Source organism: Physella acuta, unplaced genomic scaffold, assembly GCF_028476545.2.
Source record: "Physella acuta isolate Inbredline_101_S28 unplaced genomic scaffold, ASM2847654v3 ptg001156l, whole genome shotgun sequence".
NCBI lineage: Eukaryota > Metazoa > Mollusca > Gastropoda > Physidae > Physella > Physella acuta.
This window is the reverse complement of record NW_026732673.1, coordinates 158,852-218,432: the sequence shown is the minus strand read 5'-3', so window position 1 is coordinate 218,432 and position 59,581 is coordinate 158,852. Positions and strand designations below refer to the sequence as shown.

The following is a 59,581-nucleotide window of genomic DNA, read 5'->3' as shown; positions in this document are numbered from 1 at the left end:
AACTTTGTAAATTTGTAAAACATATAGAAGTTTGTATCTACTTAATATAAGTGAACAATAGCCTATTTAATTAGTATTTGCTTTAAGCTTGAAAAAAAGCCTACCGCCCCCCGAACGAAATGAAATTTATATAGAAAATATATATATATACTTTTAACAGTGTCCGTCCCCCCCCCCCCCCCCCCCCCCCCCCCCCCCCCCGGAGAAAAAAGTATGGAAGAAACACTCCTCTAGATTCTAAATACTTAAGATATTTTTAGCTCTTACTCTATAACAACTAAATTGCAAATCAGAAAAAAACAAAAAAACCCACTTCAAAACTATTTATTGTAAACACAATTGCAAACAAACTGTAACTAATAATAGGGAAAAATCATCTGAATCAATATTTTAGTATACAAGTTTTATAATTTTAAAAAATTCTTCCAAGAGCACATACGTAAGAAATCTTAATCAGCACGTCAATGTGATGCAAATAACCATAATTATAACTATAACTGAAAGAAAGTAAAACAATTTTAAAAAAAAATGAAATATGAAGGTTTATACATCATCATCATATAATCTTATGCCTTTTTAAAATAAAATCTTTGAACATAAAAATAAAGTTGTTAACAATCTTAGAAATAATGTTATTAACTTGTAAATATTACATATTTTGTCTAATATTACTTTATTATAATTGCAAAACATGTGAACAATTTTGCACATTTTATAGGCCCAGACAACCCAAAGCCAACATGCAAAAAAATAAATAAATCAATATCAGAGAGAATAACTCTGTGTATGAGAATAATGTGTATTTACACTTAGATAATACCTTCGCATTAAATGTCACCTAAGGGTCTTCAAGTTAAAGCAGAATCAAAAGTTGTGAAACTAACAATGCAGCAACAACAAAAATGCAAACAAGGGGGTTAGAGAGATCCACATTCATACAAACTAAGATTGTAAAAAAAAAAACATAATTATATATATTAACTTTTCAGTACATTTAAGTTAGCCCTGTGGTGAGTGCTGAAGTTTCTATTGGCAGCTATTACCAGCATGGCTCAACCCAAGCCCAAACTACTGCAATCATGCCTATGGTGCTGCCAAAATCATGTTCAAGTAAACAAAAATTACTGTTATAATTCAAGCAATACTGTGTCTTATACTTATAGCATCAGAGATAGGTACAAAGTATTTTAACTTAGATTGTGGTTAGTTAATATTTTTGAAAGTGGTGAACACAGAGGCAAATCAGTCAAAAAACTCTTGCTTTAGGACAATCAAATTGCAAAATATAAAAAGGTGGATTAACAAAATAATTTGCCATGACATTTCACAAAAAAAATGCTTTTTCGAATAACCATTGATGAAGGTAAAAGATGCAAAGTTGTTATTAAAATCAATTCGCTATGAAAACACTCAAAGTGAGCCTTCTGCCAAGTCACAAAAGAAAAAAAAAAAAAAACCCAGCAATTTTCACCAAATTTGTAATGCAGTTTGCAAACAAAATTTTGGCTTAGCAAATTACAATAATTTATGTCTATGTACTATTCAAAAAATGAATTTAGCACCAGGATCCAAGTCTCCTTATGCACATGTTAATCTATTAGCAGTTTTAAGAAAAGACATCAATCAAGAGGCACCTAATTTCTCCTTTTATGTATCAGGAAATGTTCACGCAGACTGGTTTTTTGTTTAAATGATTTCCCACAATTAGTACAAAGAAAAGGTCTAGCTTTTGTATGCACAGTTAAGTGCCATTTTAACAAACTCTTAAAACAAAATGATTTTTCACAATGCTCACAAGGAAAATGATTATCTTTTGTATGGACACGACGATGATGCATTTTTAAATAGGCAGGAACAGAAAATGATTTACCACACTCATTACATTTATGAGTTTTCTCTTTTATATGCACAATACGATGTTTTTTTTTTAAAAGCAGGTCTGTTAAAAAAAAGATACACAACAATCCTCACATGTGTACTGTTTCTTGCCTGAATGCTCTATATAATGTAGATTCATATATATTTTTGAAACATAAGATCTACCAGATACATCACAAAGATAAGGCTTCACTTGTGTGTGCATAGAGTAGTGGTGTTTTAAGCAATATTTTGAGGAATATGATTTCTCGCAAACTTCACAAATGAATGTCTTTTTTTGGTTACTTTTCTTTAATGAATCTCTTTGAACAATTTTAAAATGAGACTTATCTCTTAAATGCATATACATATGCTGTTTTATATTAAACATTTTAAAAAAATGTTGGTTACATAAGTCACAAACAACAGGAAGACCACTTTTCAAGAGTTACTGTAAATTGAGTACAAAACAGTATGTTCCTTTAAAATAATAATCCTTACTAACAAATTCTTTGCCACAGTCACAGCGATACTTCTTCAGTTTTGTATGTTTGGTATAATGAATTTGCAAACAAGATTTGAAATTAAATGATTTACCACAAACATCACAAATCCAAGGGGTCTTTATTTTTACTCTCTTATTTTTTTTACCTCCAATATTTTTTTCCCCTCGTTGATACTTTCTTTTGATTCTGAATTTTAAATTGGATTCCATTTGAGCAAAGCCAGACAGTGATGTCTCTGATAAATGTCGCATCAGATGCGTTTCAATGGATTTCATTGAAATATATCTTTTGTTACACAAGTTACAAGTAAAAGTATTGCCATAATTTAAATAGTCTCTGTAAGTAATTGTTTTAACACAATTTTGAAGTTTCTTAAAACGTGTTTGTTCGAAAAAAATGCTTTTCTTATCACCATCAATCTCTGATTTAATTATATTATTAATTTCACATTTTGATTCAGGTGGTAAAATATTTAAGATATTTGGCTTCATTTCAATAGGAAATTCCATTTTATCAATGGAAAATGTTTTGGGCATCACTTTAAGCCATGAACCCACTTGTTTTCTAATCATTAGTCACCTAAAAATTTTATCACTGCCTTCAATTCAATATCAATTGTTTGTAGGAATATTAAATATTTTAAATAGCAAAGGTCTAAATAACTATTTTAGGATTTAGTTAACTAAGTACAGGGACTAAGATTATGTTCACGCTGTGCCATAGCATTATTTGCCTCTTGTTGAACAGGCTGGCCAAGTGACAATGTTTGGAATTTCCATCTTTCTCAGCTGTTTTTTTTTAAAATAGTAAGAATATTGAGGATAAACATAAAAGTTTACAGTATTGTTGATATTTAGCGATGTGTGGTGAATGTGGTAGTGGTATAGAAGTTGCCCAGAAGAGATATTAAGATGGGAAATAAAAGTATTTTTTTAAAAATACAGATAATTTTAATATTGTTTATATTTTAAAAAAAAATTACAATAGGGACTAAACCTTTTTAATGGTTCCATAAGTATGACTATTGACTAAATACAAAGTAAGATTAAAGATAAAGAGAGAGTTTTATTGCTGATTTTTTTTTAGTGTGTTGAATTGATTCTTTATTTTAAAATAATTTCTCTCATGAGGCCCAGAAAGAACAACCCAGACAAGTGTAAAACCAAAATGATCTAACTAAATAAAATATTAAAAAATTGTCTTGCAAATTGTGCCTAACAATGAACCTGTAATTCTGCATATAACTTGCATATTACTACTTTTTATTTCTATTTTTGCAAGTTACCAATATTTTCATTCCACTGTTTGTGCATTTCTTTACAAAATGCATGTATTTAATAGAACTCAAGGTGACTAAGTATACTATCTTAAGTTATTTTTTGTTGTATTAGTATTATTACATAATATTAAAGTCATAAATGCAGTAGCAAATCCCAACCAAAGAGATATAATAGTGACTAAGGTATTGATTACCATTTATAATTTAGATTTTTCCTTTTTGTGTAGTATTTTGCACATATTCAAAGTGGAGACCACCTAAAGCTAACATTCACAACAACCAAAAAATCAATATTAATAGAAAAAATAACTTTGAACAGGAGAATAATGTATATTATTATTATAATTTAATTTACAATTAAATAATAAGTAAGCATGAGACTGAGAGCCTACTAAAAGTTCTAAAAGTAAAAAGCAGGATAAAAAGTTGTGGAACAATTTTTAAAAAGTGGGTTTGAGAGATCAACATTCATTTAAAAGTAAGGTCTTAAAACCAAGACTACTAAAAAAAAAATGGTTGTAACATATATAGCCTATTAATATTTCAGTAAATACGCATCAGCTTCTAATGGGAGTTGAGTGCTACAATTTTTATTGGCTGCTATTAGCAACCTGCTATCACCACAATGCCTCCAACCCATCCCTAACCTAGACTGCCACAATGAAATCATGGCAGGACACAATATTGTCAGCAGGAAAAACATCAATACCCTATTGTGCAGCAGTAATCATGTTCAATTTAACACACAGTCAATTAGTACATTTCAAATTTAATAGAGTGAAGAGAGAAATGCTACAACAAAAGTACAAAGTATTATTAACATTACATTGTGGTTGATCCTTATTTTTTAAAGAGATGAACACAAAAGCAAATCAGTCAACTAACATAAAAAAAAGGATTCTTGCTTGAACAAAATTAACCATCATGATTCTTCCTTATTATGTGCAAAATTTAAACAGATTCATTTACAAAAAAATTGCCATGAAATTAAAGAAATTCTCATATTTTCACACACATGATGCATTTTCAACTCACTCTTATGGAAAACGATGCCAGGATTTGATCAAAATTAATTGTCTATAAACACATTTAGTAATATTCTCTTTTTCTTTTCAGTGGACATGGACACAAAATATACTAACAAGATTGGGACTTTTTCTTTGCAATTGTTTACACAAGATTATGTAAATTTATATACTCTGTAACCATTAAACAAAATTAATTTACCATCAGGATCAATAATATAAGGATCTTTATGCACATGGTGTTTAAATAACAAAGACATCAACTAAGAGGCACCTGATTTCTTTTTTTATGCCGGAGGAGATGGTCTCGCAGACTGGATTTACGTTTAAATAATTTCCCACAAATAGTGCAAAGACATGGTCTTGCTGTTGTATGTACAATCATATGCCGTTGAAGCATATACTTTAAAAAAAAAGATTTATTACAGTGCTCACAAGGAAAAACTTTATCTTTTATATGGGTACGAAGATTATGTATTTTTAAATAAGTAGGAGCAGAAAAGGATTTATCACACTCTACACATTTGAAAGTGTTTTCTTTTAGATGCACAAAACGATGTCTATATAAAGCATGTCTGTGTAAAAATCCTAAACCACATTGCTCACAAGTGTGTTGTTTCTTGATGGAATTAGAATGCCCTCTATAATGATCATTTAAATAACTAATAGAAGCATAAGATTTACCACAAATATCACAAAGATAAGGCTTTACTTTAGAGTGCACAACATAATGTTTTTTAAGAAGGCGTTCATGAGAATATACTTTTCCACAAATGTCACAAACGCAAGGCTCTTTCCTCTTTCTTTCCCTTTTTTTAGGTTTTGTTTTAGGTTGAGGTTTCTCTGTTAAATGCATATACATATGCTGCTTTATATTAACCATTTTTAAAAAATGTTGGTTACACAAGTTGCAAACAACAGGAAGACCACTTTTTAAAGAATTAGTGAAAATTGAGTGCAAAAAAATATGTTCTTTTAAAGCAAATGAGCTATAAAACACTTTATGGCAAACATAACAATCATAGTTCATCAGTTTTTTATGCTTGGTATAATGTATGTTCAAACTAGATTTGCGTGTATAAGATTTACCACAAACATCACAAATGAAAAGGGTCTTTGTTTTTTTACTACTACTATTTTTAATTACATGTCGACTCTGTCTTTTGCCTCTTGATTCTAAAATAGATTCCATCTGAGCTAAGCTAGCCAGTGACGTATCTGATAAATGCTGCCTCAAATGTGTGTTCAAAAATTTCATTGAAACATATTTTTTGTTACACAAGTTACAAGTTAAAGTATTGCCATACTTTAAATAGTTGTTGTAAGTAATTGTTTCAACACAATTTTGAAGTTCTGTAAAATCATCAATCTCTGATTTAATTAGATTTTTAATGTCACAAAGAGATTCAGAAGGGTATGGAGAAATATTTAAGACATCTGGTTTTATTTCAATAGGAAATTCCATTTTTATCGATGAATTATGTTTGTTTTTGGCATCAACTGAAGTCAGCAACCCACTGTTTTTTTTAAAGAATTGATTATCCACCTGCTGTCATTTAACCTGAGCAGATATTAAAAAAATCAAGCTAATTAATTATATCATAAAAAGTTTAAAAAATTCTTTTAAAGAACTGTAATTAATTAGTATACAAGGATCAAATGTCATGTATATCTATTATATAAAAGGCAAAAGTTGTAGAGGAGGGAGGGTCTTTGGCTATAAAGTATAATAAAAGGAAGGTCATGATGCACATTCTGACTAAATTCCATAAAGGTTCAAAATTGTTTTTGATTTCTAAAATATTTGTATAAGCTATGCAGGTGACCTCATATCTGCCATTTTGTGAGAATTAGAAAATAAGATAGATGTCATGAGTTGGGTTTTCAAGAGTAGTTAGATGTGAATGATATAAAAATGCATGGAATGACGACATGTAGGAAAGATAGTGCTGTTTTGTGGTAGATACAGTGTTACTCTGTTAGTTTGGGCACATTAAAAAAAGAACCATGATTTTAAAAACAAAAATTTGTTAGTACTTCTGCATTTTAACATTTCTAATACTATTCCTTCATTCCAAGGTGTGCAATGACCTAAAAAGCACAATTAAAATTCAATTTAGTCTAGGGTTAGGGGCCTCTTTTAAAATTTCCTGATTCTCTTGGACAAAGACAATCTACCCCTGCTGATGTCCATTCAATTACCAACAATAGTAGTAATAGAAATAGTATTAGAATGAATGTTTTCTATTATAGGCACTATTTGCTACCAGTTTAAATAAAAAATTAATTAAAACCAGATAACAAAAATGCATGTTCCCTATTAATAAGTAAAAGATTGTGCTTTGCCAATGTCTATTTTAGTTTAAATGATATACCACAAATATCACAAAAGTAAGGCTTTTCTTTTGTATGCATAAGCAAATGTACTGTTAAGTGGCCATTTAAAGAAAATGATTCACCACAAATTTCACAAGGCAAAGGATTATCTTTTATATGAACATGGTTATAATGTATTTTTTTAAATAACGTTCAGTAGAAAATGCTTTACCACACTGTGTTAAGTTTAACTATTAAATGAACAGCATGTTTATGCTTAGTAAAATTACTTTTAAAAGAAAATGATCTACCGCAAACACCACGATCATAATCCTTGACTTAAGTATGAACAAGATATTTTAAATTACAGATTGTTGAACAAGATTTCTCACAGATATCACATAGAAAAGGTTCCATTTTTAATGTATAAAATAATGTTTTAAATGGTCATCTGAAGAAAAGAAAACATCACAAATAGGGCTTTATATCAGGATGCACAGATGTATGAGTTTGGTCATCAGTGTTCTTCAAGGATCTGCATTCATTTATGAAATTTAAATTCTCAGCCAAATGCTTAGACAGATGGGATTTTAAAACATCTATTTTATCAAAACTTTTGTTACACAAATTGCAAACAACACTATGTAATTGATCATTTAATTTTTTTGTGTGAACAATATAATGCTGTCTTAAGCTATTATCTGAAGAAAATGCTTTGCCACATACAGTGCAAAGACAAGGCTTCATTTCTCTATGGACAACATAATGCAGTTTTAAATGACCCAGAGTTGAACATTTTTTACCACAAACATCACAGCAGCTGACAATTTTGTTTGTGTGCATAGGTAAATGTCGTTTTAATTGGCTGTTTAGAGAAAATGTCTTGCCACAAATTCCACAAGGAAAAGGATTCTCCTTCACATGAACACGATTGAAATGTATTTTTAAGTAACGTTTTGTAGAAAATGACTTATTACACTCACTACAAGCATGAAGTTTCACATCTGAATGCACAACATAATGCTTTTTCAAATTACTTTTGAAAGAGAATGATCTACCACAAGTATCACAATCATAAAGTTTAACTTGAGTATGCACAAGATAATGTTGTTGCAAATGACTACTGAAAGAAAACTGTTTACCACAAACATTACAAATGTAAGGCTTTTCGTTTTTATAAACTTTACGCTGCTTCTTCTCTGTTAAATGTTTATAAAGATGATTTTCTAAAATAGTCAATCTGTTATATGATCTGTTGCACAAGTTGCAAACAACAGTATGAACAACTCTGTCAACGACTGTTTTGAAAGAAACTTGAAGGCCAGTGAAATAGGTGTCTTCCAAAGAAGAGTTAACATCATCGTTAATTTCGGACTTAATTCGATCATTAAGTTCACATGTGGGGTCAGTATCAAAATGTATATTTGAGACATCCGGTTTCATGTCAATTGAAAAATCCATGTCATAAATGAATCAAGTTTATCTGGGGTCCCCCTGAAGTCTGGAATCACACTTGTAATCTAAAGTGCTGATAAAACCCACTGTTGTCTATCCTGAGTAAGAGAATGAAACATTTCAGTACCTTCCATTTGAATTACAAATACTGATTTATGAACAATATTTTTAAAAAATGGTTCTTAACCGTTTTGGAGAAAAAAAAATGTCACAGCAAATGTCAAAACCATAGCAGAGAAACAGTAATTATCGTTGATTGAGTTTAGTTTAAATACATTATAATTATCTAACATTTAATGTATTATTGTTTTAAGGGTTTTATTAAAATGAACTCACATCTAAAAGGAAAAAAAACACCAATAAAAACAAGACCAATCAGAGAGAAAAATGTTAGGTTTAGACAAATATATATTTGTACAGATAATTTTTTGCACTAGTAGGGCCTAATGTGTTTTCCGCATCTATAAAGCTGATTTCAATTAGATTATATCTTAATGCCTAACAATTTTACAAAGCTTGGGGGGGGGGGGGGGGGGGGGCGCGCACAGATGATGAAAGGGTCATGGTAGGGGGAATGACATTTTGAGGCAGTGAACACATCAAGAGAAAACATTTTTTTTAGCACGCAAGTTTATGTTAAAATTACATAATTCTTTTTACATATTTATTAATTGGATCAATTACAACAATTGGATGATTGCAGGGTAAAAATCACAAGCTTAGTTTATTAATAACTAAATTCCGTTAATGCAGAATAGCCAAATTTTTATACTAGTCAAACAAAAGAAAAATTCTAATGCCTAATTGTCTGTTGTAGAATCTATTTGCTGCTAATACAAATCAAATGTTGTTTCAATGTAAATTAAATAGATATCTTACCAATCGGGTGGAGATAAAATGCAAGAAGAATTTGTCAAGTAACAGACTTTTTTTTTTACATTTAATCGGTTAAACTGATATGACAAAGTAAGCCAATGGTCGCACACGTTAGGCCTTCTATTTATTTAGTACAAGCAGTTTATACGTTATGCCCCCCCCCCCCCCTCCCTTCATAAAATAGTTCTCTGAATGTGAATTAAGCAAATAAAATTAGGCCATTGTTTACAACTGTGTGCTTTATTCTTAAGCACAATTAACTAATAGGATATGAAATAAATGAAGACGTTCAGTGTACACATTCAGCATGGCAGAACAAACTCACCCGTAAAATATTGTATTTATAAATAATATTTTAAAAGGAGATTTTTATCCCAAATAGACAACTTCGTGAATGCAATCAACCACAGTTGAATTAATAATATAATACAAATATCACTGCTGAGAAAACTACAGACATGCCTAGCCCTGGCAACCATAGGTAGGAACACTCATACCTAAAAAGGGGAATTCAGAGCCAAAAAGAGGAACATAAATGTATTAAGTCAAAAATAATTAATAATTAAACATAAGTAGAATGACAGTATACACAGTAGCAAACATACAAGCGTAGGTATTGTGTTAAGTAGGCCTCTAGTTATTATCTATAACTATTCTCTAGGCTACATCGAAATACTGCTTAATGTCAGCTTACATTTTTTTTTAAAAGTTAACCTGAGAAAACAAAAAATTGAAAACAATTTTAATGGAATAAAGCCAGAAAAGTGCACTAAGTGCACTACAATCTTACTTTCATTAGATATCTGGTGACAACAAAATGAATCAGTTAAGCCAGGCATGTTGATTTCTTTAACATACAATGCCCACCGTAGTACTACCCAAACAATTTTTGGGAGATTTTTAATACCAGTGTTCAATAATAGAATTTTCTTTTAAAGAAAAAGAAAGGGGGGTGGGGGGGGGGCATTGGTTTAGTGGTAGTTAACGAAAATACACACATGGCTTGCTAATGTCAATGCTAACTCTAGTAGGCCTATGTTCTAAATCAACTTAATTTTAATAAACATTTGCCTGCTAAAAAAACTCAACAAATTGAATTAATGAAACCACTCGTGGTTCTTAGTTTATAAAGCAATTGTGATTAAAATTTACAAATACATTATTTATGAATTTTTAAAGAATTAGAACTTCATCTGCCATGTGTTTTTTTCCTATAGTCAATGAAAAAAAGTACTTAAAAAAAAATAAAGCATAGGCCTACCATCAAACAGAAACCAGCCTGGACATTAATTAATGCAAATGTAGGAGGCCTACATAAAAGAGCCCCCACCCCCATCTCTGTTTAATCATTTTTCATAAGAATTTAAAAAATTCTTTGCAAATTGGCCTATTTTATAAAATTTTCATTTTTGTTTCCCACTTGCTTCATTTTTTACAGAGCTTATAATGGCTTATATAAGATCCTAGATTTTAAATTAATTTTTATTTCTCTCCTAAAGAGCCAGAAATATAAATTTGGTACCAATGGAATGCTTAATGCCCCTTTTAACTAAATCATATTTCAGCTTTTGTAATTTTGGGATAAAATACTCAAAACTTCTTACCACTACCTCCTAGTCTTAAATCTACTGACTCCAGGTAGATTTTCTAGTAGGTAATTACTAGTAACTACTAGATCTAGATCTAAGTAACTTAAGTAACTAGATCTAGTTAAATCTAGTACAACAAGGAGGTGGGTGAAGGCAGGTATGTATGTAGTATGTATCTTCATTCTTCAATCATCCCAACTTTTAGCCTAATAAATTAGTAGGCCCCCCCTAATAAAAGTTATTTTTTATATTTTAAATAATTTTATAGTAAATTATAGTAGCCTCATTTCATTAATAATACTATTAGGCCTATAGGCCTAATTCTAATTAATTATATTTTTTATTCCTATTATTAAACAGAAAGACTGTCAAAAGTAAAAGTTATACTAGATTCTAGATATTTAGATTCTAGATATCAGATATAGATCTAGAATTTTTTTTAGAGTGCACTCCCTTATCTTTTAAAAATAAATGAGTAGATCTCGATCTAGAAATCCAGCTACGAATCCTAGCTAGATCTAGATTAAGACTTAAGATCTAAACGATTATTGGGAATTATGGTTATTAGAGTCTAGCGGGCTATGTAGTAAATGATACCTAGCTGAAATCTAGGTGGACTTAATAATTATTAGACAATAAATCAATAAACGTAATTAATAATGTAGCTACAGTCTCACCACAAACTAAAGCCGCGCTCTTTGTCACATCCGCTAATTTGGTATGGAATTTCTAATTGACAACATTAAAATAGGTAACAAAAACAACACCAGCAACAAAAAAATCCAAAGTGGAAGGGGGGGGGGGGAAGTAAGAAAAATATTTTATAAATTAAGAATTTAGAGAAAAATAAAAAATAAGATAAAGATCCTACTCCAACAAAACGTATACAATAAGTATAAGTAAGCGTATAGGCCTACACAGTGGCGTAGCTAAGTAGTGTGTCACCTCATTGTGTCACCCCCCCCCCTCTTAATTTTATCTGTAAATTAAATTTTGCAGTTGGTGTCATTTCCCCCCCCCCCCCCCCCGTTAAAAGCTTTAAAATTTTCACATTTAATACTAATGATGTTTATCTATAGTCGGTTGTTAAAACAGCTGAGTGTAGCATTGTATTCTCTATAGTTTGCATGTTTACGTCATGGTGACACACCCCCCCCCCTCATCGGGATCGTAATTATGGACTTAAACTACTTTTAAACTCTAATTAACCATTCATTGAACTGGTAAAAACATTTATTCTATAAATCTTGCCATTTTTTTTCTTTGTGTCACCCCCCCTAAATGGTGTCACCCGGTGCGGTCAGCACCCCCGCGCCTTTGGGCCTGCATAATATATATCTATAGTATACGCTATTATATTATTAATATAGGTTAAGGGGTCACCCATAAATCACGTCACGCTTTTTTTTTTACGATTTTTACCCCCCCCCCCCCTCCGTCACAAAAAGCCAGACCTCCCCCCTAAAATGACGTCACACCTCAGCCATCACCCCCCCCCCCTAAAAATAGAAGTTGAATTTTTCGTAAAATACGATATTTTTCCAAAATCTTGCCTGAACTCTGTCAGCAGAGTCTTTTAATCAATTCCTATTATTTAAACAGTTTTCTAAAACTCGAGATAATGTGTGTGACGTCATTTATAGACGACCCCTAATCATATATAATTAATATAGGTTGATCGCGGACGAAACGCTTTCCCAATCAAACTGAATTAGGGTTTATTTAAGACATTTTGGTCCGAATGGATGGAGGGGAGGGGGGGGGGGGGGTGTTACAATGGACGTTTCGAGACGTCTTCATCAGCACACAACAGTGTGGTAAAAGACTGTGCTAACGAAGACATTAGGTAGAAACGTACATTGTGCTTGCAGTAATTGTCTTCATTTTATGAGAATCACCGTCCCGTCGAATTGTCAACGGGGGGCAACTCTTACAGTTTTCAGATACGGACTAGAATAAATAGTAGAATCCGCCAAAGATCAGTGCTTCCTCCAGACTTTTTTCTACGGGGGGGGGGGGGGGGGGGGGGGGGGGGGCACTTGAAATTTTCGGGGGGGGGGGGGAATGCCCTCCGGAAGAGATGCCTGGAAGAACCTCTGCCAAAGATGCCTGTTGTCACGAATTCATCTTCATTCTCGGCATCTGTATAATAAGACAACCACCAAAGAACTTAGAAGCGCAACCGGACTGTGCAAACAACAGACTTGCAGATGACCTCGCGCACCTCTCCTACAACCAACCAACATCAGATGCAGCAGGAGACTGACATAGCACAGCTAAAGAACATCTATGCTCCCAGGGGCGCCAGTTTAAAACTCCGATGTAGCATCAATTCTGTTGTAAGGAGTAGATACTTGGAGGATGCCAAAGAGCGACATGAAGTTCAGACCTTCATAACCAAATGCTCAGGATCCGCTGGACCAACACGATCAGCAATGCAGCCCTATTGGAAAGAACAGGGCCGTTGTTTCTTCCAGACTTTTTTCTCGGGGGGGGGGGGGGGGGGGGGGCTTTTGAAATGTTGGGGGGGGGGCGGCGGACACTAGTAAAAGTGTATGTTTACTATATAAAATCCATCTCGTTCGGGGGGGGGGGGGGGGGGGTAGACCTTCTTCGAAGAGATGCCTGGAAGAAACTCTGAACAGGGCAACTTTCTGCTTACGAAGAAATCGGTGAAAGAAGATGGGGCACACTCGAGGGTTACACTACATAGACGAGCTACACCTGGAGTCAAATTGAGAAAATGGCACATGGAAAGAATTTTTTTTATTGGCATCCCATACTCCAGCAGAGGGGATGATGATGTACATATGGTTTGACTTAGCATAACATAGGTCTCATATTATGAAAGCTGGATAACAACTCAGAGAATAATCTGATAAAGACGTCCAGGCAGATGGTGGCGGGGTGTGGTCTGAAACATGAAACGTTTACTTGTGGATTGGACATGGTGTGTGTCACATTTTACATTATTTGGTGGCTTCCACAAACGCGAACCTCAACTATTTAGAGGGGATTTAATGAAGACAGCTAATAACCACAAGGAGGGGGACGCTGTTGCATAGAGTGACTTAGAACCATCACACATCTCTCAAGGCCCATTTGCGTACGAGGCTGTCTCTAGCTATACCCTTTGCCTGTCGGAATGTTATGCCTCTAATTTTCAACTTTTGCTCGCTTTATTATCTCTTGACTATGGTATCCATCTGAGAGCAGTCCTGCCTCGCTAATATGTCTGCTCTCATGGTTAGCACATGGCTCTACCATCTCCACTTTCAGTTCTGCTCACTACTGTAAATGGTTGAAAAAAGTATTCTAATTCTATTTTTAACCCCTCATTTGAGAAGGTTCTCAATATTTGTCAAAAGCACTTGTTCTAAAAACTTCCTAATCTTAGACATTGCTCAATCTTTATAAAAGTGAAGGTGATGAATTTTTTTAAACCGATGCTGAACCTAACTTGTATTAGCATCATGTAAAAATACATTTACAAGAAATAAAATAATTTAAACTTCTATGTTAAGTAAAATCTAACTAGTTGTCCACAATGTGAATAAATAAAGATTTTTTTTAAGCAGACATACACAACAAACAAAAAAAACAACTCAGAATCATTGTCAACAAGAAAAAACACTAAATAAAATTTTATTGTACAGTACACATATTAAAAAATATATTACTATAAAATTCAATAAGACCATTTTAAAAATTGTTACTTATAAAAATCTGTCATACTGTTAACATTTTAAATATATGATGATACTTTGAATTTTCTACCGCCCTAAAGTCTGTATACAAAATCATGAAACTTAAAAAAAGAACCAGCAGCAAAACAAGTTTAATATAAATCATATCCTTAGATGTTATTGTGTTAGCCATCTACAGAGTACAAAACTTTCTATTAGCTTCTATCATCACAATGGCTCCAGCCAAACCCTAATTCTAACTTCAACACAATTACTTTGTCTGGGAAAACCTCCTTGTATCTTGTCATGTGACAAACATGCTCACTTAAACAATCGTATTAAAAATTCTTCTTAGAACAAATAATGTCATATTAAAAGTGTCAAGTGAGATAGGAATGTAATAAGCACAAAGTACTAATTACAATAATTTACATCATTGTTCCATGGGTTTTAAAAAAGCTGTCCATAAAAAAACCCATTCTACTACATTCTCACAAACTGCTGAAAGAAAGTTATCCTGCAAAGGTCTTTACTATTTCATCATGTGTAAAACATACAGATTTATTTAGAAAATAATTTGGCATAAAAAATATATACAAAAGGCTTGTTTTAAGGCAATGTTCAAAGAAAATTAATAGCTGCAGAAACCAGTCCTTGAATAACTGTAAATGTCTGAAGAGACAATTATAGAGTGAGACTTTTGTTGAATCTCTAAAAGAATAAAAAAAATGTTCCTTTCACATAATTTGCAAGCAAGATTAGCAATCATTTACACAAGATTATGTCAACTTATTTATCCACAATCAATCAACCTTCAGGATTAAACATGTAAGACTTTTCTTACAATATGCACAACTGGATCTTATATTATAACACCATTAAGCATCAATCATCCGGCACCTGATTTCTTTTTTTATGTCGCAGGAAATGGTCTCTCAAACTGGTTTTACGTTTAAATAATTTCCCACAAATAGTACACAGAAAAGGCTGTGCTGTAGTATGCACAGCTAAGTGTCGATTTAGCATACTCTTAAAAAAAAAAGATTTATCACAATGCTCACAAGGAAAAGGATTATCTTTTGTGTGGACACGACGGATATGTATTCTTAAATATGCAGGAATAGAAAAAGTTTTATCACACTCATTACATTTGTGAGCTTTTACTTTTATATGCAAACGTCGATGTTTATATAAACAATGTATGTTTAAAAAAGTTGAACCACACTGCACACAAGTGTATTTTTTTTGCATTGAATTTGAATGCAATTTATAATGGTTATTTAAACAAGTTTTAGAAGCATAAGATTTACCACATACATCACAAAGATAAAGTTTCACTTTTGTGTGCACAACATAATGTTGTTTTAAAAGGCTGTCACAGGAATATATTTTCCCACAAATATCGCAAATGCAAGGCCTTTTTCTCTTTCTTTTCTTCAAAGATATTTTTTTAGGTTGAGGCTTCTCTGTTAAATGCTTCTGCATATGCTTTTTGATACAATCCATTTTATTTAAATGTTGGTTGCACAAGTCACAAACAACAGGAAGGCCACTTTTGAAAGAGTTAGTGTAAACTGAGTGCAAAAAAATATGTTCTTTCAAAGAACCTGCATTATAAAATACTTGACGACATTTATAACAATCGTAATTCTTTAATTTTGTGTGCCTGGCATAATGTATTTCCAAACTAGATTTGCAAATATATGATTTACCACAAACATCACAAATGAAAGCAGGCTTTATTTCTTTACTACCAATATTTTTAAATACATGTCGATTATTTCTTTTGCCTCTGGACTCTAAAATGGATTCCATCTGAGCTAAACTTGCTTGCGATTTGCCTGATAAATGCCGCATCAGATGCGTTTCAAAAGATTTCATTGAAATATATCTTTTGTTACACAAGTTACAAGTGAAAGTATTGCCATACTTTAAACAGTCTCTGTAAGTAATTGCTTCAACACAAGTTTGAAGTTCATTAAAACACGCTTGTTCGAAAAAAAAGCTTTTATCATCAATAATCTCTGACTTGATTTTATTCTTAATGTCACACATAGACTCAGAAGAGAATGAAGGAATATTTAAGATATCCGGTTTCATTTCAATAGGAAATTCCATTTTTACTGATGAATTGTTTGTGCTGGGCATCAATTTTTGTGAGGAACTGGTCTTCTAAGGAGCTGAATATCCATCTTTAGTCAATTACTCTAAGCTAAAAAAAAAAAACAACAAAAAACAATGAAGCCAATTGACTATACATTTTAAAAGTACTATATAAAAGCATATAAAAGATGATACACAAACTACTTCAAGATATATTTAAATTAAGCAAGAGCACATTAAAAAAATAAATAAATCATAAAACTCTGATTTTAAAAATTAGTGAAGTGAAATTGATTTAAAATGGACTGCTTCCTAAAATCAAAAGGTTAATTGATGTTATTTAAACGTGTAAGAAAAATTAAAACAGGTATTTAATTAGTATGGCAAAATGCCATAAAAATATTTCGGAAGATGTTTTGGAAAATGTTTATAATATCATTTTAAAATTATAAGCAGAAAGGTGCACAAATTTAAGACTTGAACTCTAAAATGAAAATATGATATTGTCTCATGTTCAGCTCCATAATAATTATAACATAGGTTCTGATTTCAAACAAGACCTGCATACTTTTTAAAATGGAATGATACATTAATTTTGCTAGTACTCTAAATTGAATACATGTTAAATATTAAAAGAGACAACATATGGGCTAGAGATTTTAATACAAAATATCATACAGGCTACTGAATAATAATAAACACCTGCTATTAGTCTATTTGTAAAAAACAAAAACTATGGTCGAATTAAAAAGAACTAAGCTTAATTTAAGTGAGTAGGGGATATACTGGTTTAAGACATTGGGTTGTAGTTCCAACTAATTAACAGCTAAAAAATTCTGTGGTAATGAAATTAAAGCCAATTGAGGAATATAAATAAGGTAACTGCAGGATATAGAGAAGCCAGATTCTAGCCGGAAAAAGATGTGTATAGCTCTACAATTACCCGGTTTTTATTGTCATCAACATGTTTTCTGTTTAGAACTATGTGATGTCTTGATGGGACAGGGATTAACATGATAAATACTCAAATAGTCAAATAGTAGATTTAAATAGGCCATTAAAATGCTAAGTGACTATGCTTATTGCCAAGCATTATTTGAATTCCGTAGGACACATTCTGAAATTTTGGGATTTGCCATCTTCTGATTATAAAAGCTTAGTATATCGTTTGCTAGCACATCGGGTGTGGTAGAGTTGACCCAGTGGGAGTTAAGTTCATAGCCCTAGAGCTCCGAGTTTGAACCCGTGGCTAGCACGATTGGTATTAGTGCCTTTTGACGGGTTTTTTTTTTTATGGAAAACGTCAAGTGTGAATTTTTTTAGATTTTTGAAATTTTTAATAAAATTTCCAAAACTTGTCACTCGCATAATTTCTTGCTTAAGTATTCTAGCCCGCAGGTGAAAACTCCAACAATACTGTGAGTTCAGCAGGCCTATAGTCATTCGTCATAGAATGAACACAACTTCTAGTTCAGATCGTGTCTTAACTTTATCCCCCCCCCCCCAATTAAAGATTGAGGGTTATGGTATAGTTTATAGTATAGCTACATTTTCTCTCTAGGTAGCATGCGACCTAAAAATAGATATTAATATTGAAACTGCAAAATTTTTATGCTAGTTGTCAAAGGCTGATTTGTACTAAAAAGTAAAGGGGCATAAACAGATTATTAGATGGTAGAAAAAAATAATTAAACTCTATAGAAAGTCTATAGCCTAGGCCTAATGAAGTTCTCGACAAATTTTAATGAGTTATCTTCCCTTTTTAAAGCGTAGAGTTCATTCCATTTAATTTATGGCAGGCCTGTTATTACTACTGTACTATTAACTATTAGCCATTAGCACCAGTGGCGTAGCGAGGTCGGGTGTCACCCGGTGCGGCACTTAATCGTGTCACCCCCCCAGAGGCATAGAGACCCTTCCCAGGGACAAACTTTCAAATTTTCGATTTGCACCCCCCCCTCGAGTTTTTCTCTATATATTTTGCTATTTTTTGCCTTGGTGTCACCTCCCTAAATGGTGTCACCCGGTGCGGTCCGCACCCCCCGCCCCCCCCCCCCTCGCTACGCCCCTGATTAGCACTATTAACTATTAGATCTAGTAGTATAAGATTAGACTATTGCTATTACTATTGAAATTATTAGGCCTACAGAATAGAATAACTTAAATTTACTTAAGTCAAATAAGCGGGTAAAACTCCATTTTAGCGTATTTTATTCCCCGTTTCACGTTCACCTCAAGCTGAGCGTATTTTATTATTATTATAAACACAACCGAAAAAACGCTAGGAAAACATTGGGCTTATTTCTTTATGAATTTTTGTTTTCGTTTTTGATAATTTACTTTTGTCAAAACTTTAGAAAAATCCAAATTTGGAATATTGAATGTGCTATGATTTGAGATGAGGCTATGACGATGTATGTAGTATGTATTGTTAGTCAAGCAAGTCTAATCCAGTGTTTTTCTAACGTGTTTGTGTGCTTTGGTTGTTTTGATAATAAAAATAAAATATGCTCAATCGGAGGTGAATGTGAAGCGGCTAATAAAATACGCTAAAATTTTAAAATGGAGTTTTACCAAATTGGTCCAAATGTTAGATTTCCAACCAAAAATATTAAAATAAAAGGTAATCTATCGTTTTAGGTACGTAAAATCGCCCGCGACTAGTAATGTGAAAAACAGGTGACTCCTTACATTTTAATAATTATTTCACAATTTGAGGAGGATTTATGTTTTGAAAAATACAAAAATGTTTCCTTGTTTCATTTATGTACCTGTTTTTAAACAATTGAATTAAAACTTTTCACTAATAAATGAACACCAGCGATGTTTCCAACTGATGCAACCATGCTCATTTACTATAGCAGCCATCTTGTTAAAGTTTTTTTGTATAGACTTATAGCGCCAGATTCAGGCGGAAGTCACTCTATTCTACAAACGGCTGCTGTTTATATAGCAAATCTTGCTTGCAGACACTGCTGTTTAAAGTTAATTTCTGGCCTATATTGATATATTTAGCCATTGATTTATGTTTATTATTCATTCATCTATAATATTTGACACAAACATATCACAATATACTTCTATTACAGCCTTGACAATGAGGTAACGTTTTCGTACATTAATAGCCGCGGGCGATTTTACGTACCCAAAACGATAGATTACCATTTTAATAATTATGGTAATCTATCGTTTTGGATACGTAAAATCGCCCGCGATTTGTAATGTGAAAAACAGGTGACTCCTTAAATTTTAATAATTATTTCGCATTTTGAGGAGGATTTATGTTTTAAAAAATTCAAAAATGTTTCCTTGATTCATTTATGTACCTGTTTTTAAACAATTGAATTAAAACTTTTCCGTAATAAATGAAGACTAGCGATGTTTCCAACAGATGCAACCATTCTCAGGTAATCTATCGTTTTGGGTACGTAAAATCGCCCGCGATTTGTAATGTGAAAAACAGGTGACTCCTTAAATTTTAATAATTATTTCACATTTTGAGTAGGATTTATGTTTTAAAAAATTCAAAAATGTTTCCTTGATTCATTTATGTACCTGTTTTTAAACAATTGAATTAAAACTTTTCCGTAATAAATGAAGACTAGCGATGTTTCCAACAGATGCAACCATGCTCATTTACTATAGCAGCCATCTTGTCTAAGTTTTATTTTTAAAAGCTTTTAGCGCCAGATTCAGGGGGAAGCCACTCTATTTTACAAATGGCTCCTGTTTATATAGCAAATCTTGCTCTCAGACACTGCTGTTTAAAGTTAATTTCTGGCCTATATCGATATATTTAGCCATTGATTTAGGTTTATTATTCATTTATCTATAATATTAGACACAAAAGTATGACAATAAACTTCTATTAAAGCCTTGACAATGAGGTAACGTTTTCGTACATAAATAGCTGCGGGCGATTTTACGTACCCAAAACGATAGATTACCTTATTTACTAATATTTAGGCCTATTCACATTTAGTTTTAGAGTATTTTAGAGGAGGATTTTCGGATTTATGTTTTGAAAAATATATCAAAAATGTTTCCTTGTTTCATTTATGTAGGCCTAGGCCTACTTGTTTTTAAACAATTGAATTAAAACTTTTCAGTAATAAATGAAGACTAATACTAGCCGCGGGCGATTTAACGTACCTAAAACTAAAACGATAGATTACCAAATTCAAATAAAATAGGGTAAAGGAGGGCGTTAAGAGCCACACTTTTTAGCACCTGTACATTTTTAAAGATTTCTACTAATCTAAGAATTTTTTAGTATTGAAAATATGGCAAAATTATTCTAACATATTTTACACAATATAAAAATAATAACAAAGTGTATTAAATATACTTTAAATGGGTTTAATTGAACATTTATTGTCATACCCCCAAAATCAGCATTTGGGGTGAAAGGAGCCGGGCAATGGGGCAATAAGTATTATCTCCTAGTTTAGACTAACACCGCAATAAAAATAATTAATTTCTAACCCCAAAATTGTTAATGCTGTGTACACACACTTTAACTGATACTAGCTATCACTAGGCCCCAATGGGCCCAGTCTACAATTGATACAATTGCAGGTGTACATAGGGCCTAAGCCCTAAAGTCTAGTAGTTTACAGTAGGCACATTAGTATGCCTAGTGTGTAGCTAGTATACTAGTGTGTAGCTGTCCAGAGTTAACATTCTTGTATGTAAAAAGGGGTGGTACTAACTAATCTGCCTTAATGCTTTCCCCTGATAAGCCATGTGTGCTATACATTACATAACATGACATGGAGGTGAGAAATGTTGAGGGGAGAGCAGTTGTACTGGTTTCCCCTTTGTTCTCCTTGTTGGACCCTGAGGGCCATAAATTACATAAGGAGATGCTATCTCTGGTTGGCTGAGATCTAAGAACTAAGTCCATGCTACCTACAAAGAGATAAGTTTTATAGTGGGTTAGATACAGGTGGGGGCTGGGTATCATGGGGGTGATAAATTGTGAGGGGAGAGCAGTGGTACTGGTTTCCCCTTTGTTCTCCTTGCTGGACCCTGAGGGCCATAAATTACATAAGGAGATGCTATCTCTGGTTGGCTGAGATCTAAGAACTAAGTCCATGCTACCTACAAAGAGATAAGTTTTATAGTGGGTTAGATACAGGTGGGGGCTGGGTATCATGGGGGTGAGAAATTTGAGGGGAGAGCAGTGGTACTGATTCCTCTTTGGTCTCCACCCTGCTAGACCATGAAGGTCATATATTACATATATTAATATATATATATTACATAACATGCCACCCCAGATTGTCTGAGATCTGTAACTGTAATCCATGTTACCTACAAAGAGATGAAGTTTTGTAGTAGGCCAGAAACTGGTGGGGGCTGGGTATCATGGGGGTAAGAAATTGTAAGGGGGGAGCAGTGGTATTAATGTATCTGTTTACTTCCCTGCTGGACCATGAGGGTCATAAATTACATAACATACCACCCCAGATTGGCTGAGAACTAAGAGCATTTATTCCTGTAACCTACAAAGAGATTAGAAGTTTTATGGTTGGTTAGAAACAGGTGGAGGCTGAGTCGGCTGTATTGCCCCTTAGGGGTAATAAATACATGTACCATTTTAAAAATTACCTTGCTAACATCAGATGGCTGAATTTTTACTTTTTAGCAGGTTAGAATTGTATTTCTATCATTTAGACACAAGTTTGTTTAACAATTAATACATTTTGTGTTAACTATTCCTATATCAGTGTCATATTCAGTGGTCTAATAAATGAGAAACTTGCACTTAGGGTTTCAAGAGCCACATAACAGTATCTGTTATAACTTTTCTAAACAGGCAAGCTAGTGGACAACATTAATGTATTCATGTAGATTTAGTTATTATCTAACAAATAAAACCATTATGGTAATGATCAGTCAAGTTTTACTCTGATAATGATAAAAACTTTATAGCATGGTAAAATGGGACAAATGTCGGCCATTTTGTTTTGGCACCAATAATCACTGTGCAAAAAAAATTCACCAAAATAAAACTATTCTAGCCATAGCTATAAAAATAGTGTTAAAATGTACAACAACCAATGCTCTAATACAGGAACAAAGAATGGGCTTGAAAAACTCATTTGGTTTATTACAAAGTAAAGTTCCCCAAGTTATGTCTATTTGGAAAAAAAGTTCACAAAATGGTTTTATGGAGGGTAAACGGAAAAAAAGTCACAGGAAAAAAAAACACAGAAAAAAAGTCACAGTTTTTGCTAGGAAAAAAAGTCACAGAAAAAAAGTCACAGTGGAAAAAATTTTTTGGAAAAAAAGTCACAGAAATAAAGTCACAGAAAAAAAGTCACAAAAATATTTTTAGAAATATTTTTTTTATTTGTTTAGAATTGTAAAATTTTGTATGTTTCTTGTTGTGGGTTGTATTTTTTTATAGCATAAATTATTTATAGACGTTAAAAGCATTATGGTTTATAACAATTGTAAGTAAAAATACTCTAATATAATTTACACAACAATCTCAACTTTTGTTACGTATTTAGTTAAAAACGCGGTAGATAATTTAACTATAAAAAAAATTTAGGCACATTTCGCCGTAGGCTATTCTCTGGTCGGCCTCTCCTCAGTAGGCATTGTCCGAACATATTTTGTGTTGTTGACGTCATGCGTCAATGACAGCATTTGAACCTTGTCGGCTTTCTTTTTTGATCCTAAGTGTTGTTATGTAACGAGCGTGATAAATGTGGGCAGTAAAGGTGGTTGAACTAAACATCTAAACATAACTATTGTGGCCATGAGTTGAGGGCAGCAAGTCAGACGAACTTACCATTTCACGGTAATTTAATGTTGGTATTTAAAAAAAAAACAGGATTAAAACCGTGGACTTTGGAGCATTCTATTAAACGCTACTAATCTTAAGTTTAAAATAATTACAATCTACATACTTCATACTAAATATTTTTAGATGAATTATAAAAATTCCTATGCGTATACAGCCTACACACATTACATTACATTTAATTAATCCTAAGTTAATTTGCACTCTCTGAATATTTAATAGGGTAAAGGAGGGCGTTAAGAGCCACACTTTTTAGCACCTGTACATTTTTAAAGATTTCTACTAATCTAAGAATTATTTAGTAATGAAAATATGGCAAAATTATTCTAACATATCTTACACAATATAAAAATAATAACAAAGTCTATTGAATATACTTTAAATGGGTTTAATTGAACATTTATTGTCATACCCCCAAAATCAGCATTTGGGGCGAAAGGAGCCGGGCAATGGGGCAATAAGTATTATTATTATCTCCTAGTTTAGACTAACTCAGCAATAAAAATAATTAATTTCTAACCCCAAAATAGTTAATGCTGTGTACACACACTTTAACTGATACTAGCTATCACTAGGCCCCAATGGGCCCAGTCTACATTTGATACAATAGCAGGTTTACATAGGGCCTAAAGTCTAGTAGTTTACAGTAGGCACATTAGTATGCCTAGTGTGTAGCTAGTATACTAGTGTGTAGCTGTCCAGAGTTAACATTCTTGTATGTAAAAAGGGTTGGTACTAACTAATCTGCCTTAATGCTTTCCCCTGATAAGCCATGTGTGCTATACATTACATAACATGACATGGAGGTGAGAAATGTTGAGGGGAGAGCAGTGGTACTGGTTTCCCCTTTGTTCTCCTTGCTGGACCCTGAGGGCCATAAACTACATAAGGAGATGCTATCTCTGGTTGGCTGAGATCTAAGAACTAAGTCCATGCTACTTACAAAGAGATAAGTTTTATGGTGGGTTAGATACAGGTGGGGGCTGGGTATCATGGGGGTGAGAAATGATGAGGGGAGAGCAGTGGTACTGGTTTCCCCTTTGTTCTCCACCCTGCTGGACCATGAAGGTCATATATTACATAACATGCCACCCCAGATTGTCTGAGATCTGTAACTGTAATCCATGTTACCTACAAAGAGATGGTGGGCCAGAAACTGGTGGGGGCTGGGTATCATGGGGGTAAGAAATTGTAAGGGGGGGGAGCAGTGGTATTAATGTGTCTGATCACTTCCCTGCTGGACCATGAGGGTCATAAATTACATAACATACCACCCCAGATTGGCTGAGACCTAAGAACATTTATTACTGTTACCTACAAAGAGATTAGAAGTTTTATAGTTGGTTAGAAACAGGTGGGGGCTGAGTCGGCTGTATTGCCCCTTAGGGGTAATAAGTACGTGTACCATTATAAAAATTACCTTGCTAATATCAGATGACTGAATTTTTACTTTTTAGCAGGTTAGAATAGTATTTCTATCATTTAGACACAAGTCTGTTTAACAATTAATACATTTTGTGTTAACTATTCCTATACCAGTGTCATATTCAGTGGTCTAATAAATGAGAAACTTGCACATAGGGTTTCAAGAGCCACATAACAGTATCTGTTATAACTTTTCTAAACAGGCAAGCTAGTGGACAAAATTAATGTATTTGTGTAGATTTAGTTATTATCTAACAAATAAAACCATTATGGTAATGATCAGTCAAGTTTTACTCTAATAATGATAAAAACTTTATAGCATGGTAAAATGGGACAAATGTCGGCCATTTTGTTTTGGCACCAATAATCACTGTGCAAAAAAAATTCACCAAAATAAAACTATTCTAGCCATAGCTATAAAAATAGTGTTAAAATGTACAACAACCAATGCTCTAATACAGGAACAAAGAATGGGCTTGAAAAACTCATTTGGTTTATTACAAAGTGAAGTTTCACAAGTTATGTCTTTTTGGAAAAAAAGTTCACAAAATGGTTTTATGGAGATGAAAAATTTTAAGGAAAGAGCAGTGGGATTAAATCTTGTCTCATCCTCTCCCTATTGGACCAAGTGGGTCATAAATTACATAAAATGAATCCTCTGCTTCTCTGTTATCAAAGAACAGCAGTGGTTGTTACCTCAGAAGTAGATTAGCAGTGTTATTGGGGGTTTTGTGGGGGTGGGGTGTTGATTGGGGCTTAATACCACACGGCTCTTAACGCCCTCCTTTACCCTACATAAAAGTATTAACAAGTATCATGCAAATATTAATATATATTTGTGACTTTTTTTCCTGTGACTTTTTTTCCTGTGACTTTTTTTCTGTGTTTTTTTTTCCTGTTTTTTTTTTTCCTGTGACTTTTTTTCCTACAATCTTATGGAGATGAGAAGTTTTAGGGAAAGAGCAGTGGGATTAAATCCTGTCTCATCCTCTCCCTATTGGACCAAGTGGGTCATAAATTGCATAAAATGAATCCTCTGCTTCTCTGTTATCAAAGAACAGCAGTGGTTGTTACCTCAGAAGTAGATTAGCAGTGTTATTGGGGGTTTTGTGGGGGTGGGGTGTTGATTGGGGCTTAATACCACACGGCTCTTAACGCCCTCCTTTACCCTAGATGTACTACTACTTAGTACTACATTAGTATTTACTACTATTTATTTTTATACTATGATACTTCGGCCTCGGCCTAAGATATCTAGATCTACCTAAAAATTATTATTTTGAATTGTAGTTAGTAGTTACATACGTCTCATACGACCTGTCTGTTATTTTTATAGCAGCTGAAGTCTAGTAGATCTAGATCTAGATCTTGTAAGTCAAGAGAGTAGAGTCAAGATCCACACCACTAGCCGCACTAGCCAAAAGCCGCGCTCTTGACGCGCTGATCTTTCCGGAAATCCAAAATGACAACATTAAAAATAAACCGGGAGTGATCTCCCCGAAACTTTCTCAAATAATTTGGCCGATTCTAGTCGGAATAAGATACGCATGCGATACGCATGCGCAATGGAGAGAAACTACGACTAGCCTTAGCGGCGATGTTTTCGATGGTACTGCGCATGCGTGTGTTTACAACCGCAGAACCCTAATACCAACCCTAATCCTATCCTTAACCCTATCCCTATCCCTAACCCTAGCCCTAATCCTATCCCTAACCCTAGCCCTAATCCTATCCCTAACCCTATCCCTATCCCTAATCCTACCCATAACCCTCATTCTAACCCTAGCCATAGGTCACTGCGCATGCGCAGAATTATCTTTTGCCGAAAAATCTTATTCCGAGTAGACACTTCGATATTTTTATGTGAGATGGCAACTCGGAATATAGACATGATTTTTAATTACTTAAACTTTTAAAAATAGAATAGAATCTCGTAGAAAAAAGAATTGCGCACCAAGCGAATGCCAAAACAAAATATGCATAATAGTGCGGAATATTGTTTGTAGTACTTTATAAATTTACATGCGTTTTTTGAGAAATTGGAAATAGCGTAAATTACTACTTCCGGTCAACGGAAATTACTCAAAATTTGATAGAAGGTAGAGAATTAGATCTTTTACTTACATGTGAAATTTTATTTATCTGAAATAGTACTCAAGTTATAGGCTTTTGAAAAATTCAAAGTAAAAAAGTACCACTTCCGGTTATCGGAAATAGCTCAAAAGTTGATACAGATCTACGATTTTGATAAAAAACTTATATATGAAATTTCATCTACCTAGCTGTAACGGTACTCAAGTTATCGTGTTTACAGACACAAAGACAGATACACACATACACACAGACATACGGACAAGATTGCAAAATTATGTTTTTCCGTATCAGTGAGGTGTAAAACGTCGAGATTTCTTTTTTGCACGATTACAATACTTTTTCTACACTTCGTATATGCGAGAAAGTAAAAAAGGTATAAAAGAAAACAACCAAAAATAAAACGTGTGGAAAAAAAAATAACTGAAAGAGGTTAAATGAACAAAAAAAAAAAATCAGTTTTCTTCAGCAAGATATTCTCATTAACCCGGATAGAAGCATATTGCCCCTCCCCCCTCGCCCCACAACAACCAATAATGCGAAATAAAAATGAATACAAAATTTGTTTAAAAACGTTTGTAATGATAATCTTAACTTAATGTATTGAAAATTGTATATATATATATATATATATATATATATATATATATATATATATATATATATATATATATATATATATATATATATATATATATATATATATATATATATATATATATATATATATATATATATATATATATATATATATATCAAACATTTCTACCTTTAATGCGAAAAATTCCACCACTCTTCTGCGACATTCCTTGATTTCTTGTTTTGTAGCTCGTACATCATAAGGTTTTTATTTCAGTGTTTTATATGATTAGGCAGAGGCGTAGCGACCCTTCCCGGCGCCCAGGGACAAACTTTTCGATTTGCACCCCCCTCAAACTTTCGATTTGCACCCCCCTCAACCTTTCAATTTATTTTTCCAATCCATTTTGGCGCCCCCTAAGGTCGGCATCCGGGGACATATGTCCCCCCCCCCCCTCGCGACGCTACTGGGATTAGGTTAGGTCATCAACATTTGTATAGGCTGCCCATGCACATCCAAAAATCACTACACTAGAAGTGGTTTAAAACTGAGTTACAAATCCACAATAAAACTAATAAATAAACAGACATTGTGAACTAAATCAAAGATTATAATAACACTAGACTGTCCTGATTTGTTTTTTTTTTTTACAATTCTGTTATAATAAATGGTTTTACAATTAAGCTGAATATACTGTATGTTGAACCACATTTTCAGCTTGTAACACGATGTTAAGTGGCTTCAGTCAGAAAAACAACAATTATTTTACACAGATTAAAGTCGTAAAGCGTCATTAGTTGCCTATGACATGTTGCTATTGCTCTAAATAATAGACCCTTATCTAAGGAAAGATCTTTGTTGGATGGTTGTTACTGTTTACCACAACAGCTGACACCAGAGACCAATATTAAAAACAACAACACACACTAGAAACATAAAACCACAAAACATTATCTCAATTATACATTATAAACATGCAGTAGCTTCGCTAGTTCGGGTGTCAGCCGATGCGGCACATTATGGTGTCACCCTACCCCAGTCGTTGACTGACCTATTAGTTATTAAAATGTTCTACTAAACTATTATTTTCCTCTGTAAATTTAGCAGTTGGTGTCACCCCCCCCCCCTCGGGAGATAGCTTTTAAGCATGCGACGTTAATAGTAACGATGTTTATCCATAGTCGGTTATTAATATAGCTGGGTGTGCATTGTGTTTTCTCCATAGTTAGCTTGTTTACGTCATTGTGTGCCCCCCCCCCCCCCCCAACTTGTCGGGATTGTCAATTTGTACTTAAAATACTAAAAAAAAAAACTCTAACTAATTTTCAACTGAACTAGCAAAAAGCATTTTCTCTATATATTTAAAATATTATTTTTCTTGGTGTCAAGCCCCCCCCCCAGTGGTGTCACACGGTGCGGTCCGCACCCCCAGCCCCCGCCTCGCGACGCCTCTGCAAACATGAACCATACATATAGAACACAAATATATACCAAAATATGGACCTCAATCATAGAACACATATATGATCTCAAATACGCATTACACAGACAAGTAGACCTATATATAAACTGGATACAACGACTAAGAATAACAACAATAATGGTAACATGTAATGTAAGAGAAGAAATAATTGAACAGCTTTAATGTAACCGAATTATTTATTTGCTGATATTAATAGATATTTGAAATCAGTCGGCCTATATTATTTTATTTCGTCATTTTATTTCGTCACATCACATCGCCACCGTAATCGTCGCTGTTGGTTTCTTCTTCATCATCATCATCATCATCGTCGTAGTCATCGGAGTCACTAATTTCGTCTTCTTCGGCACAGAAATCGATCATCACTAGTCCTTCATTGAGCCAGTTATGCCTGCAGAAAAATTTATAGCTGCAATTGGATACTTCAGGTCCCTTTACCAGGACAGTGTGCACAATTAGAAAAGTTGGTTGCGTGGGTGGGGTGTTTGGGATAGTAAAATACCGGCTCATAGCAAATATATTTATAATATAACTATAATCATTGTTTCTTTCAGAGATAGCAATGCAATTAGAAAAATTAATGTATACTATAAACTAAAAGTAAAGAAAATATTTTAGAACTAGCGATTAATTGGGCAGAAGAAGTGGGGTTCACATATTTCTTGACCTCTGCATATGAAAGGAAGGTGTGGTCAGCACTTTGCCCAGCCGACTGCCCCTCCACCCCCCCTCCGCCGAAGAGATGCCTGGAAGAAACTCTGGTCAGGACGGTGCCGTAATAAGGCTATTAGTATTTTGATTAAAACAGTTTTGTTGTTAAACTAATCTTACCCAGTGATGCGTACTTTTTCATGTTACTATTTACCTTCTTTCATGCCCAGTGGCGTAGAATTCATGCATAAAAATGGTTAATGAAAATTTACTTCAGATAGGCCGTTTTCATTTTTTCACGGCCCGCTTAGAAACAGTTAAATCCACCCCTGATTAGAGCTATGTTAGCACTGTAAACAAAGCTGCAGCCAGTTTGTAAAAATAATCCCATGTATCTATTTACTGGAGACAGGAAAAGCTACGGATATAGTTTTTGGATTATGAACCGATATGAATGACAGGGTATGATGAATATGACATGATATTTATCAACACATGAACACTTTATTTAAAATGTCCAGAGTTTCTTCCACGCATCTTTCGCCACCCTTACTTTTAATAGTGTGCGACCCCCGAAAATTTCAAGTGCCCCCCCCCCCCCCGGAGAAAAATGCCTGGAAGAAACAGTTCACCTATCGTACCTGATCTCATTTTCGTCTATAAATTCCTGAACTGCTGGTTTTATTTTAGGCCTTCTGTTTTCGCTGAACTTCCCATAGCCAGTCACAACATAAATGTACCTGTCATCCTCACTGCGCCCCCCTGACTGATACACTGAGGAAGTTAAAACGGTCAATTTAAACTGATGGTCAGATACAACTTTTAAGCAGGCAGCTTGTAGAGATTTTCTGTTAAACTTAAAGAAAATAGTAACTATTTAATAGGGTATTTGATTTTAAAATCCTAATTTCTGTGTAAAATATTTTTTTGATCATCCAAGAATTGTACCACTTTTCAGATATATTTTTTTTCTAAGTCCAGATTAAGGCTATGTCCACGAGTCTTATTAACAAATGAAGGATTTGTGAACAACGTGGTCGGGCAGGATAGTATATTAATTATGATTGCAAATTCCTAATTTCCCGAGTTCGAACCCTTGGTAGATGAGGCTCGTTAGCTGGGGACGGCAAACTCCAAGAAAAAACTGCCAAAATTAAAAGCAACTGCTGCCTTGTAGTTTGTCCTTAGCTGGACAAAGTCTATGAAAGCAAATCCATAAAGAAAAGCAATATGAATCGGTGGTCATGTTTCTGTACATTTACCTTGCTGCATGTTGAAAAAGAAATCGTAGAACGTTTCCATAGCTTCACGTAAATAAAGTCCACGAAGGTCTAGTTTCTTCTCCGGCGGTTCACTGGTAACAGAAAATACAAATAGTAATGATTTTGTAACAATTTTGTTATTAAATATGGCCGAAATGTCGAAGAAGGAAAAGCCTATTCAAGTTTTACAGGTTGTTTCGTGAATATAGTAACGAGTGTTGTAAACAATTATTGGTTTATATGATGTAGCCCGTCCGAAGACTCACCCAATTTAATCTAAAAATATAATACACTTAAGAAATATTTAATTTCCAATTTGTTTTAAAAAATCTGTAAATTTCCCCCTCTAATAATATACAATTTTCAATTGGTATGGATGATGAGCCCCCCCCCCCCCCGCCCCACCCCCCCCTCTATGATCTGTAGTGTGGGCGCCCGTGTAGTTAAAATAATGAGCGGGATTAATGTAATGAAAGAAAAACGGTTATATACCTGTTTTCGACGTACGGGTCAAAGAGTCGAGTTCGTGCAGCTGGTTCTGCTGCCGGTGGTTCAGGCGTTGCCGGTCTAGCCGGAAGAGCCGGTCTAGCCGGAAGAGGCTGTATCACCGACGGTCCTGGTGTTGGTACCACCTGAAACATAGGTGGGGGTGGAGCAGTGTGCACCACACGCAGGCGTGTCACCACGCAAGGTGATGCTCCTGTTGCGATGGGTGGAATTTTGTATTTCTTCTCTTCTTTACTTGGGCCAGATTCTGAGCTTACGCCCCCAGTAGCGCCTGTGACGTTTCCACTCGTTACTCGAGCCGCAGAAGAGGATGGCGACGTAGAAGAAGATCCGCGAACATTGAGAGGTTCATCTCTTTGGTGAATTGTTGTCGTGTGTATTGTATTCACAGATGTCAGTACACGCGGTGGTACTTCGCTAACGATAGGTGGGATCGTGTATTTCTTCTCGTCTTTAAGTTGACCGGAAGTAGAATTCCCGGATCTCGTAGCGACTGGTGGGTTTCCGGTTGATAAAGGAACGGTGGAAGATGATTGGGTCGTTGAAGAAAAACCTGAAGTGAGTTGTAAAACATGCATCGTTTCCCTTCTAATGCTAGTCGGGAGTGTATGTATATTTTCACGTGAGTTTACAGAGCTAGAAGGCGAGGGAGTTCCTGTGGGTGTATCTACTACTCTACGTATTGGATTAGGCTGTGGTTGTCTGTCCATTAAGAACGTCCTGTATCTCAGCCCATCACAAGCGGTTGATGTAGAGCTTGTCTCTGGGATATGTGTTATATCAGTACCTTGAACTTCTTCACGTCGATCACCCAAAACAAAAATCTGTGCTGGAGATGATGTGACATGAACGTCCCATTCATGCGTAGGAAAGACATTGCTACCAGATGGAGATGGTGGTGCATTTTTTCGATGACGAACAGTAGGGGTTTCTTCAGATCCCGGCAGATTCGTTGACAGGTTAGAGTTTTGTTGTTGGCCGTTGACTGTTTGCGAGTTTTGAGTAAGTTCACTTCGAGGCGTAGCCGGCTGAGAAATATTCTTTAGAATAACAAACAAATAGGACTAATAAGGTGATCATCTTTTCGCCTAAAGACGTTCATACACCAGTATAAGTATGCATTTTTGGTTTATTATATTTCAACTAGCTATATCTATAAGTAATACAATAGGACGGGGTTTTCGGTAGGTAAAACGTGGGTGATGGGTGCGTAATGTAAACTAGAAAAGGAAATACAGCTAGGCATAGAGTTGACCACACTTTGTTATGCCGAGATCACATAAAAATGTCAGCTGTAGTATTGACCGTCGGGCCCGGAACTTTAATTTTGATAAGCAACAAAACATGGTAACCAATAATTTCTTTGAATACATTTCAAAATTACTAAAAATTAATTTTGTAAACACCTTGTTAACAGTTACAGCAAAGTAAATATTTAGATCTAAGTAGAAGGAGTTTATAATTTTCAAATTACACCCTTGCATTTCTAACCTTAGCTGCTATAGGAAAATTGGTGTAAGGTAGGTAGACTATATTTTATGTCGATTTCAAATTGAAAGCAATATCATACAATACACTACCTGTATAAAACCTAAAAGTAAAAACAGCAGTATCAGGAATACAACAATGCCTATTAATATTATTAAATCCATCATAGCTATACTTATGAACAACTGTAATTTGTAAGTTGATATTCTTTAATTAGAGCAACTGAAATATTACACATTTCCTGTTGGCGCAGTCTCACACTAGTTTCAACACGCAACACTAATCAAAAACGCAAGACGGAAGTGAACCGATATTGACATAGTGATCGTTCGGTCGTGAATTGATTAATTCATAGCTACATTCAACGTCAGAGGCGTGGAGAAAATGGGGTGGGGAGAGGGGGCTATAGCAAATTTTTTGTTGTAAATTATTTACCGTACACTCTTATTATTTTAGTTAGAATTTATTATTTAAATGGCGGATATAGTTTAATAAAATGTTTCAGTTCTTTAAAATGCGATTTCTGTTAGGGTTAATTAGGTCATTAGGTTAAGAGAGGGGAGGGGGGGGGGGGGGGGGGGGCGGGGCTTAGGATTTATTCTTAATGACGTCACGCGTTTTAAAATAAGTTTTTGTCTCAAAAAGCCAGACACCCGCCCTCAAATGACGTCACATCTTAGCCTACTACTCCTAAAAAAAAATTGCAATTTTTATTTCTTAAAACAGCGAGTTGTTTTTTCCAAATTGCTGAATTCGGCAGATGTTAAGTTTACAGATAAATTGATACAACGATTTACATTACAAATATTTAATAAAAAAAAACGCGAAATAAATGCTAAATTTTAGTTTGATACATCACTTTCTGGACCCCCCCCCCCCCCCCTTTTTTTCCCCTACACCCATCCCCACTCTTCACAAAAGTCCGAACACCCACCCCTTCCTCCTAGAAGAGTGATATAGTTAAAAAAAAGCCTCTGTGCTACTGTGACACGATTCTGAATCATTGCATGAACTCTCATTTTAATTCTAACTCCAACAGCGACTGTCGCAGAAAAAAAACCCCAAACAAAACAACAACGTTAGAACAATACAGTTTAGCCTCTCTGGAATACAGATTTTACATCGACTATTAAGCAGTCCATCATAAACGGCGACTCATCGCTGCTTACCATATGTTTCTGATCACGCCTGTGGTTTAAGAAATAAATTGATCTTATCGATCAATTTCTTAGGAGTATAGTAGTAAAATCGATACGTCCGTTGGTTATTCTACTTATGGTATCACAATAGTGTGTTGTGCACGGTAGATTGGTATGAAGTGTAACTGTAAAACTGCTGGATTGTTGGTTGCTTTGTATTGTCGAATAACGTAAATATAGGCCTGTACGGTGAACTTGTCAGACACATATGATCGAGCTAACGTCGTGATCTAGATAATTCAGAGTGGAAAGCGTTTGTGAATTCGAGAGTATGTATAATTTGAGATTTTATTTTGTTGAGATAGATTATGCGTGATGTGAAAAATACGAGGGTAAAAGCTCGATGACATAGGGACGAGTATAGTTTTGCTGGGATTGAATGACGAAACGCTTGTGTTTTAACACAAACGGAAATTGGATCGATCACATATCCTACAGATATACCTTTAATATATATATATATATATATATATATATATATATATATATATATATATATATATATATATATATATATATATATATATATATATATATATAAAGCAACATTAAAAATATGATAAAAATCTATTTACGCATTAATAGTTCCATGAGAAAAGGTAAAATAACATGATTAGGAGGGCTGCTAGAAATCGCCTACGATGAAATGTAATGATATTTCAAACGCAAAACAAAAAAGTAAATATAAAAGGTAGTTGAATTCTTATACCAGTAAAAGAAATAATTTTTCAGTGAACCGTAAAAATTTTTTAGTGATAGATCCTCTTTTTTTGTGCCTACCTGAATTCCTAGTGTCTCTGCAAGCAGAGTTTCTTCCAGGCACCTTTTCGGTAGACCCCCCCCCCTCCCGAGGAAAGTCTTCCGCCCATCCGAACGAAATGGAATTTATATAGAAATATATACTTTTAACGGTGTCCACCCTTCGGAAATTTTAGTCCGGTAGAAACACTTTCCCCAAGTAATAACACGCATAAAATGTTTCATAATAATCACCTTTTTTACAAGCTTTTATTTAACTCACTTCCTCTGTCGACAGTCTGTCGACAGTCTGTCGTCAGTCGTCAGTCTAGATCGAAACGCTGGAGTGAAAATTCAGTCACTTCTACTTGACCGATACGATTCACATTTGACACGTGGGTCAAGACATGAAGACAATGCAATCTGAAATTAAATTTTACTTAATTGGATGCCTAATTAATTTTTTATGAATTAATTAAAATTTGGACCGAATTAGTAGGCATGTCTATCCAACCACACCACACGCGTCATCACGTTCAATAGCTGCGCCATCAGGTTTAATAGCTGCGCTATCACGTTCAATAGACGCGCAATGGTTTTTAGTCATGTAACACTATTGTAAATAAAACATGTAAAGTACTGAAAAAAAAAATCATAAAAAACGTTTTAATAACAAGCTTTTATGTAATGATGCACTAAAAAGTAGAAAATAAATTATACACTACTATTTAAATTACTATAAAGAAAAGCGTGGGTCTCTTCTCAAATATTAGTAAAGGTATCCAATAGGTACTAAAGTACTAAAGTGACCCACGCTTTTCTTTATAGTAATTTAAATAGTAGTGTATAATTTATTTTCTACTTTTTAGTGCATCATTACATAAAAGCTTGTTATTAAAACGTTTTTTATGAATTTTTTTTTCTATTTTTGTTTTTCTATAGTTCATATACTATATACATTTAAATCATTAAGGGGAGGTCACCTTCAACTCTGACACTAAATAGTTTCAAAATAATGATACATTACTTACTAATAAAAAATAAATAACAATATGCAATTTTTAGGTTACAAAAATAGTCACAAAAACAAAGATTATACAAATTAGATGTTACAAATTTGAAATATCATAAAAACTAAAATAAGTGTGTGATATTACATTTTAATAAAAGCATATTGTTTGAAATCACAATTAAATACATCAATGAAAGTATACTAAATTGATAGTGTTCCGTTTACAGCCAATGTCCGATTAATTTTATTTTTACTAATAAAAAAAAAATATCAAGGTCCCCCCCCCCGGAGAAAAAAGAATGTAAGAAACACTGGACCCACGCTTTTCTTTATAGTTATTTAAATAGTAGTGTATAATTTAATTTCTAATTGCAGTATAGAGAGATATAGAGAGTCATTAAACCAAACAATCGATTAACAAAAGTCTCATTGTATTGTTTTAAAGTATTTTGTTAAATTGTTTTTAATTAACAGCTCTTCTATTTATATCAAGTGACGCCTGAAAATTCCACGTTTAAAAATATTTTTACCATCTGAGAAATTAGTTCCTTCTTAAAGAGACATTTTATAATATAGACGTCTACAACCACTGGAAAAACAAATGTAACGTAATGTGAGGTCTACTAATTCTACCAACACAACTTAGCTGCCTGCCATAATATGTATGGTATCAGCCTAGAAAATTTTAGTAAAAATTAGCCAGCGATAGTCTCTGAACCGACAGAGTAATCCAGCCGTTGGTCAGAACCTGTTCGTTTCAATCATGTTTATATATTCTGAAAAATAAATGTTTACAGTAAGTAACTGTTATATACATATTAGTAGAAATAAAAATGTGTTTTTAAATTATGTAATAAAGCACCATTGTTTAAATAAATTAAAACCAATGTAAAGGTATTTTAAAAATGTGAGTAACGGTTATTAATTCAGTATTTAAACCAATGCTTTTCTTATTAGTTAGTAAAATAGTTTTGCATTATCGTATATTCAAATACATTAATTTTATTTTTTCCCCTTTGTAGCGGATATATAAAACTGGTTATTAAAAATAATTGTTTTAAACATCAATATCAATCAATATAATTTATGTTAATATACTTTTCCTTTATTAAAAAAGGCAACGGTAGACAATCAACATCTGTACTTTATTAAAGTCTATAAATTACTTATAAATGCAATTATATTTTATAATTTTAATTGCGAATTTCTAAATTTAATAAATTAAATACATAAAAAAGCCGTTATAAACGTTTATATTTTTGTTGTAAACAACTTGACATTGCTTAAACGTTGTTATATATATATATATATATATATATATATATATATATATATATATATATATATATATATATATGTATATATTTGAACGCCCTGGTAATTAGAAATTTTTAACAGGTAAAAGATATTTGGACAAGAAACATTGTACTTGCAACACTGACATTTTAAAAAGATACCTTTGTATAGTTACATTAAACAAGTTATTTTTTACACTACGAATTTAGAGGTTATTTATGTTATTTACACAACTGAAAACAACAACAAAAATAAATACCCCCACCCTCCCACTAAAAACCATAAGAAGTAAAGTGAATAACACATTGCGGTGTATTAAAAAATATGGTTACAAATATTATTAAAAATAAAAATAGTACAATACACTGCAAGATATATGAGCAATTGGAATTTAGCTTTTTAATACAAGTTTATGTAAGAAAATTGTTTAAGTGTTTTTCTCATTTTAAAAGTTATGCAGTAAATAACGCTTTTACACAATTACAAATTAACTACTGAATCTTTGTAAACTTAAATCTGATTGGTTTCTCCGTGTCAATGAATGTCGTGTAAATAAATTCTGTGTTCCTGTGACCAGGGGACAAACTTTCAATTTGGCGCCCTCCTCGGGAATCAACCTTGTAATTTTCGATTTGCACCCCCCTCCTCAAACTTTCAATTTACACCTCCCCTCAAACTTTCGATTGCCCCCCCCCATATATTTTTGTATTTATAATATAATAAACCGGGAGTGATCTCTCCTAAACTTTCTCGAATATTCTTATATAACTTGGAATATAGACATGATTTTTAATTACTTAAACTTTTAAAAATAGAATAGAATCTCATAGAAAAAAACATTGCGCACCAATCGAACGCCAAAACAAAATGTGCATAATAGTGCGCAATATTATTAGTACTTTATAAATTTACATGCGTTTTTTGAGAAATCGGAAATAGCGTAAATTAGTACTTCTGGTCAACAGAAATTACTCAAAATTTGACAGACGGTAGAGAATAACATCTTTTACTTACATGTGAAATTTCATTTAGCTATCTGAAATAGTACTCAAGTTATAGGCTTTTGAAAAATTCAAAGCAGAAAAAGTACCACTTCCGGTTATCGGAAATCGCTCAAAAGTTGATCAGGATCTACGATTTTGATAGAATACTTATATATAAAATTTCATCAACCTAGCTGTAACGGTACTCAAGTTATCGTGTTTACACACAATCAGACAGACACACAGACTGACACACAGACATACGGACTAGATTGCAAAATTATATTTATCAGTGAGGTGTAAAACGTCGAGATTTGTAAAAATCTCGATTTTTTTTTTGCACGATTACAAGACTTTCTCTATACTTCGTATATACGAGAAAGTAAAAATGAAGCTAAATGAGATTTTAATTTGTTTTTCCAACCCATTTTGGCGCCCCCTAAGGTCGGCGCCCGGGGACATATGTACCTCCCGCCCCGCACCCCTCCTTCACTACGCCTCTGCCCGTGACCAAACGGTATAAGAAACGAGTAAAATAAAATCTTGTAAGAAATTAAAAAAAGAGACTTCAGGTAGCCCACTAAAAGTAAAGCTTAAATAGTACAGCAAATAATGAACAATTGAAGTTTTTAAACAATTAATTTAATGTATTTACATCTCAGACTATAATTACATTAAAACAACAAGATAATCTCTAAGTTATTCTTTAAAGAAGCAGTGTCTTTGCCAGTAGTGTCAACTTATTCGTCTTACCTTTCTGAATAGTAGAATTCTTAGAGTTATAGAAGTTTTACAAAATAAACTAAAGGCAGTAATATATAACATTGCTCTATGCAAGCATCAACCCCCTATACTACATTGCACATAAAAGCCACCGTTACACAAATTTTATTAAATGCTATAAGTAAAGATACTATTTCAAACCTGGCGGTACACGGTGCAGATTAAGTAAAGTTCACCTGTTATATTATAGTCAGTAACCATCTCATTCCCTATCTGAAGTCAGGTTCCTATCACCATTAGATGGACTAAGGGACATTCTTCAGACTTAAGCCCAGAATATAACTCCAGACGTCCAGGTACGCTCTACCTTATAGCACGCTGTATAGAGGGTATAACACACAGAAAAGAAACGTGCTCTTAAAGATAATCTGCGTTATTACATTTTTTTGTCAATATCGAAGGCATATTATTGTATGAGTGACCAACACAAACGATAAAAATTTGGAGATATTTAAAAAAAAATTCTGATTTAGTTCGTATTTTGACATATTACATCACATGAACTGAAATATGAGTAACATTAATTCAATATGCATTCATAGTATGGAGTATTAAAAACACATTTACAACAAGAAATATAAAATACGTTTACAATCGTATGTAACATTTTTTAGAACTAATCACCTCTACTTTCTTATAAATATCTTTTCGCGTTGAAAAATTATTGCTAATAGTATTAAAAATGAGCAATATGTAAAGAACACATGAATTTCATATCCCGTATTTATTATTAAAGTATTGATACTTACAGCAATGGTGTTTTAAAATTCTTTATTATTTTAAGAAAATATTGCAATTAGCGTTTAGATTTGTAAAGAATACCACATTGTATTTTAATTCAATACTGTTAACACTAACACTCAAACTAAACATTCAACATTAAGTAAATCTATTACATAGATAATATAACGCTGAATAAAATATAATCTTTGGCAAAATACAATAAAATTTGTATTTAAAAATTATCAATAACAATACTTAATAAAACTTTCTTTTGTTTTCAATCAAAAATAATTTGTTTTTTTACAGTTTAAGTAAATAATGCTCTTGCACAATTCAACCTACTGAATCTTTGTAAACTTAAATCTGATAGGTTTCTCCGTGTCAATGAAAGCTGTGTAGATAAATTCTGTATTCCAGGATTCCGGTTCCACTTCTATCTTTAGCTTCTGAAGAACCTGTAATTAAACACAAATTGAAAAATAATCTTGAATTTTATGATCCTAACATTTGGATTGTTATTTAGTTAAAATTTGGGAATAAATCCTCACTTTAGAAGCTGCCAGATAAATTTCCTGAACAGCAAAACGTCTGCCAATGCAGTTACGTGGTCCATGACCAAACGGTATAACCGCCATGCTGTTTGTGTTTTCCTGTTTACGACCGTCATCTGCCCTCATCCATCTCTCTGGGATAAACTTGTCTGGGTCTTCAAAGCCTTTTTTGGCGGCTCTTGGGTTGCTCATTAATACTGTAGTCTGTAGAAAATAAATTGAAATAATATAAAAACACATGTATTTCTACATTCCGAAAAATAAGCCGTGCTTAAAAACAATATTTTAAAGATAGGTAAGTCCGATATTCATTTTAATATTTAGGTCGTATTTTACCATCTTAAAGAAATATTTTTTTTTTACTTTTTCTAAAATTACGTTAACTTTCTAAAAAGCCACCCCCTTAATGGCTAATATTTTTAATATAGCCATAGGTAATCTTTGATAAAATTTCAAAATCTAGAAATGATGAATACGAGCTTTTTTGTTTTTAATGAAAAATATACAGGAAAAAAATATTACTCCAGCAGGAATGTTGTAACCACTGGCAACAATATCTTTCGGCAGGATTCTTAAAACACCTGTTACGGTTGGGTAGTTCAGTCTGTAAGAATAAAAAATAATTTAAAATAAGATACAGGTATTAGCTTTAGGCCACAGTTAAGAGTTTTTAAAACAATTTCGTCATGAGCTTTTTTCTATAGCTGCACCAACGCTAACCCATCTTCATTTGTCTGTTTTGAATGTTGATGCTGATTAGATCATACCTAAAAGATTCCTTGAGACAGTGTTTCAAGTAGGACATTTTTGACAGGGCTTTAGCATCAACGACACCGGATTCCCCAACAACTTCCAAAATTTCTTTTCTGAGGATTTCCTGTTTGTCTGGGTTTTTAGCCAAGTTGTAGAAGAAAACCTGAAGGTTCTTTGCTGTCTGTGGACAGACAGTATCACATTTAAAAAAATAAAAATAAAAACCAACATTTTTTTTTTGCACTAACTATAGTAATGCTAGTTTTTTTTTAAAACTTGATTGAATCTGCGGTTGTAGATTTGAAATGCAATGAACGTAAAAGTATTGTTTCAAACACATAGATAAATGAATGCGCTAGATAATAATTTCAATCGGGTATTTAAGTATTCTATTGATTTGTTTTTTTTTGTTGCAAATGTTATTATTTTAATGTATCAGTTTATTACGAAATTAAATGTTTTTTTTAAAGCTTTATTGTCGAACGTGTAAAGAAATTGTAAAATCTCTTTCTAATGGCTTGCGAGTTAGAAGATTGGTTCTAATTTCCATTTAGACTCAAATAAAAAAAGAAACGAAAAAACAAAAACAAAAACGGGTTTATTTTCTGAAAAAAAAGGGGAGTCGGGTGGGGGGGGGGGGAGGGGTGTTAAAACTATTATGATGTGTTTAGAGTTTTGATCACTTCATAACCGTTTAGGAAATATACCGATAATATTCAAGTGAACTCACAGAATCTGTACCAGCCATATAAAGTGAGTCCAGTAAATTACTGACGTCTTCATCTTGTAGACCTTTTTCTGATACAAGGGAGAGAAGCAAGTTTGGTTCTTCTGGGTTTAACGTTCCATCTTTCTTTTGTTGTTCAATTATTTCACGTGCTTTTAAAGCATGTTTCCTCGAATTTCTTAGGAAAATAATATTGCAGATTTTAAGATAAGAAATATATCACTTATTAAAATTATTTTGAGATGTCGAATAATTTGTTAAGTTTAAAATACATTTTAAAATGCAAGTTCAAAAACATAGTAAAAGTATAATAAATCTGAAAAAAAACCTTTAAAGGATTCGGTGGGTTTTTTCTCATATAAATACAAGCAAATTCTGTACTCAAATATTTTATTAATAATGAAACATGAGCTAAACAGACAGAGGCCAAAGAAATGTGTTAAAGAGGGCATGCATGATTGCTGGCTAGAAACAGAGTACAACCCACTAGTTTTTAGGTTCTCTTTATAAATTTCAATGGTTTTTTTAGAAATGTTAGAAAATACTTTCGATATATATTTATGACCAAGACGTTTAAAAAAGATTAGTTATTAGAAATTCTCATAAAACTTTGGCTTACTTTCGAATGGCAAAGAAAGATCTCTCCAATTCCATATAGGTTTTGCTCTTGTACCATTTATAGGAGAACGTTTTTCCACTCACAGCATCAGCTATTAAAGTGAAAACTCTTTTAGTGGCTTCAAGAAACTCTGATGACTCCTTATCTGACGACTGATCCAGGAACCCCAGTCTGGTGTTAAATGTCACCACTGCTATACCTGCACGAAGATTTTGTATTAATATAACCAATACAAATACTGAGCCAAAACAAAGCAAATTACGAATATAGAATTATACCATATAGTTTTTAAAAACAAAAATTTTAAGTTTGTTAAGTGATGAATGTTATAAATTATAGATTTTTACAAAAGAAAACACGATTCTCTTATAATTAATCGGGTTTTATACATTATGCATTCAGAGACATAGCAAAAGAATCATCTCTAGCATTTATGTTTAAGATTTTTATATTTGATTTTGTAAACCAACGGAAGCTGATTACTATCAAAGCTAACACTAACTTTCAGATGCAAAACGAAAGAAAAGATCTTTCATTTCATCCGGTGTCAACTTTTTAGTGGCCAAAATGTTAACAAAATCATCAGCTACGGCGTTCTGTGGGACCAGGTAATGATAGGCCGAGTCAGCTTTCATTAGTCTTTTGTTGACTGGAGTTCTCAGGGCATGCCACTCTTCTCCTTGGCTAGTATGATAAAATATAATTAAAACGTGTTTAAAATTATTCTTCTCCTTGGCTAGTATAAGAGAGTAGAAAACAAAAAGTAAGCTAAATATAAAATTGATTAGGTTCAAAAAGACAATGTGTTTGAAAAGATTTGTGTTGTTAAAAAGAGGGGTGATCTCCACATCTTTCTGATAGATTTTTTAATACAACAGTAAAAAAATATGAAACTTCTTCAACATAGCTGAAATAGGTACTCACGTATACATTTACACAGACAGACACACAGACGTACAGACGAAATTGCAAAAATAATGACAAAAAACCCAAATCGTAACGTACACAAATAAACGGTACATCCATAAAATAGTATTTTTAAAAATAAATGGTTGTCTTACATTTGTGCAAGTCCTAACTTAAATCCATTCCTCTCAAAAACAACTTTGGAAATATCAATTCCAGGTCTGTTTGGATATTTGCCCTCATTTCTGAAGACCGTCTCAATGTCTTTTATGTCCTCCAACAAGACACATTTTCTTCCAAGCTGGACTCGAACCACAGGCCCATACTTTTCGTGTAAGCTGTCAATAAGCTTGTGTGTTGTATAAGGTGTATATTTACCTGAAACAATAAGACACACGTGATGGTGGTGGTGGTGGTGGGGGGGGGGAATACGTAATTAATTAATTTTAATGCAGAGTTTTTTCAATTACATTTAGCCTTTAAATATCGTCAATAAGAGCTACTGCTGCTTCTAAACGCGAAAATTCATTTTCAGACCTAACGATTCATAGGGTAGATGAAGTAGTGTTTATATGTTTGTTGGCCACGGTATATCTTCTTCTTCTTCGTTCTTAATTGAGAATATGGTGGAGGATTTAGACAACAAGTCCAACTTCGTGAATAATCCGGACTGTGGTCTCCAGATCAGCAGGGCCACGGTATATAAAAGGGATGGTGTGGTCTGCACTATGTCCAATTTCATTTACTTTCCCAAACGCGAGTCAAGCACCTATTAGAGCTGAGTGGATTCAAAGACGTACTGCAGGCTCTAGTCTGGCACACGATCCGAACTCGAGATTTTTTGGTTAGCAGTGGAGTGTTACACTATCCGACCACAACATCCACTTCACTTCCTGCTAATGAGGCCAAAATATTCTCTTTAAGAAGCTGCTACCCTTCGTGAAAAGTATCCTTCACTATTATTATCTTAACGCCTGACCCCATGGATAAACAATAGCTTGGGCTACTTAAGCTTGCGAAGTCACAAATCCTTGTTGACCTACCTGTATTGATTGCTGATAACTTGTTTGTATACTCTCTATACTCGCTACATTGAATTTGTTTGTAACATACATTCAATTAGACACTCAGTTACACATAGGCCTACACACACTAAGGTGATTAAAACGTGGTTAATGTGCTGCTCCTATATATATATATATATATATATATATATATATATATATATATATATATATATATATATATATATATATATATATATATTAACACACATATATAAATATAAATATAAATGTATATGTATATATATATATATGTATATATTTATATTTATATATACATATATATTTATATATACATGAAATTTTGCCTACGCCAGTGATTTAAATACATGCCATCTTGAGTAGAATTCTATAAATTAATGTTTTATGGCTTATACTTTATTGTTAATAGTCACTGCAATAAATTAATTAATAATAAACAATAGAACATTCAGATTTACCGAACGGTTTGAAATGCAGGACAGATCCAATGACAGGCAAGTTGTAAAGTCCTTTCGGACCTGGGATCTCTTCAAAAGGTTTCACCTCATCTTTGTTAGCACTACTGGCCACTGACGTCCATCTAATTGGTTGGTTTTTGATTACGTTTGGAATAACCCTTGAAACAATGGCATATCTTATCATCATTACTTACGACTAAGTTCGCTGAAATAAAACAAAAAAGTAACTAAAAGCAAATGTTTAGGAGATGCAGGGGCGTAGCGAGGGGGGGGGGGAAGGCGAAGGGTGCGGACCGCACCGGGTGACACCATTTAGGTGGGTGACACCAAGGCAAAAAATAGCGAAAAAAATACAGAAAAATGATAATTTCACTTAATTAAATGATTAATTAGAGTAAATTAAATAGTCTTTAAGAGCAAAGGGGACAAATCCCGACACCGGTGGAGGTGTGGGGGGGGGGGGGTGACACCATGACGTAAACCTGCTAATGATAAAGAAAATATGCAACATCCAGCTGAATTTATCACCGAATATAGATACAAATCGTTAGTATTAGCTGAGCAGAGTTTACAGCAATCACAGTGGGGGTGACTGGGGAGGGAGGGGGGGGGGGGGAGACGACGAGTTACATCAACTCAACGTTGCAATATATATGCCTAGGAAAACTGTTTGGTTGAAAATCTTAATAAGCTATATGTTATTCCATGTATGGGGGGGGGGGAGGGTTAAAAAAACAAATACATCCAGCAGAAAAAAACTATTTGAATACATATATATATATATGCGTATACACACACTTACAAGTGTATATGGAATATATATATATAATAATATATATATATGTTACGGTCAAAGCCCGAAGTACGGCCAAACCCCGGATTGGCCGGCCAATCCGCGCATTGGCCAGCTCTCTTGGCCAAAGCCCGAAGAACTTAGCACTAAGATCGTATTTCGTACATTGGCCGGCCAATGCGCGCACTGGCCGGGACGTACTGGCCAAAGTCCTAAGCGCTTAAACTTGACAGCGTATTTTGTACATTGGCCGGCCAATGCGCGCACTGGCCGGGATGTCCTGGCCAATGTTCTATCTAGACTAAGTTGTGATCGCATTTTCATTATTCTGGGTGCGTTTTCATTGAGAGTAACGTATTGTTTAGCTCTTGTTTGTATAGCATTCAATATGCAAGGCGACATGGATCAAAAGGGCCGTCAGACCATGAGACAGACATAGCAGATGGCTGTCAAAAGAAAAAAATGTAAATCCATGTTCGTTTCCATATATGGGCTCTCGATAAAATAGTTACTGAGGAAGAACTTGAGAACATTGAACAAGAAATGGAGGTTGCCATAAATGCAACGACATCCTCAGCTAACACATCTACTGCCGTGGCGGAACGCCCAGACCAGTTGCGTGACAATAATGTGGCCAACAGATTCTATATAGTTTGTGAAAAACATTGTAATGCAGCTCATTCTTTTGGATCCTGTGGCAACGATGTCCATGCTATTTGTGGAATACCCAATGAAGCAGACGAAGGGTACGGAGGGAACATTACCTGCAGATTGTGTCACAACAAACAAGACATCATGGAACACAGATTAGCAGCTCATACTGGCTTGCAAACTCAAGGTGCTAAGATGCTTAAAACATCAAATACAAAATTTAAAGGTGGCGAATTGGGTGACAATGTACGCATCCGTTTTCCAGATGTTGACAGAGGTCATGGTGATCCCCGAAGCGTGATTGCAGTTGTCATGAGCGTCGAGGGTGGTTTCTACTGATCAGGAACGGCACATGGTGTTCTAAAACAACTGTATGCTAGAAGTGAGTTTTCAATTCTTCACGAAAAACTGCTCTTATTATCGTCAGACTTAATTTCGTGATCCTTACGGCATAAAAATAAACCAAAATCTGCTCATGATCTTCTAATTCGGACTTTGGCCGGTCGTCCCTAGCCAGATGATCTTCTAATTAAGACTTTGGCCGGTCTACCATGGCCAGTCTGCGGATTGGCCGGCCAAAGGCCGAAATCAAGCAAAGTTTCGGACTTTGACCGACCTATGGGAGGCGATATTGGCCAATGCGCGGATTGGCCGGCCAATCCTAGCATTGGCCGACTTCGGGCTTTGACCGTAACATATATATATATACATATAATATATATATATATATATATATATATATATATATATATATATATATATACATATATACTTTTTTTTCTTACGGGGGGGGGGGGTGACACCATCAGGTGCCGCACCGGGTGACACCGAACCTCGCTACGCCACTGAGGAGATGTATGTAAAACAAACTTGATGTCTTCAAATAAATAAATTGTATATGAGAAGTATGGTCTACTGGTAAAGTATCTATTACTTTAAGTAAAAGCAATACAAATAATAACAATTTATGCATCTTATAGATTAAGAATAATTCACACAATTGATTCCCTTCTTTAAATATACACATATATATATATATATATATATATATATATATATATATATATATATATATATATATATATATATATATATATATATATATATATATATATATATATATATATATATATATATATATATATATATATATATACTTCATGTTTTACAACGCATTTTACCACAACACTGCGATAACTTCAACTTAAAAATATCTTTTATTTAAAGATTGTTTCAAAGAATGTACACATTTATTACACTAAAGTATAAACACACAACGTCTATTTTTATAAAAAAAACAACAACAACTAGCAGACCAAACATCTTACCTTAAAGATTTTCAGTGTACAGTCCCACAGCGAACGTGTCTTCCTACCACTGACCCAGTTTCCAGCTTAACGCACTCGCAGCAGCATAGATTGACCTTGAGACACCATAGCACAACATGCAGCTATATTTACCTAGGCAGAGTCGTCTCTTGAATGTGGGTCAACCTTCGTGTAAAACCAGTGGTGCTAAAATAGATCGAATATATATATATATATATATATATATATATATATATATATATATATATATATATATATATATATACATATTATATATATATATATATATATATATATATATATATAGAGAGAGAGAGAGAGAGAGAGAGAGAGAGAGAGAATGAGATTACGTACTTAACATTTTCATTGAGGATAGTTTTATAGTTGATTTAGGATTATAGTAAATTGATGTACGTTTGTCCAAAGGACTATGGTTAGATTTTTAATAGTCTGTGTGATTCTATTGCAAAATTGTACATGCTGTTTGAAACATTAATGATTCCCTAGCCATAGAATTCTATATGAAATATTATTAAAATAAGTATCTTCCGTATATACAACAACGTGTCTAATATGCATGTGCGATTTTATAACAAAATATTTCATTTTTTACATGTACACATTTTAAAACTAAAATAACATACTAGGACCCGCCTATGCTGAACTGTAACAATTGTTGCACTGTTGGGCTGTCTTGTTTGTGTTCACTAGACTAGCAGGGGTTACGGGGAGTTGAGTGCATGCTATGTAGGTCAACTGTTGAGGTAATGGAACCGGCAGGGACGGAGTTGTTGGATAGACTCCCTTATTGCAGGAAATATGAATAGTGGTTGTTATAAGGCTGCCAAAAACCCAGTTGTACATTAAATATATGGTATAGTAAATGAAGATCATATTTGGAATATAAATATATATATATATATATATATATATATATATATATATATATATATATATATATGTATATATATATATATATATATATATATATATATATAATATATATATATATAATATATAATTGATCAATATATATATATATATGTATATATATATATATATATATATATATATATATATATATATATATATATATATATATATATACTTATAAATGCATATGTTTATATCATATGTATACATATATATACATATGTATATATATAAGTATATATATATACACTTATATATGCCTATATATATAGACTTATATATTCCCGTATATATTAGCCTGTATATATATAGGCCTATATTATATATATACATATATATATATATATATATATATATATATATATATATATATATATATATATATGTATATATATATATATATATATATATATATATATATATATATATATATATATATATATATATATATATATATATATACACATATATATATATACCATTCGTGTGAAAAAATTATATAGCGTTAAATGGAAGATGATAAAAGCACATTTTAAAAATCTCAACTAGTGGTCAATAATGATATTAGCCCTCGTTTCTGAAGACAGCCTCCATATCTTTAAGATACATTGTGTTTGTTTGTCCAAGCTGAACTCGAACTACGGGCCAATACTTGACATGCACACTGTTGAGCAGCTTATCTCTTGTCAGTATTGTACATTCACACGAAAGGTAAGTATAATAAATAGTTGGTGATTTAATTTGTATTAACTTTTGCCTAACTTAAATTTCCCGAATGTGCGTCCGAAGTGTCTTTAATATATTTTATTTTTACCTCCACTTCTGACTTATTCCACTTTATCACTAAAAGTGTAAGTCTCGAAGTTTCGATATTATACCTTTACTTCCACTCCCAACCCCCTCTCCACATATTGCTCGTTTCTTTTTTAAAAAGCAATTACGTTCGAAAGTGTTAATTAATATGTTTTCATTCAAGTATATAAGAAACAAATAGTGAAATAATAATGTCAAATTTGGAAGGTTAATTTTTTTTTTCGAAAAATAAATCTTAGTCGAAGTAATAACGAGGTTTTTAGAAAAGTTTTAAATACGTAAAATGACTGCTAAAATTCTTTTGTTATAGATCTAAATTTTTTATTGAAAAATTGCGAAATGTTGATGTTTATCGATCTCAGTTAGTGGCGTCGCTAGGATGGGTGTCACCCGGTGCGGCACTCCGTGGTGTCACGTCCCCCCAAGAAACAAAGTATATATATATATATATATATATATATATATATATATATATATATATATATATATATATATATATATATATGTATAAGGCTATATGTGACTTAATAGTTAGGATGTTTATCTATAGTCTGTTAATAATGCAGTTGGATTTAGATGTAGCATTGTTTTCTATATAGTTAACACGTTTACGTAATTGTCACCCCCACCCTCTTGTAATAAGTGTCGATTCGTACTTTAATAGGCTTTTTAAATTTAACTTTAATTGATAATTAATGGAACTGGCAAATGTATTTTTATGCAAATTTAGCAATTTTTTTTAGCCCTGGTGTCACCCCCCTAAATGGTGTCACCAGGTTCGGTCCGCACCCCCCCCCCGCCCCGCCCTCGCTACGCCTCTGATCTCAGTCTTCTCTTTTTATATTCACGAAAGCCAGACCCTCAGAGTAATGAGTGTGACGTCATTAAAAAAAGTTCTTATAAAACCTACTACAACCTACTTTTTAAAAACTATTATATTATTTTAATATTGTTGGCACTACTAACCATTGACATCCATCGTAGAGGCTGGTGAGTGGTATGGCATGGAGCTGACCTTACAATAAAGTTAAATTTTCTAAACATTTTTTTCCTTCACGCTTTATGTTCATAAACTGGAAAATATATTGTATACACATTTTATTTTTAAATTACATCCGTTTAATTAAGATGAAATTAAATAAAATTATTTAATTAAAAAGACTATTTTTTTGTTTTTGTAAAATAATGATATAATGATAACCTATGTATGCCTACAAGTTAGCTCATTAAAAAGTATACTGTTATAGAATACTTTCTAATGTTTGATTAATTGATTAAAGAATTACTTAATTGCTAAAGATGAAATCTAAAACAGAGAAACAAAGTTGCTGCTCTGATATATAGTTTCTAAACAGGTTATAGTTGCCGTTTCAAAAAGAAGCTCATGTTTTGATAGTATTTACATTTAGACACGGTTTTAAATTAAAAAAAAAAATCATCAATTCACAACATACATACTTTCTGGTGTATATAGAGCGCACAAGCTTTTGTTCCACGCTTGCTGTGGAGGTATTTTTTTATATTCATTTTCCTTTAGAACAATACCTAACTTCATTTAAAATGAAAATAAAAACATGTAAAGGCTGATAACCCTGACATACATTTATCAAAACCGTTTACTGCGTAGCGCGTTGTTGGCGAAGGTTTCAAAGTGTTTACATGTACAGTGTCGTATCCGTTGTGTGGGTGTTAGCTATCAAACTAACATAACGGGCTCTAGGATTCTTTGATTATTGCTTATTTTTATTTTGTTTGTTAATATAAGAAAATGAAAGCCTATTTATATCCAGAAGATAAATTATTGCTCCTCATCCTACCCCGATTTTTAGCTCCCTCCTACCAACTCCCCCTAGGCCCCTCCACCTCCTACATCCTCCACCCACCATCCCTCCACCTTCTCTTCCTAACTCCTCCTCCCCTCCCCTAAAAAACTCCTCCGGTGGTCATCTAATTTTAGATGTATAAATCATTCCTAGTCTTTCTTCTCTCCCAACTCATGTAAAGAAAATTACCGGAGCCAACACTGTAACCATTTGTCAAATTACTTTTGCTGTTCTGTTACTATCTTGTATTAATTTAATCGAACATATTTCAGCTATTCCCCGAGAAAATGTTTTCCTTGTTTCACGCGTGTGTTTGTAGAACAGCTAAGCCAATGTAGCGAATGCTCACTGCATTATCTTAAAGTAAATTGGAGAAAAAGAAAGTTACTCTAGTACACAAATCAAATTATAAGTGCAAGTCGAGTAAAATAATAAATTGTAAAAATATCAATTTGACGAAGAAGTTATATTTTGATATATCTTTTTTATTTGTTCAAATTGATTTAAAATTTTAAAACATTAATTTGGTAATTAAGTCAATGCGATTAAGCGAAAATCACACATAAAGCTATGTTCCGTTAATGCGTTACATTTGTTCATTACATAATATTCCTTACATAAATGTTTATTTACAATTTTATTGTTCATGTTGATATTGTTGAACTTAAGAAAATGATATATACCATTTGAGATACAAAATCAATTTATATAGTACAATATAATACATAATTAAAGTTGAATTTATAACCTAAGGGTATTTATAAGCCCACAACCTTAAAATGAGACTTAATAAAAAACAAGTCATCAAAATAAATAGTTTACTAATGGTTAACCTATTCTATTAAAAAGTGCAATACGGGCTGTTTTACATTAAACCACAGCAATCTTGGATAAGAGTATAAACGCAAAAGTATTTAGAATTTAAATTAACTAATAATTAATATTGGGGAGTTTTATAATTAACTAGCGTACCCGACCCCCGCGCGTTGCCGCGGGGATAGAAGAAAGTTTGACGAAATATATTAGAAGGATTTCACCAACGCGTTACCAATCATATGTTCTTAGACGCGTGACCTTCATTTCTAAAAATGAGTTATTTAAATGTAAACAATGCCTGTTCTTGGATCATAAATATCAGGACACGGGTTTACCTACACTACCGCCTGAAAACATTGAGTGTACATTAATCACTCACCGAAATAATATGGTAGAACACACTTCGGTGACCGCCTCTGTGTCAGAGACGTAGAAGGGCGCTCTCAGGGCCCCCACCCCCCGATTACACTACCGCATAGGCGCGGCGTACGACACCTGGCTCTTTAAAACTATCAGGCGCCATCGGCCTAATAGCATCCTGTTAATAATGATGCAGATTTCGTCATTCGCTAAAGTGACACAAATGAACAGGATTTTTTTCTTTAACACGTAAAAAAAATTATTTGACGTGTTTTAAATATCAGTGTGACTGATGCAATATGCTAGCGTTACTAATGGTCTATTATTAGATGCTCAATCTCAATTTCTGACTGGATTGTCTAATAGTAGATGCTTATTGCATCATTCGCAAAGTGACGAAACTCTACAGTAGGCTCCTCATATTCAAAAAGTTATTTTTTCATCTTTGGCAAGGTGACGAAACTGTACAGAAGGATTTCCTCGCGTTACAAAGTTATTTTTAGAAGACTGTTGTAGTTTTACCGCTGAGTATAGTAGTACCCCTTACTCGCTATGCAGGACGCTCGATTAACGGGTGCCAAGTGCCAACATAGTCGCTCTAAAACTCTGAGCGCCAAACCGTGTATTGACGAAAGTTGTACCCTACATATACCGTGTGTAGAGAAAAAAAAAATCTCTCCATCTGGGGGCGCCGCCCTTGCAATATTAAACAATATTTTTTTGCAGAACCCTAACATTGAGTGATCTAATCATCTTCCCAAAGTTTCATGGTACACGGATGAACGATGTAAAAACCGAAATAGACTTTTGTTTTTATAAACTGTATATAGAGAAAAATTGCAGCCTCCCGTGGCGCCGCCCTTGCGAAATTAATTTTTTTTACAGAACCCTTCCCTGAATTGTTCTAATCAACTCCCCCAAAGTCTCATGGCTTTCGGATAACGGTGTCACACCAAAATCGACTATTTTTTAAAATATACCGTATATAGAGAAAAATCGCACCCTCCCGTGGCGCCGCCCTTGGGAAATTAAAAATGATTTTTCACAGAACCTTTCCCAAGAGTGGTATAATGAACTCCCCAAAGTTTCATGCCTATCGGATGAACGGTGTCACTGCAATTCACTTTTATTATTTTTATATACCGTATATAGAGATAAATCGGACCCTCCCGTGGCGCCGCCCTTGCGAAATTAAAAATTATTTTTTTACAGAACCCTTCCTTAGAGTGGTATAATGAACTCCCCAAAGTCTCATGGCTATCGAATGAACGATGTAAAACCAAAATCGACTTTTATTTTTATATACGTATATTGAGAAAAACAAATCGCGCCCTGCCGGGGCGCCACCCCTGCGAATTTGAAATTTTTTTTCGCAGAAACCTCCCCAGGAATATTCTCAACAACTTCCCAAAGTTTCACGGCGATGTGATGAGAGGTGTAGTAATGCATAAAGGACAGACAAACAAACAAACACACACACACACATACATTGCTTTATATATATATATATATATATATATATATATATATATATATATATATATATATATATATATATATATATATATATATATAGATTCGACGTTGAAGTTGAATTAACTAATTGTACGTAAAATAAGTCTCATTGCTTTGGCTGAGATGATTACGAAATAAGAACACGTTTTATTTTATAATCTTCAAACAGAAATTAAAAAAAAATTATTTACGTTTGTTTATACTCTGTAAATTATTAAAGTCCGTAAATACAATTAAAACACGCTTTAATTTTAATTAAAATAATTTTTTTCCTCTACACAATTTATAATTTTAAAATCTAACCATTGCAGCAAATGTAACATCTGTTAAAGAATTATTTGCAAACCAGTTTAAATTTTTGTAAATTTGAATCTGATTGGATACTTTGTGTCAATAAAACCAATGTAGATAAATTCTGTGTTCAATGATTCGGGGTCTACTTCTATCTTCAGCTTCTGGAGAACCTGTTCAGAAAAAACATTAAATAGTATATGTCATTTTAATCATCACTTTTCAAATGAGGTAAAGCTGAATAAGTTTTGTATCAAAGGATGTTGAGTTATGTGAGATGTTTTCATCTTACTTTAGACGTGGCCAGATAAATCTCCTGAACAGCAAATCGTTGACCAATACAATTACGCGGCCCGTGACCAAACGGTAAAACCGCCATGCTGTTTGTGTTGTCCTGTTTACGACCATCGTCTGCTCTGGTCCATCTCTCTGGGATAAACTTGTCTGGGTCATCAAAATAAGTCCTACAGGCTCTTTTGTTGCCTAAAAGAAAAGCAGTCTGAGGAAGACGTTAATATAAATATAGTTGTTTTGGAGTTTACACTATTTTTTCCATTGTTTAAAAATTAATGCAACATTTGAACAGTACTTAACCCCGTGCTCTCTTTTCGATAACTTGAAAATGCTACAGGAGGTAAACTTATACTACAATTTCTAATGAATAATTTTCAAGCTTTCATAAAATATTATAATAATATTTCGAGATTATTTATTGATGCTTCCGATTATCAAAACAAAATTATACCCGTAGAAGTATTTGCATTGGCAGCCTTTACAAATTGTAATACCCTAACCCAATCCTTTAAAACACCAAAAACAGAAAATTCATGATGCATGTGCTTCAAAGCAATAAATTATTGGAATATTGCAGTAATGTGGTCAAATTTTCTTTCATATTATTAATCTATTTTTTTCATAAGGGAACGATTTCTGTACGAAAAATGTATCAAGAAAAAGATGAGTAAAATTTCTAGAGTAGATTCAAATGTATTTTATTTTCTAACCAAGCCAGCATATTTAACGCATTTTTATTTATATTTTGTTATTATTTATTCCAAACAGAAACAATAACTACAGTTACCTAAAAAACTATTTGGTATCGTTTGAAATCTGGACATTTCCTTAATAAGAATATTCAATAATTTATTCACTATGTTTATAACTTGAACATTTTATAGAATATCATAGAAAAAAATTATTTAAACAAAAATATTATTTCAAACCGCGATCTTTTAATAAATCAAACGTTTTTATTTGCATGTTTTGTTCAAAATACTGACAACATTAATGAATATTACTTAACTGAATAACTCAAATATTAAACATAAATTTATATATTTACCCCTGCTGGAACTCTATAGCCACTGACAACAATGTCATTGGGTAAAATTCTAAGGGTGCCAGAGGGTGTTGGGTAGTTTAGTCTGAGGAGATAAGAATTATTTTAAGCAATTATTGTATGAATTAACAGCAACAGAATTTGTTTTTGATATTTACTTTTTCAGCACTCATGCCATTTTTAATTTAACAATTGTAATATTACAATGTACCAAAGTTACTGCTTCAAATTACTCGATATATTTCTTTAGACTGCTTTGAGTGTCTTAAAAGGAATTAGATCTATAAGCATTTAAATTAGCTTTTATATTGGCTTTAACAATCCACATATTAAGATTTACGATAGGTTTTACCTGAAAGATTCCTTGAGGCATTGTTTCAGGTAGGACATCTTTGACAGGGCTTTAGCATCCACAACACCGGATTCTCCAACAACTTCCAAAATTTCTTTTCTGAGAATTTCCTGTTTGTCTGGGTTTTTAGCCAAGTTGTAGAAAAAAACTTGAAGGTTGTTTGCTGTCTGTAGATTTTAGCCCACGTAAATGATTTTTAAAATCTTTTAAATTAAAGATTTAAATCTACATTTCTCACTACAACGTTAAATGTGTAGTGCATATATATATATATATATATATATATATATATATATATATATATATATATATATATATATATATATATATATATATATATATATATATATATATATTTGAGTTATAAGATGAAAGCGTTCACATTTCGTAACATGGATTAGGCCTAACAAATTAAATTCCATTAGTTCTACTCAAATATAAAAACTAGAGTAAAAATGTATACTACTTTGCTAAATGCAGTACATACATTAAAATTAACTATACTGTTAATTATTTATATGTTAAACCACATTATTAAAATAATTGTTGAAAAAAATGTTGTAATAAAAATATCTTAGTATATAATAAATTGTTATGTACCATTCCTCTGCAACAGGCTAGTCTATAAAATATAATTAATACGAAAAGCCACATTGACAGTATTTATAGTTATTTTAAACACTGACAATTTCAAACAGTTCTCACCGAGTCAGTCCCAGCCATGTAAAGGCTTTCTAATATGCTACTGACGTCTTCCTTGTCAAGTCCTTTTTCTGCTGCAAGGGAGAGAAGTAGATTGGGTTCTTCTGGATCAAAATTCCCTTCCTGTTTTCGTTGTTCAATAGTTGCTAAAGCTTCAGAAATACGTTTTCTTGAGTTTCTTGAATTACATTAAAACCGAGTCAATATTAGAAATATATTCAGATCATTGAAATAACTCTTCATTATAAAGAATCGATTAATATTACGTTCATAAATAGTTCTTAATATGTTACACGTTTTTAACTTTATATTATATATAACTCCACCATATTAATGACACACAACATATTAAATTGTACGGGATGGAGTGGTCAAAGTGTAAAGTGTACGTCGGCTACCCCGAAAGTCCGGGTTCAAGTTCGTGGCACGTCAATGAGTCCACTGGCACAATGATATATAACAGACTGGCACAATGATATATAACAGACTGGCACAATGATATATAGCAAACTGGCACAATGAAAAGGATACACTACTGATGGAATAGATGTTCTTCCTATCTGTACAAGAAACAACAGAGCTATTGCCAAGCTGCACTTCTTGGGTTTATTCGATGTTCGTGAGACTAAATTATTCTTTATATTAATGATATAAAAGAACTGTATTAAAAATATGAGTTTATTTAAAAAATATCTCAAATAAATTATACATTTTTAAATTTTTTTATAAATTTTATAAAATGTTACAATAACATTATAAAATTATAAAAGAAATTTGCATTTTAGATGCGCTTTTACCAATACTTTGAAAGTCATATATGTATTACCACGTTAACTAGAGATATAAGAAAGAAAGAATAAAATATAAAACAAGACCGGACTAGTGTGATTTAAGAAATAAGATGCAAATTAGCTCTAACGGAAATATGAACCCTCCGATTGTATTCAACACTCTCAATATTCCAATAATTCGTATAAATTTAATGTTTACACCCATCTACATATCCTTTTAGATAGTAGTCGTTTAAAACAGACTAAATCACATACATACAAAACAATTGTTATTTATAAAAAAATGTATGCTACCTGAAGAGTAATTCAAACAAACGAAAATCTGTTTACTCACTGTTTGATGGTTTTTATGCAATTATCCATCTTTCTGTATACCCGGCTCTTATACCACTTGTACGTCATAATTTTGCCGCTTAAACCGGCAGCTATGACCGAGAAAAAATCTTTCGTGGCTGCAAGAAATTCTGACTTCTCTTTGTCTAAAGAGGTACCCAAAAAGCCAAGCCTCGTATTGAAGACCACCACGCCAATGCCTAAAAATATCCACAAGTTTGTAGAATCATGTTTCAAATGTTAAGAAATTAAGTTACAAGAATATATCTATGTATATAATTCCCTACGTCGCCCTACCACGTGGGACACCACGCACGCACCCCGACTTTCTAACCCTTCTCGCAGCTCCTCCCTCGCTCTCCAGGCATGCGCAACAGTGTGTACCCACCGACCCCATTAGGACAACTGTGTCTTTCAGGAAGTCTTCACCTGTCACTAAATAGCGGCGTATGCTACGCCTCGGATCGGCTCGTATTAAATATATATATATATATATATATATATATATATATATATATATATATATATATATATATATATATATATATGTATATATATATATATATATATATATATATATATATATATATATATATATATATATATATATATATATATATATATATATATATATATCCTAGTTTAAACTCGAACGTAATAATCTAACCCGAGTAAAGTCACAACAACATTGTATTAATCGGAGATGAACATTGTCTATAGCAAATATTCTTTAGTCTGTGAGGAATGTTGTTCGATTTACGTCCAGCTGTTGTTTTTCAGCTGTAGTTCAACTCATGCGAAGAGGCAACAGAGCAGATGCTTTTTGTATAGAAAGTTGAATTTGAACTTTGCTCAGACAGGAGAAATGTCCAAAAATATGTGCTCGTGTAACAATGAATGTTTTTTTTTTAAAGTGAATAACCTAATTCAAACCACAAAAGCGGAGACAATTCTTCTAATACTTGATCAGTTAAAAAATAAAAAATAAAATCCATAGTTATAATTTTATTTTATTTGAAAAAGTATCTCAGACAAATTGTATTAACGGATTTGTATCCAGGTATTGACGAGCGAGAATTTTTTTTCTATGTTTTTAGATCTACTTACTCTCAGAAGCATAGCGAAAGAAAAGATCTTTCATTTCTTCCGGTGTCAACTTTTGTGTGGCCAAAATGTTGACAAAATCATCAGCTACGGCGTTCTGTGGGACCAGGTAATGATAGGCCGAGTCAGCTTTCATTAGGCTTTTGTTGGCTGGAGTTCTCAGGGCATGCCACGCTTCTCCTTGGCTGATACGAGAGAATGCAATTATTATATATTGACATAAATTTAAATTATCTGCTTAATAGCAAAAAAATTTTCCACAAATCGTCTGGCATCCAATATAGTAGCCAGGTGAACCTAATAAACTTCGTAAACAATTACATATATCTAATAAATGTATGTGTATATTATAAATTCATTAGCAAATGAATCTCCATTTACATTAACATTTGGTCATAAAAATTAATAATACAATTACGTCTGACTCAGTGTGGGTTTGTATCCATTCTTCTCACAGACAAATTTGTAAATATCAATCGGAAGTCTATACGGATATTTGCCCTCGTTTCTGAAGACCGTCTCGATGTCTTTGGGGTTCTCCACCAACACATAGGTTCTGCCAAGCTGAACTCGAACCACGGACCCATACCGTTCATGCAAGTTTTCAAACAACTTGTCTATTGTCTGTGGCGTATATTTACCTAGAAAATAAAAATAAAATTCGATGAAGATATTTTTATACAGTAATTTGATGTTTGCATGGTCTTTTAAAGATTATTATAAACAACAAACTTTAAAATTTTCGTGCAATAAAGATCAGATTTTAAAAAAATATTAAGAAGTAATCAATTTTCTTGGAATGATACTTCATGTGCACAAAACTGCATGTTCATAACAATGTTTACGT

The 59,581-nt window shown here is 33.1% G+C and overlaps 6 protein-coding genes across 9 annotated transcripts in view; all 6 read right to left on the bottom strand.

The window, feature by feature from the left end:
- Nucleotides 1-3,763: 3,763 nt before the first annotated feature.
- On the bottom strand, nt 3,764-11,625 carry LOC131956505 (zinc finger protein 12). Its single transcript, XM_059320981.1, has 2 exons — nt 11,581-11,625; nt 3,764-6,228 (listed from the first exon to the last, which is right to left on the bottom strand). The coding sequence occupies exon 2, from the start codon at nt 6,130-6,132 to the stop codon at nt 4,927-4,929; it is 1,206 nt and encodes a 401-aa protein (XP_059176964.1). The 5' UTR covers nt 6,133-6,228; nt 11,581-11,625; the 3' UTR covers nt 3,764-4,926.
- Nucleotides 7,452-8,531, bottom strand: LOC131956501 (gastrula zinc finger protein xLCGF3.1-like). The gene has a single exon (XM_059320976.1). The coding sequence runs from the start codon at nt 8,442-8,444 to the stop codon at nt 7,452-7,454; it is 993 nt and encodes a 330-aa protein (XP_059176959.1). The 5' UTR covers nt 8,445-8,531.
- Nucleotides 11,626-14,604: 2,979 nt separating the features above from the next.
- On the bottom strand, nt 14,605-26,371 carry LOC131956506 (zinc finger protein 184). 3 transcript variants are annotated; one of them, XM_059320984.1, is made up of 2 exons: nt 26,337-26,371; nt 14,605-16,801 (listed from the first exon to the last, which is right to left on the bottom strand). In XM_059320984.1, the coding sequence occupies exon 2, from the start codon at nt 16,735-16,737 to the stop codon at nt 15,475-15,477; it is 1,263 nt and encodes a 420-aa protein (XP_059176967.1). In that variant the 5' UTR covers nt 16,738-16,801; nt 26,337-26,371; the 3' UTR covers nt 14,605-15,474. The 3 variants fall into 3 exon arrangements, with proteins under 3 accessions (XP_059176967.1, XP_059176966.1, XP_059176965.1); XM_059320983.1 differs by having other exon boundaries at nt 26,240-26,365; XM_059320982.1 differs by having other exon boundaries at nt 26,252-26,365.
- Nucleotides 26,372-29,321: 2,950 nt separating this feature from the next.
- On the bottom strand, nt 29,322-33,232 carry LOC131956504 (mucin-2-like). Of its 2 annotated transcripts, none has more exons than XM_059320978.1 (5): nt 33,089-33,232; nt 31,494-32,548; nt 31,002-31,093; nt 30,381-30,513; nt 29,322-29,479 (listed from the first exon to the last, which is right to left on the bottom strand). In XM_059320978.1, exons 1-5 carry the CDS (start codon nt 33,161-33,163, stop codon nt 29,335-29,337), a joined length of 1,500 nt encoding a protein of 499 aa, XP_059176961.1. In that variant the 5' UTR covers nt 33,164-33,232; the 3' UTR covers nt 29,322-29,334. The 2 variants fall into 2 exon arrangements, with proteins under 2 accessions (XP_059176961.1, XP_059176962.1); XM_059320979.1 differs by having other exon boundaries at nt 31,494-32,536.
- Nucleotides 33,233-38,832: 5,600 nt separating this feature from the next.
- Nucleotides 38,833-47,691, bottom strand: LOC131956495 (putative cytochrome P450 12a5, mitochondrial). Its single transcript, XM_059320969.1, has 10 exons — nt 47,563-47,691; nt 44,791-44,995; nt 43,442-43,664; nt 42,883-43,064; nt 42,381-42,579; nt 41,765-41,939; nt 41,049-41,215; nt 40,804-40,885; nt 40,279-40,485; nt 38,833-40,185 (listed from the first exon to the last, which is right to left on the bottom strand). Exons 2-10 carry the CDS (start codon nt 44,975-44,977, stop codon nt 40,069-40,071), a joined length of 1,539 nt encoding a protein of 512 aa, XP_059176952.1. The 5' UTR covers nt 44,978-44,995; nt 47,563-47,691; the 3' UTR covers nt 38,833-40,068.
- A 6,277-nt stretch (nt 47,692-53,968) lies between these two features.
- Nucleotides 53,969-59,581, bottom strand: part of LOC131956500 (putative cytochrome P450 12a5, mitochondrial) — a 6,054-nt gene continuing 441 nt past the window's right edge. The window contains exons 2-9 of the mRNA XM_059320975.1: nt 59,153-59,375; nt 58,738-58,919; nt 57,632-57,830; nt 56,510-56,684; nt 55,805-55,971; nt 55,456-55,537; nt 54,406-54,612; nt 53,969-54,286 (exon numbers count right to left, since the gene is read on the bottom strand). Of these exons, the coding sequence (XP_059176958.1) occupies nt 54,173-54,286; nt 54,406-54,612; nt 55,456-55,537; nt 55,805-55,971; nt 56,510-56,684; nt 57,632-57,830; nt 58,738-58,919; nt 59,153-59,375 (1,349 nt within the window). The 3' untranslated portion in view covers nt 53,969-54,172. The remainder of the gene's footprint in view (nt 54,287-54,405; nt 54,613-55,455; nt 55,538-55,804; nt 55,972-56,509; nt 56,685-57,631; nt 57,831-58,737; nt 58,920-59,152; nt 59,376-59,581) is intronic.

Coding starts and splice junctions, on each gene's coding strand:
- LOC131956505 (XM_059320981.1), bottom strand. CDS start 6,132: ATGGAATTTCCTATTGAAATAAAACCAGATGTCTTAAATATTTCTCCA.
- LOC131956501 (XM_059320976.1), bottom strand. CDS start 8,444: ATGGATTTTTCAATTGACATGAAACCGGATGTCTCAAATATACATTTT.
- LOC131956495 (XM_059320969.1), bottom strand. CDS start 44,977: ATGATGATAAGATATGCCATTGTTTCAAGGGTTATTCCAAACGTAATC. Junction 41,216..41,764: donor ATATGGCTGGTACAGATTCT/GTGAGTTCACTT, acceptor GTCTGTCCACAG/ACAGCAAAGAACCTTCAGGT. Junction 40,486..40,803: donor GTTACAACATTCCTGCTGGA/GTAATATTTTTT, acceptor TATTTTCTACAG/ACTACAGTATTAATGAGCAA.
- LOC131956506 (XM_059320984.1), bottom strand. CDS start 16,737: ATGCCCAGCACAAACAATTCATCAGTAAAAATGGAATTTCCTATTGAA.
- LOC131956504 (XM_059320978.1), bottom strand. CDS start 33,163: ATGATGGATTTAATAATATTAATAGGCATTGTTGTATTCCTGATACTG. Junction 31,094..31,493: donor GACCCGTACGTCGAAAACAG/GTATATAACCGT, acceptor TTCTGTTACCAG/TGAACCGCCGGAGAAGAAAC. Junction 30,514..31,001: donor CTTTTTCAACATGCAGCAAG/GTAAATGTACAG, acceptor TAACTTCCTCAG/TGTATCAGTCAGGGGGGCGC.